At 31.6% G+C, this 71274-nt stretch overlaps 6 protein-coding genes and 1 pseudogene across 12 annotated transcripts; 2 read left to right on the forward strand and 5 right to left on the reverse strand.

Annotated features, from left to right (window-relative positions):
- Window positions 1–4075: 4075 nt before the first annotated feature.
- On the forward strand, window positions 4076–6237 carry LOC110664179 (UV-B-induced protein At3g17800, chloroplastic). Its single transcript, XM_058139561.1, has 4 exons — window positions 4076–4240; window positions 4351–4504; window positions 4813–5117; window positions 5203–6237. The coding sequence occupies exons 2-4, from the start codon at window positions 4361–4363 to the stop codon at window positions 6032–6034; spliced, it is 1281 nt and encodes a 426-aa protein (XP_057995544.1). The 5' UTR covers window positions 4076–4240; window positions 4351–4360; the 3' UTR covers window positions 6035–6237.
- Window positions 6238–8823: 2586 nt separating this feature from the next.
- LOC131175462 (uncharacterized) lies at window positions 8824–18295 on the reverse strand (annotated as a pseudogene).
- A 5506-nt stretch (window positions 18296–23801) lies between these two features.
- Window positions 23802–31912, reverse strand: LOC110643076 (transcription repressor KAN1). Of its 5 annotated transcripts, none has more exons than XM_058139590.1 (6): window positions 30772–31912; window positions 30571–30647; window positions 30038–30083; window positions 29693–29831; window positions 24513–24606; window positions 23802–24147 (listed from the first exon to the last, which is right to left on the reverse strand). In XM_058139590.1, the coding sequence occupies exons 1-6, from the start codon at window positions 31556–31558 to the stop codon at window positions 24061–24063; spliced, it is 1230 nt and encodes a 409-aa protein (XP_057995573.1). In that variant the 5' UTR covers window positions 31559–31912; the 3' UTR covers window positions 23802–24060. The 5 variants fall into 5 exon arrangements, with proteins under 5 accessions (XP_057995573.1, XP_057995572.1, XP_057995571.1 ...); XM_058139589.1 differs by having other exon boundaries at window positions 24513–24609; window positions 30772–31909; XM_058139588.1 differs by having other exon boundaries at window positions 23802–24235; window positions 30772–31907.
- A 6683-nt stretch (window positions 31913–38595) lies between these two features.
- LOC110643080 (uncharacterized) lies at window positions 38596–41588 on the reverse strand. 2 transcript variants are annotated; one of them, XM_021795320.2, is made up of 6 exons: window positions 41371–41588; window positions 41187–41289; window positions 40730–41100; window positions 40538–40604; window positions 39497–39539; window positions 38596–39386 (listed from the first exon to the last, which is right to left on the reverse strand). In XM_021795320.2, coding segments are annotated over exons 1-6 (669 nt in total). In that variant the 5' UTR covers window positions 41455–41588; the 3' UTR covers window positions 38596–39385. The 2 variants fall into 2 exon arrangements, with proteins under 2 accessions (XP_021651012.2, XP_021651011.2); XM_021795319.2 differs by having other exon boundaries at window positions 40528–40604; window positions 41371–41586.
- An 867-nt stretch (window positions 41589–42455) lies between these two features.
- Window positions 42456–57387, forward strand: LOC110643079 (putative 3,4-dihydroxy-2-butanone kinase). 2 transcript variants are annotated; one of them, XM_058138917.1, is made up of 21 exons: window positions 42456–42600; window positions 42673–42762; window positions 43728–43801; window positions 43929–43992; window positions 45069–45181; window positions 45293–45340; window positions 45570–45641; window positions 45734–45823; window positions 46439–46612; window positions 46964–47047; window positions 48403–48458; window positions 48733–48863; window positions 48937–49029; window positions 49278–49342; window positions 49659–49802; window positions 49883–49926; window positions 50319–50402; window positions 50520–50593; window positions 50666–50778; window positions 50864–50959; window positions 56887–57387. In XM_058138917.1, the coding sequence occupies exons 2-21, from the start codon at window positions 42723–42725 to the stop codon at window positions 57007–57009; spliced, it is 1782 nt and encodes a 593-aa protein (XP_057994900.1). In that variant the 5' UTR covers window positions 42456–42600; window positions 42673–42722; the 3' UTR covers window positions 57010–57387. The 2 variants fall into 2 exon arrangements, with proteins under 2 accessions (XP_057994900.1, XP_057994899.1); XM_058138916.1 differs by having other exon boundaries at window positions 42496–42600; window positions 42710–42762.
- Window positions 57388–59792: 2405 nt separating this feature from the next.
- Window positions 59793–61149, reverse strand: LOC110643067 (calmodulin). Its single transcript, XM_021795294.2, has 4 exons — window positions 61018–61149; window positions 60744–60901; window positions 60268–60348; window positions 59793–60083 (listed from the first exon to the last, which is right to left on the reverse strand). Exons 1-4 carry the CDS (start codon window positions 61091–61093, stop codon window positions 59949–59951), a joined length of 450 nt encoding a protein of 149 aa, XP_021650986.1. The 5' UTR covers window positions 61094–61149; the 3' UTR covers window positions 59793–59948.
- Window positions 61150–64191: 3042 nt separating this feature from the next.
- On the reverse strand, window positions 64192–67102 carry LOC110643078 (zinc finger protein SHOOT GRAVITROPISM 5). The gene is made up of 3 exons (XM_021795315.2): window positions 66549–67102; window positions 66028–66427; window positions 64192–65228 (listed from the first exon to the last, which is right to left on the reverse strand). Exons 1-3 carry the CDS (start codon window positions 66661–66663, stop codon window positions 64418–64420), a joined length of 1326 nt encoding a protein of 441 aa, XP_021651007.2. The 5' UTR covers window positions 66664–67102; the 3' UTR covers window positions 64192–64417.
- Window positions 67103–71274: the final 4172 nt, after the last annotated feature.

The following is a 71274-nucleotide window of genomic DNA, read 5'->3' on the forward strand; positions in this document are numbered from 1 at the left end:
AAATAGCTAGAAAAGTACTTGGAGAGTCTAAAGGACATGGACCACTCTCAAAAGAGAGATGGTGGTGGAATGAGGAAGTACAAAAAGCAGTGAAGAGAAAAAGGGAATGGTATAAAAAATTACCTAAATGTGATAATAATGAGGCATATCAACAGTACAAGATAACAAATAAAGAGGCAAAAAAGGTAGTTAGTCAAGTAAGAGCACAAGCATTTGAAAGTTATATGAGAAACTTGGAACTAAAGAAGAGGAGAAAGATATTTATAGATTAGCAAGGAGAAGAGAAACCAAATGTCAAGATCTCAATCAAGTTAGGTGCATTAAGGATAAAGAAGGAAAAATGTTGGTGAAAGATGAAGACATTAAAGAAAGATGGGGAAATTATTTTAATGATCTCTTTAATAATAGTCAAAATGGTAATAATGTGAATATAGACTATAGAACAATAGAAAAGAATGTGAATTATATTAGAATGATTAGATCTTTAGAAGTAAAGAAAGCACTTAAGAGAATGAAAGTGAGTAAAGCTTGTGGACCTGATGGAATACCAATTGAAGTGTGGAAGTGTTTGGGAGATATGAGAGTGGCATAGTTAACTAAATTATTTAATAAGATTATAAACTCAAAGAAAATACCTGATGAATGGAGTAGTATTTTAGTACCTATTTTTAAAAATAAGGGAGACATACAGAGTTGCTCAAACTATAAGAGAATTAAACTCATGAGCCATACTATGAAGTTGTGGGAGAGAGTTGTGGAGCATCGACTACGTCATGATACTTTTATCTTTCTCAATCAATTTGGCTTCATGTCCGGTCGTTCAACTATGGAAGCGATCTTTCTCATTAGAAGCTTGATGGATAAATATAGAGATATGAAGAAAGATTTACACATAGTTTTTATTGATTTGGAGAAGGCTTATGATAGTGTTCCAAAAGATGTTTTATAGAGTGTGTTAGAACAAAAGAGGTATCTATTAGGTACATACAAGTGTTGAAAGATATGTATGAAGAAGCAACTACTATTGTGCACACAGTGGGAGGGGACACAAGAGATTTTTCGATCTCAATTGGATTACACCAATGATCAGCTATAAGCCCTTACCTTTTTACATTAGTTTTAGATGAATTGACGAAACATATATAAGAGAGTATTCCTTGGTGCATGATATTTGCGGATGATATTGTTCTGATAGATGAGACGCGACAAGGAGTCAATAGAAAGCTAGAGCTTTGGAGAAGTACTCTAGAGTCAAAGGGCTTTAAGTTAAGTAGAACGAAGACAGAATACATGCATTACAAGTTCAGTGAAGGCCAAATTGGTGATAGGGAAGGAATTAGTTTGGATAGAGTGGTATTGTCCTAAAGTAATCATTTTAAATATGGTAGTCCTTAAAGTAGATGGGGGATATGAGGAGGATGTTAGTCATAGGATTAAAGCCGGATGGTTGAAGTAGAGACGTGCTACGGGAGTTTTATGTGATCACAAGATTCCCAAAAGTTGAAAGGAAAATTTTACCTTATAACCATAAGACTGTCTATGTTATATGGTAGTGAGTATTGAGCACTGAAGGAGTCATATGCGTCTAAGATAAGAGTTGCGGAGATGAGAATGTTAAGGTGGATAAGTGGCCATACTAGACTAGATAAAGTCCGTAATGAGAGTATTAGAGAAAAGGTAGGAGTGGTGTCAATTGAGGATAAGTTGAGAGAAGGAAGATTGAGGTAGTTTGGTCATGTGAAACGTAAACATACGGAGGCTCCAGTTAGACAAATAGAGCATATTAGGTTAGATGATAGAAAGAAAAAATGGGTAGACCTAAATTGACTTGAAAGAGACTAGTACAACATGACCTAGAAACATTACACATTTCTGAGAATTTAACTCAAAATCATTTAGAGTGGAGAAAATGAATACATATAGTCGATCTCAAATTTTTGAGATAAAAGTTGAATTGAGTTGAGTTGAGTTGAGTATTTCTAAATAATAAATTAATTATAATTATTTATTAAAATAAAAATTGATTTATCAAATTAAAAAATTTAACTAAATTAAATTAATTGAAATTAATTTTTTATTAAAATTAAAATGTTAAAATTAATTTTGGAAAAGAAAAAGAGGAAATATATAGGCCACAAAATGAGGTACCAGTGACATGGTGACGCGTAGACTGTTTAAATAAAAAATACGAAGATCTGAGGAGGGCCACAAGCACAGGCGAAGGCGAAGGCGAAGGTTAAGGTTTGCACACTTGGACTTCTATGGGCTCCATTTTGCGACCCAGAGATCTCCCGAACCTTTAACTCGACAAGGAGATCCAAAAAAATCTTTTTAAAATTACTAAACAGTCCTTTTCTCCTCGTGCAATACATGTTCATTGCTTTCACACGTAATTATTTATATATGTAATTATATATTTCTTATTTTAATCACAGTACCAAGAAAACGTGTTTAATATTAGTATAATTTTATTTTATTTTTCATATGTTTCATCATGTATTTTCAAGTATACAATATAATCAAATCATATCTAGATAAGTTTAAATAATATTTAATTAGATTTAATATTATTACATATTCTGATTAAATTTAACTTTTATATATTAAATATTAGTTATAAAAAGTTAATTATATAAATAATTAATTAAATATATAAATATTTTATATTATATTTAAATAAATAAAATTCAAATAATTTAGATATTATTCAAATAATAAAAATTAAATTTAAGACTATTTTAGATAATTATAATAAATTTTTAATTAAATTTAAGAGTGATTCGGATGAAGATAATAATAATAATAATAATAATAATAATAATAATAATAATAATAAAATTTAAAATTAAATATAATAATTTTTATAAGTACTTGATTAACTGTGGTGTGTACAAATTTTTAAACTAATAATTGTTTGATTTATATTTTAATATGTTAAATGATAAGATTTTTAATTGCAGATTTCCACACATAAGCATGTGGGGTTTTGGTAACATTATGTATTAAATATTTATGAATTTTGAAAACATAAGATGGAAATTAAAAAAAGAGGGTACTTAACAACTCATAGCGACAACAAATTAATTTTTTAAGCTAATTAATCACATGTAGTTTATTTTTAAAAAATTCATTAAATTTTTATTTCTATAATAATAATAATAATAATAATAATAATAATAAAGAATTAGTAAGTTGAGAATTTCTTGTAAAAGATTGAGTTATTTAAATCTAATTAAGTTCAATAATCAATGATAAGTCAAAATTCCACGCTATAAAATAATAAAAATTTAGGAGAAGATATAGTAAAATAAGCTTTATTAAAAATATTTTTTTTACTAATTTTTTTTATTTAAAAAATAAAAATATTTGTAAAGAAACTTATAGCTATTTAAAAGAAATATTTTCAATTTACCAGTTTAATATTTAATTTTTTAAATACAAATTCAGAATTTTCAAATCTTAAAAAAGAAGTTCTAGTAATTTATAAAACCTTTTTCTGTTTAGTGATAAAAGCCAAATTATGTGAAATATTAATTTAAAAATCTTAGATAATTATTACAGATAATTATTTAATTTTATAAATGCCTTTAAAAAAATTATAAAATTTTAATTTTTATAATAAAATTTATTAAATTTTAATTTAATTTTATAAAAATTACTATAATCGTAAATAAAATTTTTAAGTTAATCAATTAATTTGTCAATTATTAAAAAAAAATAAAAAATAAGAGGAGTTTCATATTAAAAAAATAACAGATTATATCTTTTTTTTTATTTTTTAAAAATTAATAAAATAAAATAATTTTATTTATAAAATAACATATCGTAAGTTAATTTAAAAATTTTTAATTATAATAATTTTTATAAAATTAAATTAAAATTTAACAAATCTTACGGAAGAAATTAACGTTTTGTGGCGTTTATAAAAATAATTTTAAGTGCAGTATGTGATACTTACCCCGAAAATCTTTGGACGGCGTGGCAATGACGTAATTAAGTGAAATTCAAAGGGCTTTATTTTGCGTATCGTCGCATACAAGTGCGACCCATTTCTGGAAGATGAGAATATAAAGAATGAATTTCGTAGTAGCAGCCATAGAAATCCGCCCACCATCTCAGACTCAGAGCCTACCAAGCACACCACATAAAATCCTCTCCTCTTAGTTACGGATCCGACCGTCTCTCATACCTCTCTTCTCAAAGAATCTTTTCTCCGTTGCCTAGAGCTAGAGTCCTATTGGTATCACCATTTCTTGTTAATTTCTGCTTCAATTGTTTTGTTTTGTTAATTTTTTAATTTAGTCATCGAAAAATCCTTTCTTATTGATATTTGGGTGGGGGTGTTTGCAGAGAAGTGAAGATGGAAGCAGCTACAGCAGCTGTTGTTCGATCTCCCATTGGGATGTATAAACCTTCGAGTTCTGTTCGGGGATCATTGTTTCTCGCCGCCAATGGTCCTGATTTTGTTCGTTTTTCTACCAAATATCACTTCCCAGCTAATAAGGTACGCTGATTTATTTTTTCCTTCCTTAATTTTTTTAATGATTTTTTTTTTTATAAAATTTTTTTTGGTCTATTTGGGTTTAGGCTTTTTGAAAATTTTATTTTGGCTCTTGAAAGTTATCTGTGGGTTTAGGGGGTTCGGTTGAAAAGCTTTTATCTTTTGTGAAAATTTTGATTCCATACTTGTTTAGGAAAGTTGGAATTTCATGTCAATTACTGTAGTTGTTGATTCTGTAAAACGTAAATGGTAGGTGTTATATGCTCAGAAGGTGCTTGATACTTAATTTTTTTTTTTTAAATGGATTACAGCATTGTACTTCAGTTTCATATGGAAAATCAGGGCATAGAAGAGTGGGTTTTGGAAGGAGGAGATGTGCAATAGTGAGAGCGTCATCATCGTCACCGGCTTCAGATTCTTCTGGCTCATTAGCTCCAATAGCACCGCTTCAGTTGGAGTCTCCCATTGGGCAGTTCTTGTCTCAAATCTTGATGAGTCATCCACATCTTGTGCCAGCAGCAGTTGAACAACAGCTTGAACAACTTCAAACTGACCGTGATGCGGATAAAGAGAAGGAAGAGCCTTCTGTTACTGGCACTGACTTAGTATTGTATAGGTAAGTTGCATAATTTTTTTGACATGAATAAGTGTTTGATACATTTTGGGCTGAGAATTTAATAATGGGTTTTTGGAATTTTTAGGAGAATCGCTGAGGTGAAGGCTAATGAAAGGAGAAAAGCTCTCGAAGAGATATTGTATGCCTTGATTGTACAGAAATTTATGGATGCTAATGTTTCACTGATACCCACAATGGCCCCTTCTTCCGCTGACCCATCTGGTCAAGTGGATAGGTGGCCGAGTCAAGATGAGAAGCTTGAGCAACTTCACTCTCCTGAAGCATATGAGATGATTCAGAACCACCTAGCTCTCATTTTGGGAAACAAGATAGCAGATTCAACTACGGTAGCACAGATAAGCAAATTAAGGGTTGGACAGGTCTATGCAGCATCTGTGATGTATGGATATTTCCTCAAGCGCGTTGATCAGAGGTTTCAGCTTGAGAAGACAATGAAAATCCTTCCTAATTTAGTGGATGAGGGAGATAGTAATGTTCAAGAAGCTGCGAGGCAGGATATGAAATCTAGTGGAGGGGAAGATGCCTTTCAAACTGTGTCATCCCACCCAGAAGCCTGGTCTGGTGGTATCATCAGTCCAGGGGGATTTGGTGATGGCATAAAGTCCACCAGACTTCGGAGTTATGTGATGTCCTTAGATGGAGAGACACTTCAAAGATATGCTACAATAAGATCCAAGGAGGCAGTTAGTATCATTGAGAAGCACACAGAGGCCTTGTTTGGAAGACCAGAAATTGTCATTACTCCTCAAGGGACCGTTGATTCTTCCAAGGATGAACTTATCAAGCTCAGCTTTGGTGGTTTGAGGAGACTTGTTTTGGAGGCTGTGACTTTTGGTTCTTTCCTTTGGGATGTTGAGAGTTATGTGGATTCGAGGAACCATTTTGTTATGAACTGAGTAATGGTTGCATGGAATCCTGATAAAGCAAATTGGTGGCTAATGTACTACTAACCGAATTTAAATGTCTTAATTGAGTAAATTTGGTGGTAACATTCTAGTTATTGTACTGATATTTCTGTACATAGCTTTGATACTGAAATATCTTGTTTTCATTTGCACTCTGAGATGGAGCTATATGAAAATTCATTTTACTACTTGAATCTATCCTCTTTCATAATTATTGTTATATATGCATATGCTTGGACTGTCTTTCATATTGCGAGGTTATGATCAATAAAGGTTTGTGGTTGCCATATTGAACTCAAAAAATCATAAATATATGCTACAAGGGAAAGCATAAAATTAGTGTAAGATACGAGTAAATTGGAATGAACCAGGAAAGAAATGAGAAAGCTCTAGAATGAAGTCCAACCTTGAATGAAAATGGAAGAAAACTACAAGATTTGGTCATAAATTCAACATGTATAATTGTAACTCTTCCATGAATCTATCATATGTGTTCTCATCATATCCTTTGGGGTTATTTGATAGTGGTCGGAGAGGCTGTAATCATGATTTTTTTTTTAATCAAAAGGTGTTGATTTATAAATATTAAACTGGCAATGAGCCAAAAATAAATATTTGCTCCGCCACCATATTACAAGAAAAATGAGAATCATGAAGAAACTTGGTGGCTAAAGCATGTGTTGCTAAATTACAGGTTCTCTTAACATGGGAGAAAGCGATGCTAGTGAAAGTCAAGGATAATTGTCTAACATCATGAATAACTTGTTGGATATCCAAAAGCACCACTGAATGCTTAATAGCATTGATAACCACGAAAAAAAAAAAAAAAAAAAAAAAAAAAAAAAAATAAAAAAAAATAAAAAAATAAAAAAAAAAAAAAAAAAATAAAAAAAAAAAAAAAAAAAAAAAAAAAAAAAAAAAAAAAAAAACACAAAAAAATAAAAAGAAAAAATAGCGAAAAAAAAAAAAAAAAAAAAAAGAAGAAAAGACAAAAAAAATATAAAAATGCCTTCTACTTCTCCACAAAAATTACACTCCGAGTTAAAATGGCTCATTCGACGATGCAACGCTTCATTGGAGGGCAATTTCCCTTTTAACAGTGTCCATAAGAAAATTAATAGCTTATGTGGCAAGGATATTTTCTAAATACTCTTCCAAAAAGATTTTGAGGAGAATGGAGAGCTAGGACCAAATACATTTCTTAAGAATGGAACTATAGATTTTTATATGTCATTAGCTCTATAATAGCTAGATTTTACAAAATACTTGCCTTTTCTGTCAAAGTTCAATACAAGCTTTTCCTTTTGGTGAAACATACCCAAAGGGATTGCTAAAATCTTATTAACCTTCTCTTCTTTAAAATTCTCATAAAGGATTCTAGAGTTCTAAGAATGAGAGTGCTCATCAATAAACTAACTGTCTAACCCAAACAATTCGAGGGTTATAATTCATTTTAACTCTAGGCCTTGAAGGAAAGGATATCTGGATCCAATTATCCTCTTTGCATAAGATCGAATCCCCCTCGTCTACTTGCCATCTTGTACCCTTAAGAAGGATTTGTTCGGCCCTAAGGATGCTTTGCCATCCCTAAGATGGCCTACTATCTAAGCGAACTCGCATAAAATTTGTATAGGGAAAGTATTTCCCTTTAAGCAATCTAGACGGTAAAGAATCATATTTTATCAAAATTCTCCACCCCTGCTTAGCAAGAAGGGCCATATTAAAGCACTCAAGTCTTTAAAACCCAACCCTCCTCTGGCTTTAGGCTCATAAAGCTTGGACCATGCTATCCAATGAATCTTCCTCTTATTTATGTGTTGACCCCACCAAAAATAAGATATCAAAGAGTTAATGGCCTTGCAAAGGTGAAGAAGAAAGTCTAAAAGCGGACATAGCGTAAATTGGAATAGCAGATGTGACTGCTTTGATAAGCACCTCCTTCCCTCCCTTAGACAATAGCTGCTCTTTCCAACTTGAACTTTGATGAGCTATTTTGTCTAGGATGGCTGAGAAGCTTGCTTCTTGGATTTCTGCAAGAAGGCCAAGAAATTTATCCGGAACCTCCTGCTTTTAAATCCGAAGAATGGTAGCAATTATGATTTGGCTACTAGCAGATACATAAGTTTGCATGATCCAATGGATCATCTATGCTTCTTTGGATGAAGCTTTCAAATAGGAAATTGAATTATCTGCAAACAAGAGATGTGTGAGAGTAGTACAGTGTCTGGATATTTTCAGGCCCTACAAGGAAGAAGTGGGTCTCCTCGTTTTAAACCCCTCGAAGGTAAGATGAAATCTATCTTATGCCCATTCACTTGCACCGAATAAGATACAATAGTAACACAGTCCATGATCCATCTCACCCAGCATTGGTGGAATCCAAAAGAAGACAACATGTGATAGAAGTATCCCCATTCAACACGCTCATAGGTTTTACTGATGTCTATTGAGTTATAAATTGCATCAAGAATTCCTGTGTATTATCATATCTTGTCAGCATGCATCATTTAAGTATACCAGATCCTACAATAGTGCGTTTTCAGGTAAATCTCGTGAATTCTTTGTAATTAAAGCAATGGCCTAATATAGCCAATCCATTACTATTAATGATCGTTGTTAGTTCTAGTACATCCATTGGTGGCACTTGAACCTTGGCATCAGTAGCTTTTTAATCCCTCAAAAAAAAAAAAAAAAAAAAAAAGAACCCTTATTGAACACAAATATATTCTGTCATTGCTATACTTCCGGAAGCTAAAGAGCAAGAACCAAGAAAAGCAAAGGAAAGAACAAGGTAAATAGTATAAATTATAAAAAAATATCTCACTCCCTAGTATTGTAGTATTAGACATCAATTTCATCTTGATGAATCCCACATCTGTAAAACTTACTTTTTTTCTAGAAATTAGGGTAGGAGTAATTGGAATCTAATTTGAATACACAGAAAATCAAAACCTCAAAATATTGGTTTCAATTTTCCAATTCTAATTCCCTTTTCAACTTTTAGTCAAATTGACAATTACATACAGCATTATGAGGAAGTATTTCTTTAACTCCAACGCAACCCCACAAGAACCACCGTATCCGCCGCCGCCACAAATTGTTCTTCAAGATTCCGCCATTATAACAGCTTTAATCCCCACTAACACAAATTGGGTTACAATGTCTAAATCCTCAGAGTGATTGGTAAAGCAACTTGGTTGTGGTCCATCTATGCAACATATTACCAAAAACATCATAGAATGCAACCTCTGCTTCAGTTTGAGTTAATTGCACTGCCATAAAACCTTGGCCATCATAGAAAAATTTAAGACCTTTTCTGTTCAATTCTTTAAGGTCCCTTCCAAGCTTCAGACCCTGCTCCACTTGTCAGAAATTGAATTGGACTGCCACAGATTTTTACTAGTTTTTATTCCCAAAAATAAAAAAAAAAAACTTTAAAATTGGTGTTTTTCTTACCTAATTGTATCACTAATATGTTCAAGGCAATGGTCATGTCCATTCATGTAAAAATCAATATTTGTTAGCCCTGAGTATAGGAAGAAGCTTATCTACCAGTTCATGGGTATCACCATGATGCCTAATGCTTCTTATTGCATGATGACCAATGACGATCTTCCACTTGGCATGTGACTCCCTCAATGCCAATTGTTGATCCTATTCAGAAAGTTCACATAAATTTTCATTATTACATATAATTATTATTGTAATGATTGAATATGATAGATTTTACATAAATTTTATCATAATTAATATTTATTTTACATTAAAATTAGTACATTAATTGAAAATAAAAAGTAATTATACCTTGATCAGGTTTGAAACGTAGGCCTTGCGAGAGCAGATGTCTCGCTAGTCGTAACAATGGCCCTCTTTCATTAATGAAGTAGGCATTCACAAAAGGAGTGGTGTCCATAAAGAATATTTCAGCCAATTCTGTTAATTAACCCAAAAATAATTTCAATTAGCATTCACAACAGACTGGTTGAAAGCACCTCTTCTACCCCAATCCCCGAGGACCAAGAAGCTAAGAGAACCATCAAGATTTTTTGGAGGGTGTTGAAATCATCGAAGCTCATCATGAGCATGAGCAAATGATGAGGAAGAGAGCATGAAGGTTAAAACAAGGCAGAATGTGACCACAAATGATGACTTGCTGCTATAGAGGCATGCCATGGCTAGCTGCTGCGCTCCTAGCATAGCATCAAGAGAGAATTGTGTTTATATAATAAATAATATAGAGATATTATAAGCCTACCCCTAGAAAGAAAACCTTCGAAGAGAATGCAATGCATGAGAAATGGCAGACAGAAACGAAGGGCGGTTGACAGAGGAAGAAGAGAAAGGGTGGGCACACAGATTCCAATTTGCAGAGAGGGATATGCGAATACGCTCATAGAACATATGTCAGACCCAAGCTCTGAGAGATGCGATTGGACTGGATATTGACGTCACTTGTGCTAATTTTGTCCTTCACTTCAAATCAAGCGGTTAAAGTTAAATATTTGATTCATTCCTTCAAAGTTGGGTAACAGGGTCGAATTTTCTGATTGAAATTTTTATGTAAATGGCTTGGCATATGTGTTACTCATTGATATGATGTCTCTTCAATTTATATGTATATTTCTGATAATCGGTAGTTAATAGTTTATAGTTTCTCATATATCCCAAACATTTGATTAAATTATATATTTTTGATAATCACACTTTAATATATAACTAGGCTTTTACCAGCGCATTGTGCAAATTTAATAATTTTAATATATTATTTAATTGAATAAAAATATAGAGATATAACTTTTTAAATATATTTATACTTATAAAAAATTATAAAAAAACTGTGAATACATAATTTAATAAGGCAAAAATTATCTTAATTGCATTTGTGTAGATTGTTTTTATTTTTTTTAAAGTCTGGGTTACTAAAATATTATTTAATAAGTTTGAGAAAAAATATTGATTAGGCATTGTATGTTTTAGGAAGGTGATTAATTTAATTTTTGATATGTGATATTAATTTATATAGTTTATAACTATGACTTTTAGTTTTTTTAGTATTAATTAAATTATAGCTATTATCATAATAATAATTATTATTATTATTATGACTCTTAGTTTTCTTATTATTAATTAAATTATAACTATTATCATAATTTTTTTTTATTATTAAATGTCTGATAGATCTATCATTAATTGATTTTGTAAAATTATTAGGAAAATAAGGGTAAAATTAACAAATATGAAAAAAATTTACTGAAATGCCACTTGTCACTTTTTGATAAAATTTATTGTAAAACCAACTTTATTATATTTATATAAACATATTGATTTTATTTTATTTTATTTTATTTTATTTCATTTCGTGTCAGGAAAGTTTTTCTCTTTTATTTAAATTTAAATTTTCTTTATAAGATTTTATTTATATGGATGCATTTTTTTTTTTAATCCTATTCTAATTTCATGTTTCTCTATGCTAATAAGGTTACCACTTGAATATTTATTTTCTTTAAACATTGATATATGGATATTATTTTCAAGTCTTCATTAGTGGGTCACTCAAATTAAGCTCTACTGCTCCACTACTTATTAGTCATTGTGGTTATCATTATAAATTTAACTTATACTGTCATATTAATAGGCTTATGTACGAATAAGGTCCAAAAAAATAATGGATTGAGTTCATACAATTGGGATGGATTGCTATCAAGTACATTCAAACAGAACCCACGGTTGATTTTGATTAAATTTAACCGTTGAATTTTGTTTGAAAATTTTTTATTTTTTAAAGAAAATTCCAATTTTTTATTGATTTAAAGCCTTAAGGATAGTGTAATATTTGCAAGTCTCAAGTATTGAGTCTTGAGAAGAAAAATTTCCAGGGAATTGGTTAATCTCACCTTGTGGAGCTGTTGAGTGCAACTCATCCAATCAAGCAAAGGATAAATCAATTGAGGTATATCACGACGGTTCTCAGCGTAATTGTAAATTCCTGGTATACCAATTTTGTATACACGCTGATACTTCTGCAGCTGAAACTTCCTTTCTTCTGGTACTTGTTCAGCAGGAAATTCCTGGAATATGAAGAAATTGGTGATCTTAGTTTACTAGATGAATCAGAGAGCACAGGCATCTTGCTAGTTTTCTCATATTTACCTTTCTTAGTTTACTACAATCAGAGAGCAAATTAGAAGGCAGTTCACATCACTGCTTGTTGGCACTCAAATATCATTACAATTAATCAAAAAGCAAAATGGTCCAGCTTTCAACATAAAAATGATGAATCTTATTCAGCAGCACAACTTCTGGCCTACTTAATTAGAAAGCTTCATTCAAGCAGCAAATCCCTTGTAGATGACATAATGCAATCTTCTATTCCTTAAGGATCTTGCAGTTATTGGCTAAATATCCAATACTTACTTTTGTTGCACGACCAAACCTTATACCCTACAATGCAACCACTCAATTATGTCATTCACAATATCTTGTCCTTCTGGTTCCAATAGGAGATCATGTAATAATCCTTCCAATAATTTGATGGTTTGTCAGTTGAGGACGCTTCGTCATATGGTTTTTGTGAAGTTTGAAATTTTGCTGCAAGTAGTTTGAAATTTGGAGAATCTCATACCCAGTTCTTACTCTAATGGAACCAGTGTACACTAGCGGTTCTGAATACTTGGCTATTAGTGCCTCTCGATCCCGAGAAACTGGCATGCCCTTCTTGTTTGCAGCACTAGGTTGCAACCTTGGCAACAAGACTGAGACAATTGGAGCTAGTACCCAGGGTGAAGAAAATAAGGATATAATAAATTTACAGAAGATCCAGCTCATCAATTGCATGTATACACATTTTGGCATTAAAAAAAAAAATTCTTCTATAACCTTTTGGATTTGAAGGCGAGATATAAATGAATTTACAAAGGAAAAGGATTCTTACCCCAAAAATAGGATGGGATGGCTGAACTCCTACTGTGGGGGAAGTCAATACTGCACCAGCTACATGGGCATCCACTTTTGGATCCAGCATCGCCTGCAATTGCTCATGTAGTAGAAGTGAAAATAACTATCGGATTCTATGTCACATAATGAGAATAGAAGCAAGCATTTGCACCTTCATTAAACAATCAAACGCCCTCAAATTATAAAGAAACCCATAATTACATTCCAACCTTACCTTCAGGACAATGGCTGCTCCTGTTGAGTGTCCAAAGCAAAATCATGGAAGCCCAGGATTATCTCCTAAAACTTTATCAAGAAATGATTTCTATCCACAGTTGAAAAAAAAAAGATGAATACACTTAGAATTATTAAACACAAAACAAATCTCATCTTTATCTTCTAAATGAAAATAAAAAAACATACAAAATCACTGACAGCATAATCAGGAGAATGAACATATGCATGTAGGCCATCACTCCCGCCATGTCCTAGTATAAAAGAAGGAACAACAGAAGAAAATGTATATGTAAGATAACAGAAATTTGGACTGCATAACTGGAAGATACCAAATAAGTAGCTCAAGTAAATACCACAAAGCAACAGGGAGAGAAGCACAAAAATGACCAAAGTAATCTCATTTTATTGGAAGAAAGAATACAGTAACACAACATGTAAACAAAAGAAAATGAAAGCATATAACTGAAAACTACAAATGTGGCAATGGAGAAATGTAATACTTCAGAAGTTATTTTCAGGATCAATATTTCACAAGTCATTTCCAGGACCAGAACTTAAATCAGATGTAAAAATATAACTTCACTGGTATAAGAAAAACTAGGTAGTCTCCCAACTGAAGGTCTGTGTCAGGATGCACATAGGGAAGTTCAGTTTTTAGGCCAACTCTTGTATTCTTAAAATTTTGACTCCAGAGAGAGGGAGAGAGAGGAAAAGGAGGGGCAATGGCCAAGGGGGAGGGGCAAGGGAAACTAAAATTACCAAATGGAGTATCCATCAGCTAAGGGTTGGGGGGTGTGTGGTGTTGGCGGGGCGGGGGGGGGGAGGGGTTGGGGGGGGGTTGCGGGCAGGGGGCATGGGACGATGGGGAAATGAGGCCTTCTCTTATTTCAGATCATTCAACCTCTGCAATTTTAGATAAGCAAGGTCAGACAAAATACATGCAAATAATATGCTTATTTATTAAGAGAAGCTTCACAAGTTACTTTTTCGCACCAATGGACATCTCAATCCCTGCAACATCCAAATATAGATGCATTGGTGAAGAACAGCAATCTCTAATTCGCGAAACACTTAGAGAAACAAAGCATGAATGCAAGGATTATATAACAGATTCATTATTTTTATTACTACTATTATCATCATCGCCTTCTTGTTAGATCTTACATTCTACCCTAGTCACTGAAAGTGGTTTAAGATGAAATTTTTAGAAGGAAAAAACATTCAAGTGCATCCACTTCTTTGCTCTATGTTATGCAAATTTTTTCCCCATTTTTGTTTCTCACATGAAAGTTAAGAAATGCTATTCTTGATCACTATCTTGATAATGCAAGTGAAAACACATAGCAAGTATAATGCTCATGTTAGCGTATTTGTGATGGCCACCAAGAAAGCATTGAAAACTGAAAATGTTCCTGAGGTTTACCAAGTCTGAGGAACTTGTTCTTGCAGTTTTAACGTATATTAAGTTTGTGAAATCAAATTAATATTCATCAAACAAAGTTCCACCTTAAAATTTGAATATGGTGCAGTTAGCAGTTCAGGAACATAAACCCCAACACTTCAAAAATGTAAACATCAGAGGTTTTAAAGCTGCATATGGTTACAATCCCCCTTTATTGAGAAAGATTTGCTTTGAATTTTTTTGTACACATGTGTTTGACTTTGCATGGATGTGTCGGAATGTTTGGATTAAATAATTCTACTTTTCCTCTTCACTCACCTCCTCCCCTTTTTTTTGTTTTCGTTTTCTGCCCCTTTACTCTGAACTACTATGACTCCTGTGCATTGATATGGCATAGATTCACCATTCTTGGCCCCTAAATTTATAATATGGGTGAGATTACGGGAGTTGCATGAGGCCAAATATAAGAGAACAATAAGGCCATTGTGTTCCTTACATTTAAAAATGGTGCTGTTGCTTTTGGCAGGAAGACTGCCCATCAATCAATACATTCTACCTTAGTATTCCCAACTAAGAATATCAATGTAGCATATATTTTCTAGGCACATGGCCACAACTGCAGCCCACTTCTATCATTTTCTGGCTAAATTGTCAATCAAACAGATAAAGACACCTAGAGGATTGTCACGAGTGAAATGTGAATGCAGTATATCTTCATTTCACTTCTAATCCCTGATATGGTACTAATAATTGTTAGAAAATAGAAAAGTCATGGAAAATTGAAACAACATAATTACTGGAACCTTGATTGTCAAAGTTCAGGACAGCATTCTCAATTAAGTGGATGGAGATTAGTTTGGCTCATTATGAAAAAGAAACCTGATAACAATGATTTCAAAATAGTGCATGGAGCTTACCAATCCAATCCATTCCATAGACCTTAAACCCATGAGCATTCAGCTGCTTTGCAAAATCACTGTATCTGCCGCTGTTGTAAATAATGAAACTGTGACAAAATCATCAAACTCATGTCAATTGAACTTGACTAGCAAACACCATTAGTTGCAAATTACAAACCTGTGTTCATTTAGGCCAAGAATCATGGCAACACTAGTCAACAAACACTTCTAAAGTCAAAATATAAAGGAAGGGAGAAAGGTGAATATCTATCGATCCAAAACAACTAAAATTAGGGGATACATTATAGAAATCAGAAGTATGCAAATTTGAAAATAATTAGACATCAAATAGCAGGCCTCCAAGTAATTGATAATCACTGTGAATTTAAAAAAAAAAAAAATCATGAAAATGTATTTTCGTAAGATTAAAAGTCAATCTCATTTCGCTTATTATGTTCATGTTCCATTTTAAAAGGTGTATGATTAAATTGTTGACCAAATAAAGGTTAGCCCTTCAAAATAAGGTTTTGATAACTTCTGAAGATAGTTATATAACAAATAATTTTCAGCACACGTTTCTTTAAACTGGAAACATATTTATAATTAATCTAAGGAATAACATTGAGCCTTATATTTTAAATCAAATGCAAGAAATCTGGTCACTAACCAGTCTACATTTTACATCAGACAAGAACAAGCATACACTTTCAGTTTTTAACAAGATATTACCATTTTCCATGAACATTAAAAAATACATGTATTGAAACGACAAGATAAAAGCTAAGAATTAAGTATGATTATTCAATTAATATTGTAAGATGGTTAAGCCTTTTCTTTTAATTCATTTTCCCCACGTATTTTCAAAACCAAATCCCCAATACCATAATACACCAAGTCCAGCACGGATCACCATAATCTTAAAAATTCAGAAGTCCTCAGATCTACTTTCCTATAACGTCTTAAATTTCTTTCATCAAGATCTCAAATCAGCTACTTAATTGAAGACAGCAATAATGACTGAGACCTGACGCTCTGCCCATGACAAACTTGTTTCCCCTCCATACTGAACAAGACTGATAGCAAGTGGATCCATTAATTGTCTTTATTTATCAGAGTTGTTTTTTAAAATTTTTATCATGGCAGTGGAATGTTATTCAAAGTATAAACCAATAACATTTTAGAATTGTGTGCCAACTGATAGGTATGCCAGATATAATGCGAGACGGTCTTGGACATATACATAAAAAAGCAGAGTACGGCAAAACAGTAGCATTTCACAAACCACTGCACTATTATGCATATGAGATAAGGGAGGGGACCAGGTGATAGAGATATTGAAAAACAGTCATGGATGAGATAGTAATAGCTTTACTTCAGTGTCACAATCCATCGGATACAATCCATGCATAGGGAATTATTAGAACGGTTAGCGCAGAGGGTATTATTCCCTTGGGAAATAGCAGTTCACAGATTCTAACAAAAGGTGGTAGTAATGATGCTGGATGTGCAAGAATTTGCCTAATAAGCGATCAGTGCCATTGGAAATGCATCCGTTCGTGTAGTTGCATCAACATTCAAAGTGAAGAAAAAATATTACAGATTTTAAAAACAACCTCTGCGAATTGTAATATTCAAATTTAAGAAGCAATATGAACAAGAAGAATAAGCAGATGAACTATCTACACATTCGTTGTACCAAAGTGAAAGAAAATGTCATGTCCAAATGATGGCATAGCTAAACCACCTACGCTAAACAAGAAAATGGGATACGCGTTCATTTGAAGTGTCGATCAGCTTATTTTCTTTGGAAAATTTCCCTTTTCAACTTTAAGCAATCAATTTAACTGTAAGTTGTCAATATTAAATTCTCTTTTAATCCATTTATCATATTAAATATTTGGAAGATAATCAAACACAAAAATGGGAATAAATGTAAGGACATCAAATATTAAATGCTGATTAGTGATCATAATGAGACACAAAACAAACAAAATCTATAAATTGAACGAGGAATGAGCATATATTATTGAATAAAAATAAAATTGAAATTAATACCTGATTATGACAGAAACAGGGGTCCACAACTGGGTAAAAGTGGTGTCTCCTGTGGCAGTAACAAACAGCGAAAACTCCCTCACCGAATTCGGGCATCATCCTGTAACACCCGCCGGATTGCGAGGGCCCTCCTGGCCGCCACCTCTTGATCCGCCGCCATGCGCTACTCTTCCAAGGCACTATCGTCGCTGGGACCCGTACCATCTTCCTCTGAGGCCCACACTCCTGTAACTTGCCAAAATCCTTAGGCTTGTCCATCGATGAACTAATGTGCACCGTCCGTCTCGGGCCACGGAAGGGGAGCAGCAGTAGCAGAACGACAGCGTTTATCAGTAATAACAAAATTTTTAACGCTCGAACCGAAAACAACGGATTAACCCTCCCACTGGCACCGGACGTTAGAATCAAGGACGAGGAAGCTGCAGACTGCTCCATTGCCATGAATGAAGAAGGTGGTGGTTTTCTACTAAGAATCAATGACGTTTTGAGGTGTAAGAGTGGAATTCTTCTGAGAAGAAGAAGAGGGGAAGGTTTTCGGGTGAGAATTGTGGCCAAATGATAGAGTTGAGATGGGTGGAGCACTTGCAGTAGGACAGACCATAAACAGAAAGCGCAAGCGATAGAAGAACCCACAACCCAAAAAAATAATTAAAAATGACGTGTTTACGTTTCTTTTCGAGTCTCTGTCCCAATCGGAATACTGCTTGTGCAACCAGAAGACATGATTTTGGAGTTTCTGTTATTTTTAGTTGGGAGCTGTGCTTTAATTTGAAAGATGAAAAATGTTTACACAGAAATAATTAATTTATTTATTAATTATTTTTAAATTTTTTACTTAAATTATCAGTAATTAATATAACTTTTTTTTGTTATTGTTACTGTTTAATCTAGAATGGGATTTTTAATAAGCCGGGTTTACTCTAATTAAGTTTTTATAATTATTTAAAAGTAATTAGAGAGATATAATTAATATATTCAATATTTAACACACTCATATTTTTTAAGATGTAGCCAAACACATCATTTTTCAAGCAAATACTAATATTATTAGCCAATTTTATATATCAAAATTAAGTTTTGGACAATCTTAAGGATACATTTTATTAAATTTGAAAGAAATATTGGTTAAGTTACCTTTTATTAATATAAATTTTTATAAATAATTAAATTATTTTATATATCCAATTAATTAGTTAAATTATTATCATAATCAATTCACTTATATTTATCCTTTAATTTATATTTATATTTATATTTTTGTATGTGGAACTAACCTATTAAATAAATTGTATATATTTTTTAGCTTAATTTTACGTTTTATTTTTGTTTTAATATTTAAGAGTTCTAATTATATTGTTTGTAGTTTTTCCTTTAATTGTAATAATATCATCTTATACTATTTTTATAAGTGATTAATGTGGAATTGCTTATTTAAAAAAGGGCGACACGATGAAATGTATTTTAAATTTATATTGTATTTTCAATTAATAAAATAAATTTTTTAAAAAAAGCCATCTTTCTTTTTCTTTTTAAGATATAAGTTTTTATTATTTTTTTTTAAACAAACGTTTTAATATTTAATCTTTCAAGTTAATATACTCAATTCAATTTAGTTGAAATGATGTTTTAACACATATTTATCTGTGGTTATTATTATTATTTAAACTAGGTACTATTAATTTAAAATTATTTAAAAAAAATGATGAAATAAAATTTATTATTTTAATTATATTAATTATGTTTTGTTAAATTATTTAAAAATAAAAATAAATATAGTAGATATATGAATGACAACGGAGAGGATATTGTGAAAATCAATCCACCTAAATCCAAACTTAATTAATACTTTTTAAATCAAAATCTATCATAAAACTTAATGAAAATTTATTTTTAACTATACGAATCCGGTCATTAGAATATTATTATTTTAAAAAATATCTAAATTCATTGAATTTTATATATTTTAATTAAAAATTTATATAAAAAATATTTATTATTAATAATTTATATTTTAAAATTTTAATAATTGTATAAAATATTTCAATTTTATTTTATATAAAATAAAATATATAAAAATTTATAAATATTATTATAAAAAATATATATTTTTTATATTTAATTAAATATTTATATAAATAAATTCATAAAACAGGCAATTAACATATAAAAATTTAAACCTATTACCAAAAATAAAATTTTAAATTTAAATTCACTATAAATTTAATTATATATTATTTAAATTTATATTATTAAAAAGTAATCATAAAAATTCAACTATTGTCGCACTAAGTAATATATTATATTAATTAATAAAATAAAAAAAAGAAAAGATTAAAAAAATAACGAAATAATAGAGACAAATCCTAGAATCTAATTGATGTTTACGTTAGAGTTGTTATTAAAAAATTATTTAAACATATTAAATAAAAATATTATAAAAAATATAAAAATAATATTTTAAATATTTTTTAATAATATTTAAAATAATATTTTAAAAGTCTTAAGTTAATTTTTGTATTTAATAAATCAATAGAATAGGGACCCATCACAGTACAAGAAATTTTGAGTCAACCTGCGTCTAACACGTGTCTCTCTCTAGTTGGTATGATCGCCTATAGAATCTTGACACTTTAATTGTATTTTCCAGTGTTTTTAAGAAATACTCATTTTTGAATCATACACACACTGTGCTTGGAAATCTTTTTAGTGGAGAAAGAAAATAAAAGAGAATAAAATTTTTTCTTTTCATTGGAATAGCTTTTTGAATAATAAATTTTTTTATTTATATTTAAAATAAATAATTATAGAATTAGTAAGATTGTTTGTACAATGTTAGGAAAATAGAATTTTTTTTTTAATTTATTTTATTAATAATATGTGCAATAATTAATAGAAATTATTCGGTAAATGTTTTGAAATCATGTCTTATTGTTACTTTATTTTTCTTCATATGGAGAAATTAATTTTATAATTTTTTTTTTAAAATGCATAATTCATTGCATTAAACACACCCAAAGGGTCAAGATACACAAGGCTTACAGCTAGAATTACAATAAGAAAACCCCTACCTAGTTTCAAGCTCAATTCAAGGCCCAGCTCCCCAACATCAAACCCTAACTCTAGATGAAATTTCAACAGCCATGGGAAGCTAGCAACCCTTTTAACGCTGGCTCTACAAATCCCTAAAGAAGCCTACCATCAAGCTTCTCCCAACCAGCGAAGGTCTTTCATTGAACAAGAGTGACAAGGAAACCACAAACCCAAGCCAAGTTTCAATCAGTAGCTTCCTCCTAATAGATCTACACTAAATTACCCTCTACATGTATGATCGGAGATTTGCTACTAAAAACCTACAAAATCATCCTATGAACACACCAGATGGGAGGGAGAGAGCCCTAACTCACCCTGACAAACCATAGAAAACATAGCAAAATGGAATCCTAAAGATGCCTTCCCCTATCTGGAGGCAGAGGAGGACTAACGAAAAATAGAACTCGGTAAGTTCGAGAGAGAAACAACAAGCAACCTACTTGAGAGGATTTTTCTCTCTCTAACAAATTAGAAAGCGATACGGGTGGAGTAAAAGACCCTAATTAATTTCATAATTGTAGTATGGAACTTCTGTGTTTGGTAACATGGTAAGGTTTCTCATATTTAACTTGCATTTCAGATGATGGTTTATTTTTGTAAGTTACTTGAGCCATTAATATTAGGCTTTCATTTATTCATTGCTTCCCTTTTTAGGCCTAATCAATAACTAAAATATAAGAGTTGTGTTTTTCAAGTATTACCAAGTTATGAGGTACAGCAATCTGTCATTATTTGTATTTAAAGGACTTAATTAGTGATTTGTCAAGATCATTGTTGTGTAGATTATTTGAAGGATGAAATTCATCTTTAATCCTTTTCAATCATTAAATGAATATTTAATACAAAAGCTAATTAAAGGGTGTTTTTGGACCTGTTTGGCATTTTGTTGAAATTGCTATTGAGAAAATTACTTTTTTTTAAATATAATAGCTATAGAGTATTAAAAAATAATTAAAAATTAAATTTAAAGTATAGCAATCTGTCATTATTTGCATTTAAAGGACTTAATTAGTGATTTGTCAAGATCATTGTTGTATAGATTATTTGAAGGATGTTACATCATCTTTAATCCTTTTCAATCATTAAATGAATATTTAATACAAAAGCTAATTAAAGGGTGATTTTGGGCTGTTTGATTTTGTTGTTGAAATTGCTATTGAAAAAATAACTTTTTTAAATATACTAGTTAGAGAGAGTTAAAAAATAATTAAAAATTAAATTTGATCAATTTTAATCATAAAAATACTAAAATAATAAAATAATTTTTTTTCAAACTGTTTTTCTCAACGGCATCTAAAATGGTGCTTTTATTCAGAAAAGTAATTTCAGGATCTAAAACTTAATGATAAATAGGGCTTTGTGTGTTCCATCCCCACAGTTTGGCTTGGGTCAATTCTCCTATAAAATGACTTTTTTTTTTATCTCATAATTTTACTTCTTTTTTTCATAAGATATATTTAAATATTGACTTGATAATTAGTCAAACTCAAATTACTGAAATTAAAGTTAATCACTTATCAGCAAAAGTCAACAAACTTTATATTGACCTCCAACCTAAAGTCAACTAATTTCTCTAACTTTTATAAAAAAAAAATTACTGATATGCTTAATTAATCTAATTTTTTCTTCAATTTTAATGCTATCTAGGATCATAAGGTTTACTTAATTTCACATTTTAATGTGTGATGAGATATTTTTAAATATAATATTGCCATTACATTTTTCAAATAAAAGTAAGTGATTAAAATATATTTTTAATTTTTGTAAATGAAATTTATGAGATAAATATTTAATTATTAAATTATTTTTTTATTAATATTTGATTATTAGTTGTAACACAATGATTGGTGGATAAAACTATAACATGTTCACATTAGCTTAGTTATGGAGAATGATTGGAGTATGAAAGAAAAGAGGGATTGTTGACTGATTGATGATTTAAGGGTTTCAAAGAAGGTAAAAGTTAAATATAAAGATATGGGAGATTGGAAAGAGTGCAGTCCTTTTTGAATTGGGGCAAGAAGAGGATTAGAGAGTGGGACATAATATGCAACCCACAAACACAACACCACCATTTAAGTCACATCATAGAGCAAATATGGAATCAATCAAAAAAGAAAAGAAAAGCAATGAAATGATGTGGCATTGGCCAGTTAATTAGATGCAGTTTGATTTATGCATACAATGCAGCACCAACTTTATTCTTCATGTGATTTCCAATGTGAAAGTTTAAAACCTAAATATTCTCCATGTCTTCTTTACACCCATTTTCTTTGCTTGCTTTTATCTATTGTGCACATCATCCACAATCTCCTTCAAAAACATCAACTAATTTATCTCATCATACACCTCTAAAGTCATCCTTTCACACCCTAGCTAGCTAATATATACCCAAATCACCCATTCAAAGAATTTTAATTTTTTTTAATCTTCATCCAATAAAAAATTAAAGCAAAATATATTAAATCAACCTTTAAAAAGGAATATGAAACAAACACTCAATTAATTGATCACTTATTAAAAAAGACTATTAAAAAAAACCCTCAACTAATTAAGAGTTTATTTGTTGCATAAAGAAATTATTAATTAGACTGGGTCTATTATAAACTCAAAGTATAAATAAATAGGACCCTTATATTTATTAAGTCCCATTATGCATCTTTTGTCTTGTGTTCATGATGAATTTAAGAAAGAACCTGTTGCATAATTATGGTTATTTATTATTATAGAACAAAAATGGTAAGTGCTCATTTAATACTGTGATTGAAATGTCAATATTATTTTTAAGAAAAAAATATTATTTTAAATAATACTAAAAAACTATTTAAAAAAATTATTTTATTATTTTAGTATTTTTAAGAATAAAATTTATCAAATTTAATTTAATTTTTTTAATACTCTATGATCAATATATTTAAAAAGTATTTTTTCAATAACAATTTCAATAATAATTTTCAAACAAATTTTAAAAAATCTTAGTAAAATTTTAATATCATAATTATAACTTTAATTGCTAATTATATAATTAAAAAATTTTCAAAAATTAAAATAACTATAAATTTTAAGTAAATAATTAAAAATTAAAAAAAAATAACACCCAAAATGCTTAGCTAAACAAGCAAAGAAAGAAGCAGTAGAACAGTTATTAAAAGTGTGATTCCTTCTTTTATTCTACTTTTTGCTTCATCATTACATTATGTAAATGACAAACATCACTCATCACCCACATCACTCCTACAAAAATTATATATACAGTCATTGAAAGTGATAGAACACTACAACCCTTCTTTCTTTCATTGGCAGATGGAACTGCTACAACATCATCACCTTTCTTTATATCTTCATTTCATCTATATTTTCATTTCTTACTAAACAAAGGAAACAAATTGAAGTAAATTAAGCTAGTCGCATGCATATTGATAAGGGCAACAGCCGACAGCTTTGCTGATAAATTTAATCATGTTGTTTTCTTCGCCAATCGGGTCTTCCTAAAGAGAATTCCAAACTTGGGTCAGTCTCAAGTAATTGGTTACAGACTGATTTAAAGCATCTTGATTCAGCTAAATCACTACTTTCCTGCACATAAATATAATACATTTTCTTATTAATGTCATGCTTTGAAGCATATATAAAATTTGAAGCATTATATTCAGCCTCTAATCTAATAATCATGGTTAGTCTCGCCATAATGACGATCAAAATTTATTCAACAACGAAACCAGATTATGCAACTGAATATGATTTGGCTGGTTGTGAAGTTAGTTTACTTATTAGCGTGTATCCATTGGAAACTTTGAAGCAAATGCATGTAAAGTAATTAAGATGAGCTGGTGAAATAGTTTATCTCACTCACTTCTAATTGGGTTTCAGATGCTTGTTGAGATGATAGGTTTTCTGGTCGTCTAAGCTCTTCTAGATCCCTTGAACTGCAATGCAGCCATCTTTCTCTGCTGTTATAAAAAAATCCACAAACAATTTTTAGTTATTATCTTCTTTTATTTATCAATTTATTTGCTGCAAAAGTAGAAATGTTGATCATATTTTAGATAACAAGTTGAGCAAAGGATTACTAATTAGGGTCTAAACCATGCAAGATCGAGAGGAGCTCTCAATCTATGTTCCAAGTAATGGAGTATATATTTCAATAAGTAAATTATTGCCGCTGATCTCCATTGATAACTTCTACACATCACTTTGAAGGATTCATGGAATTAATTCTTTTTCACCCAAGGATTCAAAGTTTACTTTTTTTTTTTCTTGTATGCATTTTATTTTGTTGAGTGGAAAGGGATATATAGCTCAATATTTTTGGCATCCAATAAAAAATAAAGATGGATGTCAAAATAAGTTAAATATGAAAAAGCTTAAGATAGAAGAAGAGAATATCAATCTTTTTTCCTTCGGTATTTCCACGCATTCTTGCTTGCTTTGGAATAAATCATGTATAAGAGAAGAGTTGAATTCCCATACAATTACATAATTTTCAACCTAATTTCTATTTCTTTTAAAAGAAATTCATTTTTAATTTAAAAGAATTAAATTCTTTCATTTATTATATTTTTAAATATGAGAATTGATAAAAAAAAAAATTATTGTAAATTTTTAGGTTCTGAATAGGCTGATAATGATGGGAAGAAGCAAGCTAGCTAGCTAGATATCTATTGAAGGTTTTAGTTTAGGCCAACATTGTTATTTCAATAATTGATTTACATAAATTCTATTTTTATTTTTCACCATATTTCTTTAACTTCACAACAAACATATATATAATTATTAAACAACAATTTAAAAAAAAAATTCCTAAATTTTATTGCATCCATTTTTCTTTTTCATGTTTAGCATGTCATATGTAAATGTTTTGAGAGGTTTATTAATCCGGATTAGATTTTAGTTTGTCCATGCTAAACTTTTCATGTAACTTAAACGATATTTAGTTTGACTACTTACTCTTAATTTTTAACTTAAAATGTATATATATTTTTTTAACTAATAAGTTAATATAAAAATAATTATGTAATTGTTTAGTAAAACTACTTAAATGTAACTTTTAAGTAAGAGTTGCTTAAAAAAAAAGATGTGTAGTTGAATATTGTGTGTATTAAAATAAGGACAATGTTGATATTTTTAAAATTTATTAGAATAATATAGTCTTTTACTTAGTCAAAATATAGTTTTAGAATAAGTAAAAAATAAGAGTACATAATTTATGACTTATTTTCAGTAGTACCTTACTTAAAAACAAAATTAAAAGGGTGTTTGGTTTGACTTATAAGTCGGTTAAACCTATAAGTAAGTTTGATCAATTTATAAATAAATCAAATATTTTCTTTAATAAAATTTCTGACTGATATATAAAAGAATATCTAATTTTTTAAACTACAAGATAAATGTTTGACTTATAAATTATTAACCCAATGACTTCTTGGATTATAAGAAAAGTTGAAGATTTTATTAATGAGTTTTAGAATAGTGATATTAAAATTATTTTTAAAACTATAAGATGTCAAATTGGATAAATATATTGAATCACAAAACCAAAAGGGTGCACATAGATTTACTTTGAATAGCTAGCTAGGATAGAGAATTTTGCAAAAGATAAGATAATTTAATCAAAAAATGAATGGGAAATGCTTCCATGATTTCTTTCAATCCAAAAATTATATATGAAGGTTGAAAATTTTTTCATTAAAATATATAATATTGGTATTATATTATTAACTGTGAGAATTTATTAACTTGTATAAGCATTTGGTGATAAAATTTTTACCACTTAGAATCTCTAAAGAATGAAAAATTGTCATGCTTAGTTGACAAAAATTACTAATAATTAATAATAATATAACCTTTTTGTAATTAGTTTTAATATTGAAATTATTCAATTATTTAACAAGATTATGAATATAATATTAAATATAATATTTAGTTTATAGTATTTAATTTTATAAAAAAGACTAAATAAATCCTTATATTTTCAGTCAAGAATCAAATAAGCTCAAAATTAAGTTTTGATCGAATAAAAACTGAATTTTTTTAATTAAGGAGGCCACATAAGTCCTTACTGGATAAAATATTATTTTTATGATAATAAAATGTTATTTTTTTTAATTTTTAAATGCTAAAATTATATATTATTGTTAACTAAAAAATTAAAAAAAAAAGAAATTGAAGAAACAATAACTTTTAAAATTTAAATATAAAATGAATATTTTATTATTAAAAATAGAAAAAATTATATTTTAATTTTTATCAAAAATTGAGTCTATTTAACCTTAATTAGAAAGTTATGTCCTTATTTAGCCAAAAATATGATTTTGAGCATACTTGACGTCCACTGAAAGTATAGGACTTATTTTATCTTTTTTCTATTTAATTTTCACTAATAATTAAATAAAACAAAATATTTTATGTTGATTTTTTTTAAGTATATATAGTAATAGGAAATGTATATATTTGACTATATCCTAAATTGCTATATGAAAAACAAATGCAAATTAAATACATCAAATCAATGGAATAACAGTTTGGTTTCTCATCTTTTAAATTTTAAAAAACGAAAATGTAGTTTCATTTAAAAATAAAAGGATTAAAATATTATTTAATAAAATTATAAAAATTAAAATATATAATATTTTAGTAAGAGGAGTAAAGGATTATAAAAAATTTAAAAATAATATTTTGTAACATAAGCTATTTATCTTGAATTATTAATTAATTATTATTTTTAACTAATTCATGGCATTTTGACATTATGATTATAGCATGACAATATGAACAATTTCATGTAAGTAATTAGACTGCTATGACATTGGCTGAATTTAAACCATTGAATTCTGATCATATAAAAAATAATTACCGATTATCTTATTCAATATATGAAATTTAATTAAATAAAACCCTAAGCCTTAATTTTCTTGGTTTGAATTTATCCAACATGATCTATTTATAAAATTTGGTTAAGGTCTGGAAATTTTCAAGTCATTCACTCTTATTTACTTCTGTTCTTCTCCACAAAGGTATATAAAAATAATTCCCAAATCAAAAAAAGAAAAAAAAAACCCCTAAATTCCCAAGTCAAGCATCAAGCTTGGGACCTCAAGACACCTTCAAAAGAAAAATAATAAATAACGAAATGAAAAATGGTCAAGTGATTTTGATCATCATCTAAGAACTTGAAAAATCATAAATAAGTTGAAAAGGAAACCAAATTCTTCAACAAGCTTTGTGTACGGTTTTTCGTACATTACAAACCTATTATTGGAACTCATTGCTTTGGAATGAAGTTTTATAAAGTAATAAGAGATTTTAATGTTTCAAAATCTTGGATGTGTTTCGAAATAAGTGATTTTTTAAGTAAGGTTTTATGAAGTTTTTTAAAATTTATAAAAATTTTTATTTTTTTAATTGACTAATTTGGTGGGTTTAGAAAATTTTCTCTTTAAAATCTTCAAATAGTTTAGAAAATTTTCATTTCTTCCAAACAATAAAAATTTATAAAGATTCAAAATCATGAAAATAGAATGTGAGAAAAAGCATAGACCCATTACTTACGGTACTTACATCTACACAAAAAGTAGTATAGGATTCAAATTTGGGATTTTCTTCAAAGGAAAAAGAAATTTGGGTTTCCATATACCATTTTGAGATTAAAAAAAAACAAGTTTTTAAAATTTAGTGCTATAAAGTGGGTGGAAATAGAGAACTTGATCATATGGAAAAACTAGGTAGCCCATCTAACATATTTAGGATCCCATCTTTTTCTAACTTGAGACTATCCTATTAACATCCCACTAGCTATATATGTTGTCTGTTGTACCATTCTAGCTAGGATTTCTAGTTTCTACCTTCCAAGGTAAACCCATTTGTCTCCTCTCTCTCTCTCTCTCTCTCAGGGCTTGGCAGGATGAAATCAATACTATAAGGGTAGGGATTCAACACAAAACGTCCATAGATTTAAGGGTTCAATAACAAAAAAGCCAAAGTTCAAAATTCAGACCTCCCTTAAGTTTAGAAATACAGCTACCACCAGGTTTAAGCTATTAATTAATTGCATCTAACAACTCAGATAGGCAATATCAGAATGTATTAGCCAGGGAGCCGGGAGGTTGATTTTCAGTGAAATATTTTTGGAGTTAAAATGAAGGAAATCTCCTTTAACTCCAAAATGAGTATACAACACACTTAGAAAATCACATACTTCTTTATGTAATTAATTTGCTAATAACTTTACATAATATTTGGTGAATAATTGAGTGGGGAAGGGACGTGGGGTTAAAGATTTCATGAGAATGAAAGAAGATTGATTTACAGATATAGAGTTCAATATGTAGACACTCACCAAATAATTTTTTTTTCTTTTTTTTATACCATTATATAATCATAAGCAAAACCATGGAAAGACCAATATTTATCATTAAATTATGGGGGTTAATTATATTAATTAAAGATATGCCCAAGAAAATATTGTAAAGGAAAATTTGAAAAAAAAGGGTTAAGTTGTACATGGGCATGCTTTAGTTGAATATATATTTATGTGCATTGTCACATGATGAGTTGGTAGATTTCTGATGTTAAGATATTGAAAGCTAAATGATGCATGGCCATGTAGGTTATCTGAAAGAAAGCAGAAGAAAAAGCGAAAAAAAGAAAGAAAGCAAGCAAGTGAAAAGCAAAAGCTGTTACAAAGGAAGCTCTTTTTAGTTTTTAAGAAAAGAAATGGGGAAGGTGGACGCGGATTTAGATTTCCTAGGCTTGCTAAAGTCAGCCATGCATGGGGAAATAAACTAATGCCCCTGTAAAAACCTCAAATCATCCCACAGAAAAGCCATTCACCCATTACCACTCAACTATATATGCTACAAGCTAAACTAATATATTATATGATCAGTTGAGGGTTGGTTTCCACTGGCAGCTGGTAACCACATATATGATCAGTAATGGGTTCGATCCCAAGAATTAAAAAAAGAAAAACTGTAAACAGAATCAATTAATGCACAGTGTATGAGTGATCAGTGAGAGAGAGAAAGAGAGTTTTACCTGGAAGAGTTACTCCATGGAGTTGAGGAAGTAGTATAACCATTATCATGTTCAAGAGACACACTTGAAGCTGCTCTATGCGTAGCATTTTGATTAATGGGAATTGTTATAGGCAAGAAATCTTCATCAGCGGATCCATCTGATGATCAAAGGGGCCATATGTTTGAAAAATATATTAATATATTATTAATTAACTAATTTATGGATATGATCATTGGCACGAACAGATGCATTTTGAACTACCACTTGATAGGGTAACACAGGACGAGAGAAATTTTAAAAAATTCAAATGGGTAGCAGAAAACAGGGAATTTATTAGCTGAAAATGAAAGAAAGACAAATTACCTGAGGAAGCTGCAGGTTTGTCAGTGCTCTTAACAGTTCTATACATCTGCAAGGCAAAAGAGACAAAGAAAATGAATAGAAAACACGGAGACGTATCGCTAATTAAAATAAGTAAATAGTATTTATCATTTTTTTGAAAAAAAAGAGATAAAGAAATTAAAGAGGAAGAGAGAAAAGGAAACAGTCAAGAAAATAGAAAAATCAAATCAGATGCTTCTCTTTCTGGATTTTTCTTGGTTTGTTTATTAACCACGAGGTTGATGTTTGGTAAGGTCAGTAATTGCCTCTATTATTGAGAAATGATGGCTACTTTTTCTTTTCTTTCTTTCTCTTTCCCCTCTCAAAAAGTAGAACTTGTCCAGTATCACAAACAACACACACAACTGTTCATGCATTCACTGCATTCATCGGTTTTCGTGCCCGTTTTCATGCCCAAAGCCTTCACCGCAGCTCAGAAGAAAGAGAAAGAAACAAAGGGTGCTGTGTTTAATAAAAAAAAAAAAAAGGCTTAATATTATAAGTTCAGGACAAACCTGTAAATGGCTTTTGACATGCGCAAGTGTTAGATCTTTGACATCCATCAGCTCTAAAACTGACTTCGGTGTGGCTCCTATAAAGTAAACGTTACAATCTTTGATTAAAGGAAGATTTTTAAACCCCAGCACAAAGAAACTAGCTTCTGAAAATCTAATTAACATATATCCTAGTGATTTAAAAGAGATTTTAGTCAGTACTTTCATGGCCACCAAGAAGCTCCACAGCGTGAACAAAACGGGCATGTAGAGAGCTTGTCCAACGCATTCTTGGTGCTCTCATGTTCCTCTTGCTATGTAGCTTTGGTATAAATCTTGATCTAATCATCTCACCTCCATAAACCTGTGCACCTCCTACCACTCCACCCTCATACTGATGGTACTGATACTGTGGTGGAACTGATGATGTCCCCATTCTATGAACAGGAAAAGAACTGCAGGGATCACCTGGAGAAGAACATGGATAAGGAGTGCAGGATGATGAATATGGTATTTGGTTAAAGCAAAATCTGGGATCCATTTCCCCAGAATTGATGTTCCAGCTGCTGTAAACTGGAATCCCCTTTATGGGTTTGAAGCCTGAGATCCCATGATTTATATGACTCACAGAGCCACTCTTAGCACGTTGAAGAAGAATATTTCTTTGCCTTGCTTGATCGGCTTCTCTGCAGCCAACATCACCGCCGCCACCTCCAGCGTAGCTTATTCTTCTCCAAGGGCTTTCTACTTCTAAAGCCATAGAGGCTGCTGGATTTGCCGCCAGAGAAAGCTCGATGGTGTCATCTGGTTCAGGCCCAACTTTTATTGAACTGTCGCTGTGTGATTTCAGGGCATCATCTCTGTACCAAACATCAAAAGTTGAATCATCAGCATCATTTGTGCCAGTGCATATAGAGGACGGAGCACTATTTGGAAGGCTTATGTGAAGTGAGAGGTCTGGAATCTGATTCAAAGATTGGTTATCAAAAATTCCTCCTTTATGGGACATTTTTATTCCCAAGAAATGGGTTGAAGCAGCTGCAATCGATTTTTTCAATATAGAAGAATCCACAACCAATTTTTTCTTGAAGTACAGATAATTTTGGAAAGAAAACCACAAAAAAAGGAAGTAAGGAAAGGATTTTTCAGTTTTCACCACATCAAGAAAAAGAAAAAGGTATACAGAAAGAGAAGGAGAGAGAGAGAGAGAGAGAGAGAGAGAGAGATGTGTGGTGGTGCAAGAAGAATGGGAAATCAACAAGGATTGGGAAGGGAAGAGAAGGAGATAGATTTTGGGGTCGTCTCGTCTGCTTTTCCTTACTAGACCTCGAGAGTATATATAAGAAAACGACACTTGAACAAAGCTTCTCTCTCTCTCTCTCTCTCTCTCTCTCTCAGGCAGCTTTCCTTTTCTCTATAGTCAAATACACGGAAAACTGTGAAACTTTGGAATTTATTTTTTTTCTCCTTTTCTTTTGGTTTCCCTCATTCCCCGGGTACTACGGGGTTAAATTGTACATGTGAGTTGATAGATAAATAAACATATACCTCTTTTAGGGGGATATTTGATAATCAATATACACTTAAATAATTAAATTAAAATATTTAATAACTTCAACAAAATAAAGTTATAATTATGAATAATTAATATGATACTAATCAATTATAATTTATATCAATTTTATTTTTAAAGTTATTTCTCATCGGATACTAATTTAATTTTATTTTTAATTTAGATTATATTATCATTTGAAAATTAATGTTATTAATATTATTTACTTCTATCTTTTATTTATAATCTTAACACTTTAATTAACACATTATAATTTTATTAAAATATTTTCTATTAATAATATAAAATATAAAATACAAGAAGTTTTTTTTTAACTTGAATTAAGATTATAATATTTTTTTCTTTATAATAATAATTATTATTTTATTGTTTTAAAATTATTTAATTATTTTTTAGGGAATTTAATTATTTTCTTATTTTAATAATAAATTTATAATTTTATATTTATTTCAATAATAAAATAAATTATATGATATATACTCTTATTAGTCATTCTATATATTAATAGCAATAATTAAACATTATTTTACCAAACACTAAATATAAATCTACTATCACTAGCTATCGGCCATAATATTTATTAGTTAATAATTATTAGCTGCATTCAACAACTAAAACAAACAAGCCTTTATTTATCAATAAAAAATTACCATATCTTAGAAATTAAAATAAAAATTCTTGCATATACCTGATTCAATCAAAGACACAAGAAAATTCTTACTTAAATTGGGTTTATCATAAATCCAAGATATAAATATGTGAAACCCATATATTTAATAGATGAGTCCCAAATGAGTGCTATAGAGAGGTCAAATAATGCTTATTAATTAATTGGAGATTATTTTGAAATATGAAGTTCTTTTTTTAATTGCACTTTTATTGCATATAAGTTTAGAGATTAGATCCACTAAATAAGGTCTAAGCTTAAACCAAAGAATCCAAGCAAACCCAGGGATGATAACAGATAGAGTATTCGCGAAAATCAATATACTCAAATTCGAACTTGATTTATATTCTTAAAATTTTGACTTGTTCCAAACTCAATTAAAATTTATTATCAACTACCTAAACTCGTTCCAAACCCAATTATTATTACTCAGCAAATATCCAAATCTGTTTAATTTTATATATTTTAATTAAAAATCTACGTAAAAGTTATTTTTATTAATAATTTATATCTAAAAAATTTAATAATTCCATAAATACTTCAATTTTATTTTATATAAATTATATAAAACTTTATAAATACTATTATAAAAAAATATATTTTAGATTTAATTAAATATTTATATAAGCGGGTTCAGATAATAGATATCCAATATGTAAATTCTGAACTCGACGCGAATCCATCGCTCGTATTAAATTTCAAATCTGAATTTATCCCAAACCATATTATATACTACCTAAACTTGTCACGACCCAACCTATAGGTCGAACCGGCACTAGGACCTGGATCGACATAAAGTCCCCAAGGCTCGTAGTAAGCCTTACTGTTTCCAAACCCATGACTAGGCTCATAATTTAGGCCCAATATACATATAAAAATAATTTAAATTAAAATATTATAATTTTATTTTGGGCCAACGTAACCCAATAATTATCAAAAACTCAAATTAGGGGAGCCCAGCTTAACCCGGTTACATCATTTACAAATTGTTTAAGTATCATACAAATCTTTATTTATTAACCTCAAGAATTTAAATTAACACAATTCTTAATATGGTTTATACTACTGCTAACACATGCGGAGTTCTAAATTACAAATTTAGAGAATAATAATAAAATTAAGTAATTATTGATAACCTGCGAGAAAAGAAACAGGTTATTCTGAAAAAAGGTCTTCTCCTGTAGCCTGAAAAAATAGGGTGAACATGAGTGAACATTCGACTCAGAGAGTAAAATACTAATTTTAACAACAATTTCTATAGTTATCTAAAGCTAATGCAACATAGGAGTGAAATGCAACATCATTAAAATTTTCATACAAATCACATCATAATAGTAAAAAGGTAATTTTGAGCATACACACACCCAATAATATTCAAACTGTACATATATGAGAGTTGATCCCCTATACAGCTCTCTTAATCCAACCTTTGCCAGCGAGTGTCTCTCAAGCCGGACTTTCGCTTAATGAACGAGTGTCTCTCGAGCAGTGCCTACCCCGACTTATCCATAAGAGAACCAGGGCCCAGCGAGTGTCTCTCAAACTGTGTCTACCCGTCCTATCCATATCTAATACCACACACCACACGCACGCCAACGCACGCACACTGTACTAAATTACTATAAACAACATCCATGACACTTCATCAATTAAGAATGCAATATAAAACGTGTTTTGGGTCTAACTACATAGATACAGATTTATAAGTGATGCATGGACATGCTTGAACATATAATAATATTGAAATTATAATTAAAATTAATAGTTTACTCACAGTATATCGAGAACTATTGTGGCTGCTGGATAGAAGAAAATAGTTAACCTCGATCACCTAATAATTATATTATAAATTTATTAGTATTAAGTCAAAATAAAACTCTAAAGAGACAACAGATAACCTAATTCATGCTAGAAATCAGGCAGAGTTTTTCCTACACCTGGGACCTACCCAACCTGAAAAAATGGTTCAAATAACACTTCTAAACTCAACTATATCTCATCATCATTATATGGCCCCTCCTAGGCCCTTCAAACTAGGCAATACTCACAATCTTAAAAATTACATTTTAATTCCTATAATTGACATTTTATAAAAATCCACCCAAACAAGCTCTAAAAATTCTAAAATTTTGCTCCGCAGTCCTTAATAATATTATAAGGCTATTACAAAAGGAATCAAAAATTTATGATCTTCCATGAATATTTTATAAATTTTATTATAACCCAGTACAAGACAAAATTTGAGTAATGTAGAGTTCGGGTTTACCTATGTCAAATTTGACACCTGAAACGCGTTCAGAACGTTTGAAAATGTAAGGATTGAGTATAATATCAATCATATTTTGAGATGAGCCATCGGACAGCCGGATCTGGCTAAGAATGCGGTCCTGGCATGGGTGAGCTATCTTCGATCCAATCGCACCTAAATTATGCCTAAAAATTATTAATAATTATCATAAAATTATTTTTGATTTTTGGAAATCGAACAAGTTCAAAAATCTCACCAAGTGATCTGGATCGTCCGATTATCGCCTTTTCAAACGGTGTTCGATCGAAGCGGAACCGGTCCTATCTCAAAGATTTCACCGTCCTGAGTCCATTGGTGCCCACTGCCCAAAACTTTCTCTCTCTTCTTTCTCTCTCCTTGGAACTATGGCTGCCAGCGACGGTTTGAAGCACCACCGATCGGGAAAAGTGCGCCAAGTCATGAGGAAGTGAACGCCAGTGGGACTACAGCCATCCGGTGTCGGAAATGTCAGGAATCGAGGCCCAAAGCTTCGACGGCGTGCTTCATCTCTCTCTCATCCTTCCTCGCATTTTTTATGGCCAGAGCTCGCTATCGAGGCATTGCCGGAGGTCACTGGTGTTGGGGGTGGTGGTTGGAAACGCTAGCCGGTGATGGGTGACGAGGGTGGTGGCCAGAAGCAAAGGAGAAGGGAGGGAGAACGAGGGAATCGGGGAGAGAGAAAGAACGGTGGGGGGGGGGGCCTGTGCACTGCGTTTTGGGTTTATTTTTTTTTTAACTTTTAATTTTATTGAAATCCCTGAACTTTTCTTATTTGTTCACATAGGTCTCTAATCTTTCTTTAATACATTTAAATTAATAATAATAATAATAATAATAATAATAAAATTAATGACTACTGAATCAATTGTTAATAATATAAAATAGTATTTCATTAAACATTTAATATGAATGTTTAAAACTGGTTATATAAAAAAAATAATAAAAATAAATATAATAATAATGATAATGATAAAAATAATAATACTTATAAAATAAATATCAATTTAACAAAAATTATCATTATAAAATATTAATTTAAATTTATGAATAAAATATAAATAAATGATTAGCTAATAAAAGAAAATAATAAAAATATATTTATTAAAAAAATTAGGTTGTTAAAAAACTCATCATGTTAGGATTTTTTCATATCAAGTACCCACAGAAATCAGACCCATTGTCACTCCTAATATACCCACCCGCAACAACTAACCCAACCCAACTGGCCATAACCCTAACCCTAAACTAAGGGAACCAAAAATAGAAAGCTACCAAAACAAGGGCAGTGCGGCTTCCATTGGGAATCACTGGAAGAGTTGCCGAAACCAGTAAATCGATTTCTTTGTTTGAGCCAAAGCAAGAGAAAACCCCAAATATAGGTAGAAGCCTATAATTCATAGAAAAAACCATCATCTCCAGCAAACACCAAAAACAGAAAGACCACCATCAACAGGGAAGGGAGGAGAGCAGAGGCCATGGGTTCACTATCGCCATGCGAAAACCAACTAGATGCATGTTGAATGCTGGCTCTAAACTCGAGACGCCTTCCTTGTAACCCTCTCTAGTCGATCGCCTGCTCATCCCACCAATAACTTAACTCCAATAACAGCATCGAGAATGAACATAGCCATGAAAATTATGGTTCTTTCCATCGACCAACCCACAACGCAGGAAAACTTCCAAATCCCTCTCCAAATAACTCATTTTGCCTACCAAAACCAATATCAAAACTACATACAACCTCACCTAGAGATGAGGAGGGACACCTTTGCCTTTAGGAAGAGAGAAAACCATCCCCTACCCCAGAGGGCACAGAACAGCTCTACACAGTTGAGAAGTGGGCCTTGAACCCTAGAGAACTGAAACTTTTTGACAGATGCTTTTGAAAAATGAAATTGTTATACTACAATTGAAATTGTTTTATGATTTCTGTGTTCCCTCTTAAATGGTTAAAAACAAAATAAGAATAGTGATCCAATATATGTTATTCCAAAATAATTAATTTCTAAAAGGAAGTAATTAGATTATGATTAATTTTTAGCTCTTATTGTAATTTTATATATATTGATGTGAAGGCCAAAAAATATCTATATAGCCGATGTAACTAATTTAAAATTAAATTTTAATTATTACTGTTAATATTAGTTTTAAGAAAAATTGAAAGAGTGTGGAAGTGGCTTGGAGTTATGGGGTTAACCATTCTTTACTCAAGAGTATGCTTAGCTTAGAGTAGATTAGAATTTATTGTGGTTTAGAGTTTTTGTTTCCTTAGGACTGTGGACTTTGAAATTATGAACTGTGGAATAATGGATTGTTGATAAAGAATGTAAGGAAGATGTGGACTTTTGTGTTATTGTAGGCCCCAGGAACACTTATTGAATTGTGCATTAATTATTGTTTGTTGCCTTTTTTACTGAGTAAATTATATAAATGACACGTCAATTTTGAGATATATAATAATAAAATATTTTAAATTTAAATTTTTAACATTAATTCATCAAAAATATAATTTTTTTTTTTAATTTGATAGATGATATATCGATATTGATAATTTAGAAATTAACAACTAAAAATTATAAAAATATTTTATGTTACTTAAATTAAAAATAAAAATTTTATAATATAAATTAAAATTTAAATATATTATTATTATATATTTTTAAATTGAGGCACGATTAATGCAATCTGCTCTATTTATAGGGATTGAGACTTTGGAGAATGCTCATTTTTAGCTCAAATTTTTGGTAGAATTTTAAAGTTCTAAAACGCAAGAATTGGAGAAAATATCCAATAAATGCCAGAATGCTTATCGATTTTTCTTTAAAATTTTTAAAATATGTTTTTATCGAATTTTCTTTAAATTTTTAAATATTGAGAAATATTTAATTATAAAAAAATGTTTTATAATTATTTAGGATTTATTTTTAAAAAATTACGCCTAAATTATATGTTAGGTAAGAAAATTTTTGTTAGACACCTATAATATTTAATATTATATTTGATCGTTATTTAACAAGTATAAAATACTTAACTTTGTAGTATCTTTAATATAAGTTGATTTATTTTAATATATGTTATAATAAAATATACATATGGCAGTGAATATATAATAAAATGAATCACAATTCCTTTCTAGAATAAACGAAACAAGAGAAGAGAGTACGAAAATACATTTAATCTCCCTCTAAAATAATGTATATATGTCAGCAAGTCACATATGGTTAATGGTATTTAACACGAGATTTTAAAATAAAACAAAATAAAAATGTACTTTTCTTAATATGCATGTATAGCATTCACAAATTAAAAGAGCATATATTCAGATATGATTTATTGTTTTTTTTTTCTAAAAAGATCATAATTATAAGGTCATTTTCTTTCTCTCCATCTCCCATATATACACCATGAAGAGGAAGAGACCACAACAATAATGCAATAACAACCCAACAGGAGTCACACACCATATGTACTGTCTCGTATAAATAGGATCATAAATTATTCAAAGATTAATGAAAGAAATTAAATTTAATGTTTTTTTCTTCATTAATACACTTCCGATGACACTAAATACTCTCATGGCATACAAAAAGTATACATATGTTGCTTTCATAAACAAAAAATATAAAAAACAAAAACAGGTTCAACTCCAATGGCGGATGTGACGAAGAAGTGACCTTTTATTAGGTTTATGTTGCCAAGAAGTAGAATGGTTTCAGTGAGTATGGGGAAAAACAAATCTATGGGACAGAGAGTGAGTTGAACGTACAGGGGTTAAACGTTGCTAGGCAGAGCCATGTACAGAGTGGGCGGAGTCAATTAAATAAGTGAAGTCAATTGGAAAGAAAGTACTCCAGTCCTGAGAGAAATTTTTCTTAAGAAGCACTTGAATCAGTCTATTCTTCCAAAGCTGTAGCCTGAAATTTTTCTTGGACTAATCTTCTTGTAAGAAATAATTTTAGATTTTAGCATCAGAATTTTCAATTTTTTCAATTTGATTTTTCCTATCAATAGTTCCATTTTCGCAATTTTGTTAGTCTTCATATTTTAATGCATTATCACTGTGAAATAAGACCCCTTTTCCACAAGAAGACCACCACTAGTGTGCTGCATCACATTGTGATCCCTCATGATATCTGCATCAGAGCACACATGCACAGATATTTGCCTCCTTACAATATTTGCACAAGCACAAGAACATATGAAAAGACAAACATCCAGCAAAAGTGACTAATAATTTATGCCTCCAATATGGCTTTAGCTTCATTATCAAACGCTTTGCAAAGAATTTCATAATTCTTCTGAGCTCCAATCTGTACAAAAAGTAATAAAAGTAATCATATCTTCCAAAAAAACAAAAAAACTCAAAAAAATTAGTTTATAGTATAAAATGTTACTTGTAACATAGACAATAATCTCATACCAGTGGATCAACTCTTGATGGTGAAATACTCGATATAGCATATCTGCACAAAATTAGAACCAAATCAATGGAATCTAGATAAAGAAAAGGAACAGAGAAATATTAAAATGAGCTTTTATGGCAGAGGGAAAATAAAGAGGAATCATGCTTTTGGTCTTGGGTGAAATGCCAAATCCACAAATTGATGCAGCTCAGGAAGTTAGAACAGTAAAGTAGGATTAAAGGAGTTTAGGGTGGAATAAGCGTGGGAGAAGACCACTCATTGGACAGCTTGGAAGAAAAATCTAACGCCTGAAGAAGCTTACCGGCTCTGAAGTTAATCTATAGAAATAGATAAAACAAAATTATTCATTGTGATGCAGGACAGCTTGCACGTTTACAGTTCACAATTAGGTACTTAAAAGCTAGAAAAAGGTAGGAAATTGGGTGGACAAGCAAGGTTAGTGAGGAGGGAACAACCAGGAATCAAATAGAAAAGAAAGATTCTGATGCTTGCAGCAAAAATCTGCCATTGTGATCAGCACCCAAGAACAGTACTGTTAGGGAGATGCAGGCTATAAAAGTAAATTAAGGTTTTAATGGAAGATTTCTGGCACTCGGGCTGATGACTAAAGGCCACATTATGATTGGAGAAAAAAAACTAACACGCTTCTTTGAATCACATATTTTAGAGGCTTCTTGTAAGGTAAATTTATATATATCACCAAACAAACTCTTGAAGTCTCAAGCCTAGTAAACCCAACTCTAATTAACCAAGCTCCCAAATTTTGATGGTCCCAGAAATAACATAATTACCAAAATTTTAGAGTTCTTCAATCTGGCCTTTCTTGACATTCCATGAATCAGCATCAGGAATGTTTTACAAATATTAATGGTGGTTTTATGTGGATTTGAGTAATGGTTATACTCATCAAAATTGCTTTGTATCTAACATGATGCTTTCCTTTCAACCTAAGATTCAGAAAGCCAAGCATTAGCAATAGCAAATGCAAGAAAAGATCAAGAAGATATGCTATCAGTAACAAATTTACCTCAGCTTACTTGTATAGAAATTCATAGCTACTACATTTGCTTTTTGGACAGTTAAGACAATGGAGCTCATGCAGTTCTACAAAAGAGGGAATCACTAAATTAAATTTCAAATTGTGAAGAAGACAACATGATTTCGCAAAAAAAGATTAAATATTGATTAACAAAAAAAGGTAAAGCAAAAGAAAAGGTAGCATTAAGTACCTTACGAGCAATAAGCTCAAGCAATTCCATTATGAATTTCCCTAATCCCTTCCCTTGCACACGAGATTCCAGCTGAATTTCATACACATAAAGAACAGGCAAACCCTCTTCTAGAGTAAACCGGTAATGTACAAAGCCAACCAACGAATCGTCCCTATCTAATATCACCTTTTCTTCATTATGTGAAGCCTCATACAATAATATATGACGTGCTTCTGGCGTAACCATTTCCCATCGCTTCACCTTCTCTTCAGCAGCCCACTCAGGGCCATAATGCCTCTCCATATTATCCTTGAGAAGGTTTTGAAGACGTCGCTTAAGAGAAGAGGTGAGTTTATCCCCTCTCCCAGATTCCAAGTACACCGACAGCCCTAATAATCAAATAGCGATATTTACATACAGAAGAAGAAGAAGAAGAAGAAGAAGAAGAAGAAGAAGAAGAAAAGATTGGTATAACCATTGGTATCAAACTGGCGAAAGGATGGGAAAGAAGCAAGATGATCCTTAACGGCAGAAGCTGCTTTGATCAATTCATCTACTGCCTTCTTCTTTTCCAAAATCTAACCACCAAATTAGGGATTTTATTTTAGGAATCAAAATGAGATTTTATAAGTGAGATTCTGTGTGAATGTGTGTGGTACCTCTCTGCGTTTAGGCATCCTTTGTGTGGTAATGTTGCTCTGTTTGTTACTTTGAAGGTTGGTGGAGAGGGCAGTCGACCCCATCGCCGCCGCTGCCCAAGAGGCTACGCCGGTTAACTCAGTATCCTTTTTCCCTTGCAAATGTTTGTTTGGGCCGTACACCAACTCGGGCTACAAATGTGAGGAGACCAGCGATCCACCTAGACGGTTTGGAAATTCTTTGGGCCTAATTAAAAAGAAACCCCCTTTCCTTGTTTTACTTTAAATAATTTATTCTATAAAAAAATTCCTTTGTTCAAAACTATAAAATTAATTTAGCTGTTAATTAATAGATTAAGGTGCCTTTTAAAATTACTTAATAATTTACGAAGTAAAAAATTATTTTGTCTATAAAAATTATGATAATTTTACAAAATTTTATAATTTACCTCACAATATTTTCATAAAATAATATAATTTTTTATAAAATATATAGTCATATATAATTTTCGTACTACTTTATTTGTTTTAGCATTCTCAATATCAATAAATTACTTAGTAAATTTAGTGGGTGACCTGTTATAGTAGATAAATTTAATTTTATATTTATAATTTTTTAATTAAAAATGACATTTGTCAATTATTTAATGACTTTTAAAAATAAAATAAATTTATTTTATTTTAAATCGAATAATTATAGAAATTCCCATGAACTAAAAAAGATAATTAAGATAGAACTAAGTGTTAATAATAGTAAGAACTCAAATACAAACATGTTTATAATAGTAAAATTTATGAATCAAATAATTTTTTTAAGAGGTTTGAAGATATCATCATTATTTATTAACGGCAAAAAAGTTAAGAAAAATAAAAATGTATAATAAAATTAAAATTTAAAGATGTTTTATTTAATTTTTAAAATATAAAAACTCAAGCATTAATTATGATTAATTAAAAATAATTCACCTTTAAGAAAATATATGAAGTGAAAAATTTTATTTATATATAAAATTTCCAAATGGGTTTTAAAAGTAAAAATAAAGGAAATCAAAATTTGGGCATGGATTGGGCTCTAAAGTCTAAACTTATCCACAGAAGGAAGTAAATAAGTGAAAAGAGTGAGGACTATCTCGTCATTTCGCAAAACATTTCTTGTCCGGACAAGTAGCAGTTGACGATGAGTCGCTAACGAGCAAATATTTCTCTATCGACAGAGGAGAGAGACAGAGACACAGAGCTTTCTTTCTCCAGGTGATACTCTGCAATTCAAATTCCCAGGATCAACCAATCTCTAGGGTTTCATGCAAAATCTTTACACTACAGGTCTCCGCTCTTTCTTCGCCCTCTTCGATCGCTGAAGCTACGCCGTTTTAATGGCTTTTCAAGGAAAGAAACTCATCAACAATCCCAATGGTTATTTCGCTTTCCTTTTTCTTTTACTTTGGTTTTTCTGAATTTTTTTCTGTAGATTGTTTGGTTTCCGAGAAGTGGAATTTCTCTCTCGCTTTTTTTATACGTATGTTATCGAGGCCTTGGTGCCATATTTAATTGTTAATTGAAGGCTCGGACTCGGTTGATTCTTCATTTGCCAAACATTTCTTCACCAACCGAGTCAGCTGTGTGATGCATATTTATTTTCTCATTTAAGTATCTAATACTACATTATTTTGCGGGGTTATCGAGCATCATTGGCGCCAAATAAACATTTTAATAATGCTTTTAGTCTTTTGGAGTCTGAGTTCTTATTTGTGATTATTAGTTTATGCATCTTCGAGCCTTTATTGATCAAAGATTGTTATTGGGGCTTTGATTTTGTGTCCTCATGCACATGGATGCATGCAATTTTCCATCAGAGACATCCTGAAAACAAGAGAAAATGGATGAATTCAATCAAGGGTACTTGAGTATTTTCAGAATTCCTTCCTGATGTGATAGGGTTATTAAATGAAAAATCCAGTCTAATGAGATGAAAGGGGAATTTTTTTTTTTTTTTTTAAAAAGAACAACTTTTGAAAAAACTTTTGGGGAAGCATTATTATCACTTCCTGACTCTGTGCAATACTGAAAAATTAGGTTCTTAGTCTCCTCCAATCATATTATTTCATGCCTTTTTGGAAGAAGGGAATACAGCAATGAATAAAATTCCATTCTCACTATACTGACAGCTAGGGCATTGTTGTGCTTCGAATGTAAGCATATAACCTTTTATCAGTAAATAAGCATTGCTGCCATTGTGAGTCATAGCAAAATAGGAATAGGCTGTATCTTTAGTTTAGAAATGGTTATTACATGGGGTGTACTTTCATCTTTTATTTTTTGTAGTGAGGATAAAATAAAGTTGAAGCATTTTGTTTTGTTGTCACGACTCCTGATTGCAGATGTGGTAACTGAGTTCATTGAGGGTCTAGCAGAAACATATCCTGGCGTGCAGTACTTGGATGGTTTTCCTGAGGTGATTAAATGTTAAATAATTCATTTATTGATTTATTTACCTTAGTGGGTCTTTTGTGTACAAAATCACAATATGTTGTGTCATTCTCTGTCTTTCTCTCGCTCTCTTTTTTTGTTGGGAGATACAGGTCAAGGTTGTATTACGTGCTGATGTTTCAAGTGCTACATATGACAAGGTTGCAGTTATATCAGGTTTATGACACTGCAAGCATTTGAACAACATTTCTATTCCAGCTTTGAAACTTTGAAACTATATTGCTTGCTGTAAAACTCAATATTTTATTCCCTTTTTTGTTTTCCTGATTCTATGACTTCTGATTTTAACATGAAATAGTGCACTTGTGCACAATAACTCAATATGTTATGTAAAACTAGAATAGTTTTCCACAAATGAACAGGTACCTAATCATTGGAAAAGTACATGACCAATTGATTGTGACATTTCTATTCTGTTTAGGCACTGAATTGTGCACATGCGCACTCATACAATAAAGAAAAGTAAAGGGACTCCATCAGAAATCCCCCAAAAGATTGGGCAGTCAATGCTATTATCCCATATCCATATAAATGTACGCAAACATATGTATTTAAACTTGATGGAAATTTGAGACCATGATAGATGGCTAGGGAAAGGAACTATATCAATTGAAAGCTGGATTTGAAAAAATGCACAGTTAAAATAAAATAAAAAAAAGAAGAAAAAGAATGAGAGAAGTACAGAATGGAGACAGTACTAAATATCATTTTTTTTCTCTTGCTGATAAACTTGAGTGGAACAATCTGGAGGTATTGAGTGAAACTGAAAATAAAAAAAATTAATGTATTTTTTTATGGATGTAGGCCTGTTTTTCTGATGATGGACTAGTATTTTGTCATGCTCTTCTTCCATTATAGAAGAACCTGATATGAGATACAAGTTTTATGGGGACTTTTTTTTTTGTTTTTTTCTTGTTTGTGTTGGGGGGGGGGGGGGGGTGTGGTGGGAAGGAGGGGAGGGGGGAGGGGGAAGGCGGGTTGAGAATCTTACATTATATAATCATGTTGAGGATCTTGGAAGTTTTTATTTATCTATTTTCCAATATGCATCTGATGTGATTGAACAACTCCTTGAACCTTACCGTGCTGACCTGATGAAAAATTAACTGGTATGCGATAATTGCAGATTTTTTAGTCTTAACATCATGCAAATTAAGCAATCTGGCGATTCTCTGAAATTAGATTTGGTTTTGCGTACCCTTTTTGTTATATTGATCTGTTTTATGCTACAGGTGGAGGTAGTGGACATGAACCTGCACATGCTGGATTTGTTGGAGAAGGGATGCTCACAGCTGCTATTTGTGGAGAAGTTTTTGCTTCTCCACAAGTTGATTCAATTCTTGCTGTATAATTTCCTTATTTTGTTTTATTGTTGCAAGATATATGTATGGTTCTATCATATGTATATCATTCCTCTTTTAGATGAGTCTGACCCTCTAACCTAATTCAACTTTAGGGTATTCGAGCTGTAACTGGCCCCAAGGGATGTATTTTGATCGTCAAGGTATTCTTTTTGGGAAACAACTTAGGTAGTAAATTTCAAATATATTGGGTGTGGAATGATGGCTCCTTTTGCTCCTTTTGGAAGAAAGGAAACAAACAAAACTTATCTAAGAAAATAAAGGGGAGAACAATGAGTTTGCCTTTCTGTGAATTGCTTAATTCTACAATTAAAGCTTGTTCATGCGGTTTATATTTGTGGATTCATGGTACTGTAATCTGGATGTTGACAGAATTATACCGGTGATCGTTTAAATTTTGGTTTGGCTGCTGAACAAGCAAAATCGGAAGGTTATAAAGTAGAGGTACATTTTAGTTCAAACTTTATTCTCTTTCATCAAATAATTCATTGCTATTATGATTAGTTTCAAAGTAAAGTCACCGTTTGCTTTTGCAGACTGTTATTGTTGGAGATGATTGTGCTTTACCTCCACCTCGGGGCATAGCTGGCCGGCGTGGTCTGGCAGGGACGATTCTAGTTCATAAGGTAATCTCTGTCTTTACACACAGAGAGACCCAAGCAAGAGATTGGTGCCATGTAATATATTTTACACACTCAAGATCCAGTTTCTAATATTCTCTTTCCTACATTTACTCTTTCTTTTGTTTCCCTTTTGAAAATGTTGTTTTTATATTCCTTTTCTCACCATTTTCAGTAGGTATTAACCTGATCAGAATTTTACTATTCAACATTGTCCTTGCGTATTGCATTCATTTGGTGATGAATTACTGTCTTGTTTTCATATATGTCTAAAGGAGTGAATTATATGATAAACTTGGTACCAGCTTATGCGTGAAGAGTAGAAGCTTCTTTAAGCAAGCAGTTAGGCTCTATTTTGGAAACCAAATTGTCGCTCAGGCAGTGCTCACAAAAGTGAACTATTTAACAATTATATTATGTGGCTGTTAGCAAAGGCCTTTTTTTTTTTTTTTTCTAGGTTACTCATTTATTTGCTTGCTATGCTTTATGATATGACCATTTTACTTATTATGTAACTCTATGAGTTTGATGAATGGACCTTTTATACTATCAGATTTTGATTAAAGCTCAATTCAAATAAATGCTTGCTTCTTGTAACTTCTTTCCCCTTGTGAAAGACAGGTTGCTGGAGCTGCTGCTGCTTCTGGACTTTCTCTTGATGAGGTTGCTGCAGAAGCAAAATGTGCATCTGAAATGGTTGGAACAATGGGTGTTGCATTGTCAGTTTGCACACTGCCTGGTCAGGTTACATCAGATCGTTTGGGTCCAGGAAAGATGGAACTTGGGCTTGGAATTGTGAGTAGTTTTCAGTGAGGAACCATTTTCCTAAAATCAAAGTGCACTTTATGTCATTGAATTTTATAATAATTAATTCTTTTCAAACATTTATTCCTATAAATTAGCTTAAGATAAATTTATCCTTTGAATTCTTTTGGTCAATATTATCATAAAATGAAAAAGAAATTAATAAGAAATTATACAATAAGTATTTTAAGTTTGTTATTTTTCTTGGTATGCAGTTCACTTAGTAGCTATCTATTATTTTTGGCTGCTTAGTGCTTTTATTCAGTTCAGATACTTCAATTTCTGCAAGGACATTTATGAATGAAATCTTAGTAACATGTTTGTTTTGCCCTGCCCTCCTAGCATGGTGAACCTGGTGCTGCTGTGGTTGACCTTCAGCCTGTTGAGGTGGTTGTTTCATATGTTCTTAAGCAGATATTGTCACCGGTATGTGTCAAAACTTGAGCCCTAAAATTTATTTATTACATGTCCATCATGTTACTGACTGAAGGGGAAGAAAGGAAAAATAAAAAAAAAGAAAAGAAAAGAAACGTACAAATTTATTGTATTTAATAAATATATGACAAGGGGAGAAGCATTTATTTGTATGTCTAGGCAAAGATATTACCATATTGAAATAGTCACAAAGATGAAAAGCTAAGTTAATTATTATAGATTTTGTTTTTTATCAATGGTGATTTCTCATATATTATTTTTTTTTCACTATGATTCTTTCACTAGAATGATATCCACATCTAGATTTTTATCTCATATGAGAGAGAAGCTCAAGCTAATTATAATGACGCAAACGAGGCATATGGTAATGAAAAGAGGGGTGAACGATATAGGGAATTTTGGTGCAATGCAGATGTTTTAACAAAAGCTTATTTCGTTGCTTGGAAGCAACATGGTAGGATCTTAACCATTGATAATCTTCAGAAAGGAGAATGCCATAGCTAATAGCTGCTAAAAATACAGCAGTATATCAGTGCAAAAACTATGTTTATTGAGATGCTTTTAGCTATAAATTTATGGGAGTGGCTTGCTGATTTAGGACAGCTTGTAAGACTGAATATGAGGCTGGATATTAGGTTATTAAAGATAGAATAAATAGAAATTTAGGTGGGTGATTAGGGTTTGTAAAAAGTTGGGATTAAACAAGAAAGTGTTCTTGAAGTGTTGTCTCAAACAGTGATTAAAAAATAAAAAGATAAGTTGATATTTTTGGTCAATTATATATTTGTTTTGCTATTTTTTCCTAAACAGTTGGATTTTTTTGGTCTCTTTTTTTTAAAGATTGATGCTATGGATGGAGATTGTTAACTTTGATCAATTTTGTTACATTGTGCTAATTTGTTATGAATCTATGATCTTAATTTTGAAAATTTTCTTGCAAATTTTATTTTTGTATGTCTGTGCAAATATTAGATGCATGCTTGTGCCTAGGCTCAAGGACCCCTTTGTGCCTTAGTGTGTCTTGTACCTTTAATGATAATGTGTGCCACTATCTGAGTCGATCCCTCACCTACTAAAGGTCTTTGCAATATTTCCAAGATGTTTCTTTTATTTTGGATACTGATATTTGCATGTATGCGCAAATCTGTCTTTTCTTGCAAAGGTCTTGATCATTAACTTTAATGTATTTTATTTTATGTAGAAAGATTTTTTATCTTACGAACGGTTTTTCAGTGATTAGCATACTTATTCCCATATAGAATAGAAACTTCAGACACTAATATTCTGTAATATTCAGCAGACAATATAATTTGATAGTCTGTTTTCTGTTACGTTTAATGTTGCAGGAAACTAACTATGTTCCAATTACACGTGGTAATCGAGTAGTGCTCATGGTCAATGGGTATGTTAAAGGATTTTCTTTTTGTGCTTTAGATTGGAATATACCGTGTTTGATTATGGCAATTGAAATAATATATGAAATCATGCATTTAATTTTGGTTTGGTTATTTTTCTCGAGGACTTTTTAAGCACTTGAAACTCTTCACTTGTTAATTCATTCCTTTAGTTGCTGGTATTTTTTTTTTAGTTTCTATATCAATTGAATCTATGATCTGGGCCTTTGTTTCAAAGGAAATGGTTGATTGTTGACCCTTTGTTCTCCTTTCTAAGTGCAGACTTGGTGCCACTCCTGTAATGGAGCTGATGATTGCAGCTGGAAAAGCAGTCCCTCAGTTGCAACTGGAGCATGGACTGGCTGTTGATAGAGTGTATACTGGGTCATTTATGACTTCTCTTGATATGGCAGGTCTGATATTGATGTAGATATTATTCTATACTGAACAGTGTAGTTGTTCACCTTGGGTTTTTTTTGTTCTCAGGATTTTCAATTTCCATAATGAAGGCAGATGAAGCAATTTTGCAATGGTTGGATGCTGCAACTAAGGCTCCATTCTGGCCTGCTGGAATTGATGGTCTGTGATGTGTCAGAACATTGCTTCTATGCATTATACTAAATTTTTTTATGGTCTGTAAGATTGTTTTCTATGATCATTCTTCAATGCTGTGAGCATCATGTTGATCTATATTCTTCTAGTGAAATAAAAAGTAATTCACTCTTCCAATAATAATTACCATATTATTATTTAGAATGACAAACAAAGAAGTCCTTAGAAGCTTTGTTTTGATTGCTGTTGATTTCCAGAAGTATCTTTATTTGTAGGTAATCGTCCACCTGCCAAGATACCTGTTCAACTGCCATTGAATCACTTGATGAACAATGATGAGGTATTTGTCATATACATTATTTCTTATCTTGATTTGTGATCTTATAAAAAACCAACTCTCTCTCCAAGTGAACTTATGTTCTATCGTCTCTGATTTTGTGGTGATTCTAATGTTTATTCTATAGAAAACTAATTTCCTGATTTGATGTGCTTTTAAAATATTTTTGAATCTAAGCAGTACATTTGGGGCCTAACCCCAGTAGTAGATCAAATTCATGGCATTTATGTAGAACTTTTTTTTTCTTGGTTAAAAAAAAAGCCTATTTTCGGCAGTACTACTTTGTCAGATCTGATTGTCCATGTTTGTTTGTGATTAGTCAATAGGTCGGCCACTACAGTTAAGTAAGCAGGGACAAATTCTTGAGGTGTGTATTGAGGCAGCAGCAAATGCAGTTATCGATCTTAGGGACAGTTTAAATGAATGGGATAGCAAAGTAGGTGATGGTGACTGTGGATCAACGGTGAGTCTGTCCTTGAACTCATTCTCATTTTCATGTAATCACTTGGCCGTGATCCACTGCTGATTTACTTGCTTTTACAGATGTATAGGGGTGCAACAGCAATTCTAGAGGACATGAAAAAGTAGTAAGTTCTCTTATTCAGAGGACTTTGGTTGCTTAATCAGCGTAGATTGCTTTACCATGGTTTAGGTTGGTTAGGACAAATTAAAAAAGTACCTTTTTTTTTTAAATTTGTATCGGGCTGCATCATGCTATTCCTATACTGTCATTGGTTTTTATCGAATTGTTCAAACTAATATACTTGACTTGATTCCCCTGCACATGATTGCAGAAGCGAAGACTATATTACTTTTCAAGCTAAGGATGAATATTTCAATATACCCGTATTTGTGGTTTCTTACAAAAATTAAATGAATCTTCTTCTTCTTCTTCTTACCTTTTTTAATTCTTTTTTTTTTTTAAGTTATAGTTTTCTATTTTCATAGTCTCACCTGAATCACTTTCTTCTGTTCGTAGTTATCCCCTTAATGATGCTGTGGAAACAGTAAATGAAATTGGATCATCTGTTAGAAGAGTTATGGGAGGAACGAGTGGGATTATGTATGTTACTTACTTTGTCTCTATGTTTGATTCAGCTATGTCATTACTTTTTTTTTTCAATTGCTTGTACTATTTATTTGCAGTTGATCAATCTCTGTATTTTACTCTTTGAAACAGATACAATATATTTTGCAAGGCAGCTCATGCACAGCTGAAAGCAAACTCACAATCAGCTGTGACGTCAAAACAATGTGATATTCTGTTCCTAATGTGAAAATTTACAGGTACATGTGCTTTTGAACTTAACCACTTTCTTGAACCAGGGGCTGAAGCACTTGAAGCTTCAATTGCCGCAGTCAGTAAGTATGGCGGGGCTAGTGCTGGCTATCGCACTTTGTTAGATGCACTTATTCCAGCATCAGCAGTCCTTCAGGAGGTTAGCAGGAAGAATGATTTTCTTTTATTTCCACAATTGATGTGGCTTTATACTCTAATACTAAGTTATCTACTTTAAAAAGCAGAGGTTAAATGCTGGGGATGATCCTTTTACTGCTTTTGTTCTCTCATCTGAAGCAGCATTGGCTGGAGCTGAGTCAACCAGACACATGCAGGCACAGGTGGTATTCTTTTTTAATTTCTTTTGAGATTCTAATGACATGTACTTCCCTCATCATATCTGGATGCAAAAGGAATAATGTAACAATGGTTTTTACATGGGTATTTTACTTTTATGTATCCCCCACTATCCATTTGGATGCAAAAGGACACAATCCAAAGTTGCTGCTGAGCAACAATGGCTTCTACTTTATTGCAAATCTGGTTTTCATGTCACAAAATGAAGTTGGAAGTAATTTTCCTGAATTCTCTGAGCCTTTGTGCTATTAAGAAGAATAAATGCTGTAAATTTTTAATGTATTAAAATGATGCCCAAGGTTTGAAGAAAGCTAAACCGTTCCCCCTTTTCCTTTCACCCTTCTTCACTCCTAAAGTATTGTTATTGAAGTCAATCCTTATAGAAAGTCAATCCCTATAGGATATCCTTAGAGGACTCCTAATCAATTTAAAATTCCAACTCAGTGTAGAATTCCTAAACAGTAAAGGAGACAACTGTATATATATATGTGTATAACATTCAGAAATTAATGTGAAAAATACACCTTTTCTCACATGGTATCAGAGCCAAGGTGAGATCAAAACAAGTAGCTTGAATCAATTTTCTTCGCCTTCTATCTCTGTTTCTGCCCTCACACCCTATTCTCTAAGTCACCCATAGAGGGTGTTCTACTTGCATCACTGCGTCCCTTATTGGTGAGCTTGGCCGCCGATTGGCCTTCAATCAAATCCCGGTGATTGGACGTATAGCGTGTGGCTCTCATGCGCCATCCTTTGTTTTGCGTCCTAGTTCCACGTGCAAGTGCGTGTGGTGGTTTCCGGCAATGTCTAGCGGTCGGACCTCTTCTCCCGGCGTTGCCCCAACCTGGTGGTTCCATCCCCCTAGGCTTTCTTGAGTTTTGAGGCTTCTCTTTTGGTGGTGTTTGACAACCTTGCTTTTTTGGGTTACCATCATCTCACAAAAGATCCACTAGATGATGATACCAAGCAAGCTTGACTGACGGAAGATACTCGTTCTTAAAACTTTGGAATTCAATTCACAGTGAGGTAATGAGTCTTATTAATCACTGTGAATATATTAGGGAATTAATGGATTATTTAGAATTTTTATATTTTGGCAAATGCAATATCTCTCGCATATGTGATGTTTGTAGAGCATTTTATTGACCTGAAAAACAGGATAAGACTCTTACAACGTATTTTATGGAATTTAAACGTATTTATGAAGTGTTTGATGTTCTACCACCATTCAGTCCTAATGTAAAAGTGCAACAAGCTCAAGGTGAGCAAATGGCTGTTATAAGTTTTCTTGCTAGTTTACTCGCAAAATATGAGACTGTTAAATCTCATATTTTCTCTAGTTCTGAGATTTCTTTTCGGCATGATACATTTACACGTGTTCTTCGTACAAAGGGTATTCAATTTTCACAACCCACTAATGGTGCTCTTGTTAGACAGAATGTGAATGGACAATAGGGAAATAGAGGAGGTTATAGAGGGGTTACTAACATAAATAATCAATGTAATGGGGAGATTAATTCTAATCAGGACTTGGGAGGAGTTATTTGTTGTTATTGCCATGAGCCTGGACACACAAAATGTAATTGTTTGAAACTTCAAAGAAAAAATCAGCGATATCAGGTGGCAAATATGGTAGCAGAAGATTCTACAATGTCTTCCTCTGAGAAAACTGTCTTAGTGTCTGCAGAAGAATTTGCACAATTTTCCTAGTATCAGGCATCTCTAAAGCCTATCTGCCATTTTTGAGTCGGATAAATTCATTGCATGCCTTGTATCCTTCTCGTCCAAATGGGTCATTGATTCTGGTGCTACAAGTCATATGACAAGTAATTCTAATATTTTATCTGGTTTCTAGTCTTTTACTGCCTCTTTCACAATTACTTTAGCTGATGGCTCTACTTCTTGTGTCATAGATTCTGAAACTGCGAATCCCACATCGTCCATATATTTGTCATCTATCTTATTTCTATCTAACTTTTCTTTTAATTTACTTTCTGTTAGTAAACTTACTCGAAACTTAAATTATTCTATTTCTTTTTTTTCCTAACCATTGTTTGATTTAGGATCTTACAACAAAGAAGATTATTGGTAAAGGGCATGAGTCGGATGGTCTCTACATTCTTGATAGACGAGAACCTCCATCTCTTGCTTGCTCCAGTACCTTAACTCCTTTTGAAGTTCATTGTAGATTGGGTCATCCTTCCTTGTCTACCTTGAAGAAAGTATGTCCTCAGTTTCAGTCTTTGTCAGTACTAGAATGTGAGTCGTGTCAATTTGCTAAGTACCATCGTTTACCGTCTATGTCTAGAGTTAATAAACGGGCTTCATGCCCTTTTGAGTTAATTCATTCTAATATTTGGAGTCCTTGTTCTATTACCGCTAAACCTGGATTTAGATATTTTGTTACTTTTGTGGACGATTGCTCTCGTGTTACATGATTATATTTAATAAAGAATCGTTTTGGGTTTTTTTTTTTTTTTTAATCTTTAATGCCTTTTGTATTGAAATTAAAACTCAATTTAATACTTCTATACGCATATTTAGAAGTGATAATGTTAAAGAATATTTTTCTGAGCACTTTCAGACCTATATGACTCAAAATGGTATTCTTCACCAGTTATCCTGTGTTGATATGCCATCCTAGAATGGTGTTACCGAAAGAAAAAATCGGTATCTTCTTGAGGTAGATAGAGCTCTTCTTTTCCAAATGAATGTTTCTAAATATTTTGGGGCCAATGCAGTCTCTACAACATGCTTTTTGATTAATCGTACCCCATCTTCTCTCCTTGATGGGGACATTCCTTATACTGTTTTGTTTCCGTCTAAATCTTTATTTCTTGTTGAACCTCATATTTTTGGATATACTTGTTTTGTGCGTGATATTCGTCCACAGGTTTCTAAATTGGATTCAAAGTCTCTTAAATGTGTTTTCCTTGGATACTATAGGCTCCAAAAAGGATATAGGTGTTTTTCTTCAACTCTTAATCATTATATTGTTTTTGTTGATGTTACGTTTTTGAGTTTACTCCGTTCTTTCCTCAAACGTCTATGCATGAGAATCAGGGGGAGGCAGATGATCTTTTGGTATGCAATGTCAAACAGAATCCTCCTCCTCCTCTTGCTCAGTCTGTCCCAGTCACAGTCAGACCTCCTGTTGTTCATGTTTGTTCAAGGAGAATGGATACCCCGGATTCAAATCCTCCACTAGCTTTTTCATCAGAAGATCCGATTACTGCCACTGGTCATGATCCTACTTTAGATTTTTCTATTGCTCTTCGCAAGGATAAACGTAAATGTATTTACCCTATTTCCTCTTTTGTTTCTTATGATCATTTGTCTTCTCCTTCTTGATATTTTGTTACTTCTTTAGATTCTATAAATATCCTTAAAAGGCATTATCCTATCTAGGTTAGTGTGCCGTTATGAAAGAGAAAATAGAGGCCTTAGATACAAATGGTACATGGGAACTAGTACCTCTACCTACTGGTAAGAAAGCTGTTGATTGCAAATGGGTGTTTACAGTGAAAATGAATCTTGATGGTTCTATAGCTAGATTAAAAGCACATCTTGTAGCTAAAGGATATGCTAAGACATATAGGGTTAATTACTCTGATACTTTTTCTCCTGTAGCTAAACTAGTTTCAGTTCGTTTGTTTATCTTTCTAGCAGCTACATATGATTGGCCTCTGCACCAATTAGATATCAAGAATGCCTTTTTTCATGGTGATCTTCAAAAGGAGGTGTATATGGAATGACTACCAAAATTTGTTACTAAGGGAGAGTTAGGTAAAGTTTACAGACTTCAAAAGTCTCTTTATGGCCTAAAACAAAGTCTTAGGATTTGGTTTGAGAGATTCAATGAAGCAGTACAGGATTTTAGTGTACAAAATAGTAAGTGTGATCATTCAGTATTCTATAGGCATTCTAAGGCTGGCTTAATTCTGTTGATAGTGTATGTTGATGATATTGTTATCATCAGGAGTGACTCTTTAGGTATTTTATTCCTTAAACACTTCCTGCCCAGTTTCAAATAAGAGACTTGGGTCTACTTAAGTATTTTTTCGGTATTGAACTAATTGAAGTTATGAGAAATAAGAAAGGTATCTTCTTGTCTTACCAAAAATATGTTCTTGATCTACTGGCAGAAACTAGGAAGGTGCTAAGCCTTGTAGTGCATCAATGACCCCAAATTTGCAACTTGTACTAGAGGATGGTAAGTTGTTTGAAAATCCATAGGTAAGTTAAACTATCTTACAGTAACTCGTCCTGATATTTTATATTCAGTTAGTGTGATAAGTTAGTTTATGTCTTCTCCAAGTGTTGCTCTTTGGGAAGTTTTAGGACAAATCTTGTGTTATTTGAAGGGAGCTCCAGGGCGAGACTTATTATAGAGTAATCATGGGCATTTGAATGTTGAGTATTTTTCAGATACAGACTGGGCAGAGTATAAGGCTAATAGGAGGTCAACTACTGGATATTGTGTATTTGTTGGAGGTAAATTTTGTGTCTTGGAGCAGTAAGAAGCAGAGCGTAGTCTCTCGATTTAGTTCTAAATCGGAATACAGAGCTATGGCATAGTCAGTGTGTGAGATAATGTGGACACTTCAATTATTAAATGAGATTGGCCTTAAGACCTCTCTACCTGCACAATTGTGGTGTGATAATCAAGCTGCTCTCCATATTGCTTCTAACCCTGTGTTTCATGAATGGACTAAGCATATTGAAATTGACTGTCATTTTGTCAGTGAAAAGCTTCAATAAGGGATCATCTCAACACAACACGTTGAAATTAGAGAGCAATTGGGAGATATGTTTACAAAAACTCTAAATGGAGCTCGCGTTGATTATATTTGTAACAAGTTGGGTATGATTAACATCTATGCTCCAACTTGAGGGGGAGTGTTATAGAAGTCTATCCTTATAGAAAGTCAATCCCTATAGGATATCCATAGAGGACTCCTAATCAATATAAAATTCCAACTCAATGTAGAATTCGTAAACAGTATAGGAGAACTGTATGTGTATGTGTATAACATTCAGAAATTAATGTGAAAAACACACCTTTTCTCACAATTATTATTAATACTACTGTTATATTGTTATTTTCCTGAAGGAAAAATTGAAGGTAAAGGAGGAAGGGGCAAGAGTCATTTATTGAAGTGGAGAATAAAACATAAAAAAAAAAAAAAAAAAAAAGCAAAAACAAAGAAGCAGAACTATAACATGTGCAATAAGTATTCTATAATGTGAGTCACATTAGAGCCTGTTTGGCTTTGGAGCATTGTTTAATGTGTGGCCCTCCATCTTCCTAAATTGTGGTTTTAGTGTGAGATTGACATTTGGTTCACGGAGTAACATTTCTAAGGATTGAAAGCTAACCTACATGGATCAGGTTCAATGGGCTAGAGTTGAAAGTGGAAGCATCTATGAGTAAAATAAGATGAGTGACTCAGTAGGTTATATTAGTAATGTTCAAGTGCTCATTTGAGAAATTTTATAAGTAAATGTGGTTAAGGTTTTGACACTAGAGGATAAAAGGAATTTTTGCTGTCATTTAGTATCATGAAGTTTTTTCATTGTCACTTGGGTTATGAATTAGGTTAATAGTTAAACGTAATCTCTTGACTAAGATTTAATTGATATGCAATAAAAGTAGTAGTAATAGGATGTAAGAAAAATAAATCAAATACATAAAATTTTGATGGTGGTTTAGCGTAGCCAAGCCTATGTCCATTCCTTAGACTTCCTCTTTGAAGTGTTTTCTTCTAACTAGCGTTATCTGTGTGCTTCGGGCGCTGATTTAGCATATATTTCAGCTGCTCTGTGATTTTGCTATCTTGTTTGCAATATAATTTCCAAATTTGTCTAGTGCATGCATGTATTTGGGCATCTTATGAAATAGTTTATGCAGGCTGGCCGCTCTACCTATGTCTCTACAGATATCCTTGCATCAGTTCCAGACCCTGGAGCTATGGCTGCAGCTGCATGGTACAGAGCAGCAGCTTTAGCCATCAAGAACAAAGAGCCTTCATAAGCTGATGCATCTAATACTCGTTGCAATTCGTGGTTCTTTTTGGTTGCCGCAGATATAACCGAGCTAATTTTTTGTTGATTATTGGAATCTGTTGTCTAACTTAGGCTTTATGCTTATGCAAAATTTTGTGGTAAAGTTCAGAGAGCAAGTTTCATTTTTTGCAATTCTCTATAGAAAATGTAAATTTCAAAGGACAGTGAAATCGTCAAATTTCATACGTTTCAAAGTCTTGGTTGTACTTCACACCTATGTAACATTGGCTTTGAGCAGACCTGGTTATGATCCAGAATAGGACTGTAGGGGGTTCTCGGTCCTGATTGGATTTTTATTTAGTCTTGTATTGATCAAATATAAAGATTGAATTTTTTTTTTTTCCAATTCTCATTTATTGACTTGAAATTGGATTGGACTAAACGGTTTTGGTCAGATTCAAGTCAGGGTGGTTGTGGTCCAATTTTGAATCTGGGTTAGACTGGTACGGTTCCAAATCTGAATCGGATCTGGCTAGGTCTAGCTTTTGATGGTCTCTGATGGATCATACATTTAACGATTATGACGAATCGATGGATTAAGGACCTGTGTTCGTCCTAGCCTCCCTCACTAAAAGAGTTTTTGCAAGTTATTTTTCAGTTGTCTCTGTTTGCAAATGGCAATGGGTTTCTGTATTATGTACGGTAATATTACAATTATAAATTAATGACAATAAAAATCAAGGTGGCGATATTCCTGAAGAAAAGGGAAGTGAGTGCATGGGCATAATGAATTTGACAAAACAATATCTTTATTTATTGAATTGAATCAAATGCTTGATTTTTCTTTCCTTTTTAAATTTTATACATATGTTACTAATTTAATATCATGTATTATTGTTTGTGATATATTACATAGAGAGGATTCCAACTCATGAGAGAGACGGGAACTATTCCTCTAATTACTCTTTAAAGTTTGTAGTTTGGTGTTTGCGAGACAATCTTTAACGATCTTACCTGTCATGCCACTTGTTCTTCCAACAGTTACAGCCTTATCCCTTGAGATTTCACCATTGAGACAATTCTAGATTTACTAAATTAAAATTCATTGATGTGAGATTATCATATTTTACAGTACAACAATCAGTGAATAGAATCTAACTCAAAACTATATAATCAATGAAGTATCCTTACACGAAAGGAGGTAATTTTTAATTAGGAAACAAAATCATTTAGTAAATATAGAAATGATATATTGCCAAAATTGTAACTGAGAGGCTCTCTTCTCTTTGCTTTAATTTTTTTCTCAAAAATGTACACACGCACTCAGGTAGTTCAATGATAAGATACTCTTTGATAAAGTTATTACAATTTAATCAAGATATGCTAACGCATTTAAATCACCTATGCACTATCCACAATCGATGTAGTAACTTGAATGCATGCATTGTATTATATATTAAACAGTGATAGCAGAGAGGAGAAGAAGAGAATATAGAAGGTGGTAATACACAAATGAGGGTAAATTCTACCAACAATCCCTCTCATTTTATGTAGTTATATTTAATTTCTATCATTTAATTTTAATTTATTAAAATAAAATTCATTAATTTTAGTTTTATTTCAAAAATTATTTTGATACGTAATACCAAATTTTTAAGTTTATTTTTTTAAAAGTAAAAATAAATTAATATTTAATCAAATAAATCTATAAACTATTATTATTTACTGTCTATTATTTTTTATTTAAAAAACTAAAATATTAATAAAGTATTATTTTAATATTTATTATTTTTTAAGTTGTTATAAATTAAATTTTAATTAATAATAACTAAATATATATATAATTAATAATTTTATTGATAAATTAGTTGAAATGAAATAATTTTATTGACAATAATTATTAATTTATAATTTAATTAAAATAGATTTCTTTTTAAAATAGATTTAGAATTAAAATATTTTATTTTAATAAATTAAAATTGAGTAATTGAATTGAGGGATGATGAATGCCATGAATGCCGACAAATCGTGCGGCCAGCCTTCGAAGCTACGCGACCAATGGATGTGGAGAATTCCCACTTGACCACATCTCTCCTTCACACTTGACTTTCATTCATTATTTTATATATTCTAAGTATTTTCTAATTAAATGATAGTCATTTATTTTTAATTATAAATAAATTAATTTAATATAAATAATATATTACATAATTAATATATTTTTATATATAAATATGTGATGCTTTCATAATTTAATGTCGGACTCAAATGATAATATTAAATAGACTTTTTTTTCTTAATAATGATAGCAATGAAATTTATTTTGTGCTTTAAATTTTATTATTTTATGAAAATAATTTATATATAAAAAATATTTTCCATTAACGGTATATATTTATTTTACTTATATATAAATATTTTTATATTTTAATAAAATAATTAAAATTTAAAAAGTAAAAAATTACTTTTTAAAAAATAATTTAATTTTTTTTAATTAAAAAAATATTTTTCATTAATCAATTTTTTAAAATATAAATATTTTTTAAATAAATATTTTTCATGAGCACACAGAGTCTTAATTTAAGATTGCAAGCAAATTTACCTTTATCTCTAACAGTAATCAAGTTAAAACTTGAGTTATTCAAACATCCCATTAGGTCAAGCTTGAGCATGAGAAATAGGTTTGATGGATTTTGAGTTCAGATCAAGTTTCAAATTTCGACTACCAACATCTCTCTGGTTTGGACAAACTAGACTAGAGAGATAAACCCATCATCATTGACAAACCCATAGACAAGCGCAAGCACCAAATATGAAACTGACATCCAAAGTCAGCAACTTTCTAGATTCAAAAAGAAAATATGTCCCAAACATGACTACTGGAGAACCCAAAACAAAGTTATTTGAAGAACAGAAAGCTGCTGCCACTAGTAACCCGTGAGCTTAGAAATTAAGAAGCAACTGCAGTCACTTTGCTAGCACCATCCTAACAAACTCCTCATAGTTTACCTGGCCATCACCATCAATATCAGCTTCTCGGATCATCTCATCCACTTCTTCATCTGATAATTTCTCTCCAAGATTTGTCATCACATGCCTTAGCTGCACATTCCAAGCGTAAAGCATGAATTGTGAGAAGGAAATAGATCCTTTGAGATTTAAACTATCAACTGCAGGCGGGCATGGTATTTCATTGTTAGCTTTGCAATAGGTTTTGTGACTACACAAATTCTGAAATCAAAGTAGGAAAGACACTTGAAGACAACAAAATGTGGTGTTTAATTACCTCAGCAGCGGAAATAAAGCCATTCTGATCTTTATCAAACACTTTGAAAGCTTCTTTAAGTTCCTCCTCAGAGTCAGTATCCTTCACCCAAAATCATATAATCAAAGAAAATCAGTGCATTGAAATACTTATTACATACAGGATTAGGAGGAGATGTTCCACAAATTCCATTATGCAAACAAAGGCAATGAGATTATCTTTTTACAAACCAAGACATGTATAAAAACAGAGTTGCACTTGTAATGTTTGTTGAATGAAAGAGCACAGATAGCCACAGCATACAAGAGTAAGAGCAAGGCAGAATAATCAAGAGAAAGCAGAGGCATTATCTTTAGAAGTAAAACCCACCAACAGAAACACTGATAATTATGATATATATCACTATAGCCATCCAAAACTTACACCAAATCCAACCGCTGATGCTCAAAAAGTAAAAGAACAATGAAAAAGAAAAGGAAGATTGAAGCAAAACAGACCTTCATTTTCCTAGCCATCAAATTCAAGAACTCAGGGAAATCAATTGTGCCATTTTGATCAGCATCGACTTCATTGATCATATCTTGCAATTCAGATTCAGTGGGGTTTTGTCCAAGAGATCTCATTACTGACCCTAGCTCTTTGGTAGTGATACAGCCTATAAAATTTTACAAAGAAAAGAATCAGTAACAGATCCAAGAAGAAATGAAGATGAAATAAGTAAGAGAGAGAAAAACAAAAGAAAAGGAAATGCTGAAAAAGAAAATAAAAAACCATCGCCGTCTTTGTCAAAGAGGCTGAATCCCTCCTTGAATTCGGCTATCTGTTCCTCTGAAAGTTGCTCTGTCATGTTAAAGTCTGCTTAGCTTAGCTTATCTCTCCAATAAGCCCTCCCTTTATTCTTTCCAGCATTATATTTCTTCAAAAAAAAAAAATATAGATTTATTTATATCTTTAGAAAATTAATCTTTCAAATATTAAATAAATTAATATTTTCATTTTTCATCCTTAAATAAACATTTTTTTTTCTTTTCCTTTTTTTTTTAATTCTTAAATTTTTGTTATCTAGATAAGAATTTTCCTGAATTCTCAGCATAAGTCTTAATAATTTTCTTAAAATGTTAAGAATCTTATATCGACTTTCACATGCTAATTTAGTTACAGTGGACGGCTCCAATTAGCCTTATATCCTTGGTTTTCAATGAACATAAAATAAATTAATATTAAAATAAAATAAGCAAAGAATATTTATAATATACTTGATTTAAAAAATAAATAAATAAATAAGCAAAGCATAAATATATGATGATGTTGAGACTAGATTATAAATATGGAAAGCTCAGCCTAGGTTCAGACAGGGTATTTTGAATTCAAAGGTTTTGTAATATGTTTTACTTGAAAATTATAAACACATTTCTGTTGTATATATGTTTGTCTCCCATTCTTCCATCAATTTCATCTCACCTTCTTTTTAATTTGTAGTCAACTCAGACATCAAACTCTCTGTTCATGAACCCAACCTTCTTGCCCTTTTCATTATGTCTCTTTTAATTTAGCCATGCCTCATTGTAATTTGCTTCAACATATATGTGACTATATATGTTGATACCCTTTCCTGGCTATGCACTTTTTTTTTTTAATTTAGAAAAAATTCTTGATATATTTTATACATAATTTTATAATTAATTGATAATTTTAATAATTGAGTATGTTGAAATTTCTATATTAATTCTATTTAACATGGTTTGGAATATTGTTGATATATCAATACAGCAAATGTTAGAATTAAAAGAAAAAAATTTTGAAACAATATTAATTTTGTTTCTATATAATAAACATATACAACAATAATAAAAATAATTACCGCTAATGATACATTAAAAAAGATATGATAACGATTGTTGTTATTATCGATAAATTTTTAATAAAAATAATTGTTACTACCAATAACATTTTTTTTCAACAATCATAATATTATTGTGAAATACTTATAACCACAATTTTATAACAACGTGCAATAATTCATATATTATTGTGAAAATTTTTGCTATTAAATCTAACATATCTTGAAATGTTTTAATTATATCATATGATTTCATTTGCAAAATTACTCTTAATTTTTGTTTCAATGCAAATATAGTGGGATCTTTCCAAATATTTGTAATTACGCAATAGTTTAATTAATTACTCATGTTAACAATGAAGATGGATGGTGGGTGTTAATAATGTTGTAATCAAGTAATTAATAATTACAAGGGAGGATATGCTGCTCGTTAAGAGGAAACAAAGAGACAGAGAGACATACTTAAATAGATAAAATGGCCGTCCACCTAGACAGAGCTTGGCTGGAAAATCCATTATATCCATTATAGTCAATGTGCCTGGTTACAGAATCAGACATCTTCATACTTCTTGCAGGCGCTAATGGTTTGTGCTAATTAAGGTTTTCAGCATTCAAATAAAACAAAGCAAAATCTTTGAAGGCAAGAGAAAGAGAATAGAAGGCCTTGGCTTGGCAGGTTTTGCCTCTGAAATAGTCTTGAAAGAGGCCTTTGGGCATTCTATGTGAAATCTTGGGCCTTTCTTTGTATAGTGTTGGATCAGTGTCAAGCCCTTGGGTTTTACTTTTACTCTTAATGTGGTTGGTACAAGTAGTCATCACCATGTGAGTTGGCACTGCTAAGGAAGAGCTTTTTTCGCAGTTTCAATGGCTTTTTTCAAGCTATTAAAATACCAATTTCGTATGGCCATTAATATCATACATTTTTCTGGATTACCAATCAAATATCACTTTAATTACTCATTTAATAATTTAAATTTAAATACTTAATATTTTAATATCTCATTTAAAAAAAATAAAATATATAAAACCTTAATAAAAATAGAATGTAAATTCTTACAAATCAAAACGATTAATATAATTTAAAGAAGAGTAAATTTAATTATTGTTATTGACATAAAATTGAAAAAAAAAAGTTATTATTAGTAAGAAATTCTCATCGATAAATATCAAAAAGTTGACAAAAAAAAAAGTGATTAAAGAGAAAAAGGGTAAAATAGGTAGAGAAGGCAGGATTGAAGACAGAGATAAAGAATAGGCTAATTACTAGTCTCATTGATATGGAAGAGAAGCACGTACTCCAAGATATGAAAATGAATAATACTACAAATAAAAATAAAATGGAAAATAATTAAAAAAAAAAAAGTACCCTTTGAAAAGTTTGATTAGGAATCCCTTCCACCTTTTGATTTGGGTTTTAAGTCAAGAAAAAAAGAGACAGACAACCATAACCACACTCAAGTTTCTGAACACACAACACGAACCGAAAATTCATTTCCAGCCCAAGAAAAAGAAAAAGAAAGCTTTGAATGGTGTCTGCATAAATGGAAAGATGCTGCTGCTTCTTCTGTATCGTACCCCACTGGCCCCATCCTTCCCGTCTATGGCTCTGATTCTGATGCAGAGGGAGAAAGATTATGAAAAAGGAAAAAAGAAAATTGATTAACGGAGTATTGTTTGTGTCTATGCATTTGGAGACCCTGAGAGGGACGAGTGAGTCTGGCATTAACCCTTACAACCGTGGCACTGAAAATCATGGCGTTTTACATTTAAATTTATGTAAGAGTGAAGATAAAAGGACTCTCGTGGTATTCCATTGATACTTTTCAAAAGTTTAGGTTATAAATTCTGGTCAGTACTGTTGTTTAATGCTGGGATGAGCGGTCACCCTCATTTTCTGACCTCGGCTTATTCATATGCATATAGTCCAAGCAGAAAATCCAAAACTGCCAAAAGTTTAGGGATAAAGATATACGACTGTTTCTGAGCTCTTATTCAATGAAACAGTTTCAGACTTTATAGTAAAACCTAATGAATTTCACAGCAATATTGATTCATTCATTATTTTTTTTATATTTATATTCATTCATTCACTCCTCAAATTTACATTAGAAAAAATACAACTCAACATCATCATCATTTATGCTTCCAGTAACCAAATCAACACAACAAATTAATGACACTTTCTCAAAGCTTCCATAATCAACCCCTATAACTAGCTACTTGGTATATAACCCAATATTAGATCATAAACAAAACAATGATCTTAATATATAATAACAAAGAAAGCTGATAAATATATATATAACCAAAACAGAAGTTGGCAGAAGGATATTAATTTATGGGTAGGTTACAAGCTGTCTTTGCTAGATTATGATTCTCTACTTCACCTTCTGTTATTGCTGAGGACATGTAACTCAAAACCAAAGAGTTCTGATCATCTGGAGATGTTCTTGCTTGAAATTGCTGTTTACAAGCATGGCAAGTAATTTGGAGAATAGTTGAATTGATTTGCTTCATTGCATGCTCTCTTAGAGCTTGTGCCTTGTCTAACTCAACTTGAGCTTGTTGCCTAATTCTCTTGGCATTGGCAAATTCTTGTTCCGCCAATTCAATCTGCCTCTTTGCTCGTTGTCTTGCCTCTTCAGCATAAGCCTTCTCTGCCATAGCCAACCTTAACTGCTCCCAAGCTGCTTCTTTAACCTTCGAGGCTGGCAAATCAGGTTTCTCGCTATTATTATTGCTCTCTCCAGGGGAAAGTTTGCCTGCATCTTTAGTAGTACAAGTCATATTGGAGGAATCATTTTTCTCACTGAAGTCACTTGACCCAATTGAGAGCTGCAACTGAGTAGAGTGATTATCATCTCTCTTAGGAGAAACTGAGACCTCAAGAAGATTTGATGTGCTTGAAAGCTGGAGCTCCAAATTGTAATGTTTTTTATCTACAGTAGGGCTCAAGAAAATGGCATCAGTTGTTGGCCTTGGTATTACTAAAGGAGGCCAAGGAGGAGTGCCGAAATTGGTATCTGTAGAAGGACTTGGGCTTGAAGCAGTTCTAGACAAGCATGCAGGCTGTAGTGACTGTAATTCAGGTCGTAAACGTCCCATATTGCAAGTGTCTTGGTGCTCGATAAAACTCTCAACTCTGCAAGAAAAGGAGGAAAAAAAAAATACAAACATAATTAGCATGAAACAAGGATTCAATTGTATAATAATGTTGGAGTATAATTGAAAATTATCCAAATGTCATGATAATAGGTAACAGAGATGCAGTGCATGGAGATTTACTTAAAAGAGATATATATTATCTGGGTGTCCTTGTTGATGAAGATGGGCATATAGCAACAAAGTAATTAGGGAGGATCAAGCCATGAACACATTAAATAGAAAAAGTATAAAATATTCATAAAATTATTATTATTCTAAAATGCGACAGAACGAGATTGAAACAGTTGAAGATATATAATAGTATTAATTAACTAAAAGGAAAAAAAAATTAGGGTAATGACAGCTGAAGCCAATCATTTAGAGAAAAAACAATGAGATGGGATTTTTTTTTTCCCATAATTATATAAAAGAATCCATAAATGAAAACTGTTTTGAGTTTTGAGCAGTGAACTGTTTTGGGTTTTGGGCAGTGGTAAGGATTTGAAACAAACAGGGAAAAAAAAAACGACTGCAACTGATTTTTGGGAACCGTGTCCTACAACTGTAATAAACAGTAGTTAATTAAAAACTAGATTAGGATTACATCAGTCAAAAACCAAAGGATTTCTTTCTTGTCACTCATTTTTTACAATGATCTTTGATTCATAAAACGGCCGATTTAAAAATGGGAAAAATTACAATATAAAGAGCTAGCTAGCCTGAAGAGATCTATAGTAAATACCGTAGGGGAAGAAGAATCTGAAAAAGCAATAGATGGATGAAGAAAATGAATTAACCTCGAGAAAACGCGGCCGCAATCGCAAGAATGGCCTCTGGTGCCACAGGTTTTGAGATGAGCTTTATAATCAGATTGAACAGCATAACCTTTAGAACATTTCTCACAGACCCATTGTTTGTGGTTGCTGTGTTTTCTTCTGAAATGTTTCTTTATCCCTACAAGATCACCAAGGGCATGGCATGGATCATGGTGTAAGCAACTAGGCTCAGGGCAAACGAAAACTCGCTTCTTCACCACCGGAGTCTCTCTCTTGAGTAACTTCCAAGGGACCTTATGGCGTCGCCTATGCATCTGTAGGTTTTGATCTCTTTGAAACCCTTGGTTGCAGATCTCACATACGTAACGGTCAGATTCTAATAGTGTTTTGGGCGATAGAGAGACCACCTCAGCATCTGGATCTACATGGAATATATCAAGAATTACAAACAAAAAATGAGAAAAACATATATAATACACACAGAGAAACAAGAATTAACAACATAGATATAGTTTAATTAATAGGCAAGCAAGAAAATAAACCTGGAGTTCCTGCAGGTCTTCTTTTCCTCTTATTATTGTTCGTTGCAGTTTCTAAGCAAGAAAAAGGCTCAGAAGAAGAAGAAGGAAATGATGAGGAAGAGTTGTTAGCTAACATGGGTTAATTCATATATCTACCAGATTCTCTATTCCTCTATAATAATACAAGCCTAAGAAGAAGAGAAGCGAATCTTTATTCGTGCAACAGTTGATCTTGGTTGTCTCTTTCTCTCTCTTCCTCTAAAAGGTTAATTGTAGCAGTGTAAAACCTAGTGAGAAATAAAAGAAAAGTGGGGATTATGAGAGAAGATAAGAAGAAGAAGAAGAAGAAGCGGAAGGATAGAACATGAAGAAGGAAAAAGCTATTTTCTTTCTTTCGGTTATCAGCTTTGTCATAGGCTTTAAACTTCAGAGCAGCCTTTTCATCATCAGCTTTCCTTCTTTCTTAGTTGGGACACTCATCCACATCAGGTATTGTTTGTAGAGGCCCCTTAATAAACATCTTCACAAGGAAGGATGAGAGAGAGAGAGAGAGACAAGCCAATCACATTGATCGAAACTTGATCCCACAGGCAGAAAATTAGAAATATATGGGCCAGAAAGAAAAACCCACAAAGAAACAAACGACACATAATTCAGCTCCCACAGTAAAATCTTTTTTGCATGAATGAATGAATACAGTCCTGCTGCTCTCCAAATACACGTAAGCTCCCCTGTTTTTGTCACCATTTCTATAGCTACTACTGCCTACTCCTCTCTCTATTCTATTTCTAGGCTGAGAAATTAAAGAGAGAGAAATCTCAATGATTTCAAATTGACCAAACTGCCCCCTTTTCTTTTCTTTTGACTGCACTCTCTGTATAGTAATTTCTATTAATTATAGCCTCTGAAAGCAGCTTTTTATAAAGGTTATATATATTCAGGATGTCAAGTCACCCTCACTGGTACATTAGTCAAATTCTTTTATTTCCCACACAAGGGAACAATATATGCTGTTTAATTTTCATTATATTTTGGGTTAAAAAAAAATTACACATATTATTTTTCCCCACATATATAATTAAAGTGATTGGAATTTTTGTATTATTTGTGCAACAAAAATTGTACAATTTCAAGATGATATATATATGTATATTGTAGTCCAAAACGGAATCATAATAGGAATTATGGGCCAAAATGTATTATTGGAGGTATGGTTGGATCATTTACATCATTCGACATTGGCTTCTAATGGAATATGTGGCTTGTGATTTAAGTCTCAACCAATTATGGCCCCCTTTAATGCTGAGAATATTGGGAGGTAAAAATAAGATTTTTTTTAAAAAAATAATTTAAAATATTTTTTATAATTAAAATATATTAAATTTAATTCTTAATATTTTATATTTAAAAAAATATTTTTCTCAATTGCAACTTTAACCATAATGTTAAAGAAGCCTTCTTTAATTTTTTTTAATAAGGCACGTTTTGATCATTAATTTAATTATTTTTTTGGGAAATATATACACTTAAAAATTCAATTCTTTCAGTTTTTTTAAAAAAATTATTTTAAAAGAAATATAATCATATAAGTGTTGACAACAATTTCATTCATTTAGTGAGCCTCAATGTGAAAAGCACAAAATATCTCTAATTAATATATTTGTCTATTTATAATCAAAACTAAATATATATATTTATTTAATTTTAATTCTTATAAATATTAAATTTAAATAAATTTTATTTTATTTTAAATTTGGTATGTAAAATACAAATGATCACAAGAATTTGAAAAAAAAATAATTATAAATAATTATGTGCATTATTGATAATACAAAATTAATAAAAAAAATATTAAAAATATGCAGTGAGCGTGCAGGCATCATTGCCGGACACGTAGCACGGTAGGAAGAATAAACCTGGTCACTGGAGCCAATGGTCTGGGCCTTTTGTACTCCTGCTCTTGGCCCATGGTAAGAATCTGCTGCGGTCTACGAAACCTATCCATCATCATTGCAAAGCCGTCATTCAAAATCACAGATGGAAAGTCCGCAACATGTACGAGAGAGATCATGTGGTGCACAGTAAGATAATAGAAGATAGCAACAGAGTATCATCTCTAAAAGTGACAAAAGAATCTAAGTTACGCGCCAACTCCGACACCAAAAATATGGTGGCTGCCGGTGCGAGAGGGAGTGGGACCCATCACAAAATGCCGCACCATAATTTCACCCTCTCACCCTTCCTTTTAGGCTTTATCAAAACTACGTATGATGTGTGTGGATTAATTATAAAGCAGCCTAACCGAGTACCATTTTTGCCTTAGAAAATTGCAGAGAATTTATATCCATGGAAAAAATTATTGACTACTTTTGATATATGTGTATCATAATTCATTCGCGTGCATTTCATTCTTCATAATTTACGAAGAAAATAAAATTTTATGAGTATTATCACGTCTCTACTTAAAACTCTCGTAAATATAAAAGTTTTTTACCCTGGTTGGAGGTGAGTATTGCAGTTAGCGAGGTTAGATGGGCCAATTCTCCCACCAGACAAAATGGGCGTGCTCTACAGGGCGAGTAGTGCCGCACGATTTTGGTATTGAAGTCACTAAGCGCATGACAATTTTCGATGTATTAATTTTTAGTATATCAAGTATATCTTAGAATTTATCATATTCCCATCTCATTACGATTTATCACGGTCGAATTTCTAGTTAAAAATATTGACTTTAATTTTAAATTAAGAATTTATATTATGAGTTATGAGTTTTTAAATATTCTCTTTTTTTTTAATTATAAATATATATATCTTGATCGAAAAAAAAAATTTTAAAGGAAATATAGATTGATGTAATGGTAGTTTGAGACTCAATAAAGCATGATTAGATTGGGGATGTTTAAGGCTTAATAAAGCATGATTAGATTGGAGATCTTTAAGGCTTAATAAAGCATGATTAGATTGGGATGATGGACGACATTCGGAGAAGATGATTGCAAAGGACATTGAGTTGAGATGGCCGCATGTGTTAAGAGAATCAAACTCCCATCATCTCCCCATCCCCTCAACACAATAAACAAATAACTATGTTGATGATGAGCAGCTTTGCTTTTTCTTTGTCATTATTCTCTCTCTCTCTCTCTCTCTCTCTCTCTATATATATATATATCAAATTTAATCTAATTGTTTATTAAACTTATGTGCATGCATATGCAAACTAACTTAAAGAATTGTGAATAAACATAATCTCATTTTATTTTGTTATGAAATATTTAATCATGAAATTTAGTCAATTTATCCCTTTAATTAATTAATAAATTAAGTCAATTTGACACAATATCTGAGCATGCCAGAGGAATTAAACACAATTAAAATTTACCCTCAAAATTTATAATAAGTTACAATGTAGTCATTCTATCACAACCCAACCTATGGGTTGGACTGGCACTAGGACCTGAGCTAGCATAAAGCCTCTGAGGCCCGTAGTAAGCCTTATTGTTCCCAAATCCATAACCAAAGCTTAAAAACTTAAGCCCAGCATGTAAATAAAATTAAATAAAATAAAATAAAATATTTTTATTCGGGCCAATCCAACCTGATAACCATAAAAAACTGAAGTCAGTAAAGCCTCATTCAACCCTGATACCATCACTTATAAATTGTTTAAATATCATACAAATCTTCATTTATTAATCTCAAGAATTTAAATTAACACAATTTCTAACAAGGTCCACACTACTACTAACACATGCAAAGTTATAGATTTTAAATTTAGAAAAAAAAATAAAATAATTAAATAACCGACGTTAAACTTGCAAGGAAGGAAGCAGGTTGCTCTGTAAAAGAACTCCTCATGTAGCCTGGAAAAATAAGGTGAACAAGAGTGAGCGTTTGACTCAAAGAGTAAAATACCAATTTTAACTACAATTTCTATAGCTATCTAAAGCTAATGCATCATAAGGAGTGGAATGCAACATCATCAAAATTTTCATATAAATCACATCATAACAGTAAAAAGGTAATTTGGAGCACTCACACACCCAATAATGTTCAAACAGTATATATATGGGAGCTGATCCCCTATACAGCTCTCTTAATCCAACCTCTACCAGCGAGTGTCTCTCAAGCCAGACTTTCGCTTAATAAACCAAACGCGGGGGCTGGCGAGTGTCTCTCAAGCAGTGCCTACCCCAACTTATTCATAAATGATGGGGTCCCAGCAAGTGTCTCTCAAGCAGCGTCTACCCGTCTTATCCATATCCAATATCACACACCACACGCACACTGCTCCAAATTACCATAAACAATAACATTGGCACTTCATCAATTAAGAATGCATTATAAAACGTGCCTACTGTTTAACTATATGGATATATATTTATAAGTGATGCATGGGCATACTTGAACATAATAATATTGAAATTATAATTAAAATTAATATTTTACTCACTGTACACCAGAGACGACTGTAGAGGTTGGGTGAAGGAAGATAGTTGACCCTGATCACCTATATAATTTTATTATGAATTTATTAGTACTAATTTAAATAAAAATAAATTTAAAGAGGCAATCCTAATTTATGCCGAAAATTCAATAGAATTTCCTCTATACTTAGAACCTACCCAACCTGCAAAAAGATTCAAATAATACTTCTAAATCTTAATTTCCACAATCACATCTCATCAACATCATATGGCCCCTCCTGGGCCCTCCAAATCAGATAATAGTCATAAATTTGAAAAATTAC

This window comes from Hevea brasiliensis, chromosome 17 (genome assembly GCF_030052815.1).
Source record: "Hevea brasiliensis isolate MT/VB/25A 57/8 chromosome 17, ASM3005281v1, whole genome shotgun sequence".
NCBI lineage: Eukaryota > Viridiplantae > Streptophyta > Magnoliopsida > Malpighiales > Euphorbiaceae > Hevea > Hevea brasiliensis.

Excerpts from the sequence above, each read along its gene's own strand:
- LOC110643078 (XM_021795315.2), bottom strand. The coding sequence starts at position 66,663 with ATGTTAGCTAACAACTCTTCCTCATCATTTCCTTCTTCTTCTTCTGAG. Across the intron at positions 66,428-66,548 it reads AAGACCTGCAGGAACTCCAG|ATCCAGATGCTGAGGTGGTC; the intron begins GTTTATTTTCTT and ends TATTCCATGTAG. Across the intron at positions 65,229-66,027 it reads TGCGGCCGCGTTTTCTCGAG|AGTTGAGAGTTTTATCGAGC; the intron begins GTTAATTCATTT and ends CTTTTCTTGCAG.
- LOC110643079 (XM_058138917.1), top strand. The coding sequence starts at position 42,723 with ATGGCTTTTCAAGGAAAGAAACTCATCAACAATCCCAATG. Across the intron at positions 43,993-45,068 it reads CAAGGTTGCAGTTATATCAG|GTGGAGGTAGTGGACATGAA; the intron begins GTTTATGACACT and ends TTTATGCTACAG. Across the intron at positions 48,864-48,936 it reads GACTTCTCTTGATATGGCAG|GATTTTCAATTTCCATAATG; the intron begins GTCTGATATTGA and ends TTTTGTTCTCAG.
- LOC110664179 (XM_058139561.1), top strand. The coding sequence starts at position 4,361 with ATGGAAGCAGCTACAGCAGCTGTTGTTCGATCTCCCATTGGGATGTAT. Across the intron at positions 4,505-4,812 it reads ATCACTTCCCAGCTAATAAG|CATTGTACTTCAGTTTCATA; the intron begins GTACGCTGATTT and ends AATGGATTACAG. Across the intron at positions 5,118-5,202 it reads ACTGACTTAGTATTGTATAG|GAGAATCGCTGAGGTGAAGG; the intron begins GTAAGTTGCATA and ends TGGAATTTTTAG.
- LOC110643076 (XM_021795310.2), bottom strand. The coding sequence starts at position 31,558 with ATGTCCCATAAAGGAGGAATTTTTGATAACCAATCTTTGAATCAGATT. Across the intron at positions 24,610-29,692 it reads CCATGGAGTAACTCTTCCAG|CAGAGAAAGATGGCTGCATT; the intron begins GTAAAACTCTCT and ends TTTTTATAACAG. Across the intron at positions 24,236-24,512 it reads CATCTGAAACCCAATTAGAA|GAAAGTAGTGATTTAGCTGA; the intron begins GTGAGTGAGATA and ends ATTTATGTGCAG.
- LOC110643080 (XM_021795319.2), bottom strand. The coding sequence starts at position 41,454 with ATGGGGTCGACTGCCCTCTCCACCAACCTTCAAAGTAACAAACAGAGC. Across the intron at positions 41,101-41,186 it reads TCGCCAGTTTGATACCAATG|GGCTGTCGGTGTACTTGGAA; the intron begins GTTATACCAATC and ends TTTGATTATTAG. Across the intron at positions 39,540-40,527 it reads TTCTATACAAGTAAGCTGAG|ATATGCTATATCGAGTATTT; the intron begins GTAAATTTGTTA and ends AATTTTGTGCAG.
- LOC110643067 (XM_021795294.2), bottom strand. The coding sequence starts at position 61,093 with ATGACAGAGCAACTTTCAGAGGAACAGATAGCCGAATTCAAGGAGGGA. Across the intron at positions 60,349-60,743 it reads TGATGGCTAGGAAAATGAAG|GATACTGACTCTGAGGAGGA; the intron begins GTCTGTTTTGCT and ends TTTTGGGTGAAG. Across the intron at positions 60,084-60,267 it reads GCTTTATTTCCGCTGCTGAG|CTAAGGCATGTGATGACAAA; the intron begins GTAATTAAACAC and ends TGGAATGTGCAG.